We start from the raw sequence: 60,948 nt of genomic DNA on the forward strand, positions 1-60,948 counted from the left end.
GCGTCTTATTACAAATTTCTATACTACATGTGAAATAAACGATAAGATTGTTATTGTATATTTAAATATCAGTGGTGGAATGGAAGCGCTGTATTGTGGAAACTGGGTCAGCTTCCAAACAGCCAGATTATAGGCATTGGCGCATGTGCTTTACAGAGCACCAACCTCACACGGTTTAGCTGGTGAAAGCTACACACGTATAACGCTTCCAATGATTCTATCCGGACTAGTTCTGGGCTGTTAGCCGCCTGCCTGCAAGATATTTGGCCGCCCTCGCCCGATTATGTGAATCATAAGTACTGTACATTTATAACTTAACCCAACCGATAGGAATTTACTGGTATGTTTTTATGATAGTTCTGTATAGTTGACAAAAGTTTAAAAAAAAAAATCCATTAAAATATTTGATATTTTTACTCTGCACTCCCATCTTATATTACTTACGAATTTAAATGTTAAACCAGTGATATTACGATTTCGTATGTCCCATCTATAAGGGTATGTAGAGAAAAACGTGTACAATGTTAAAAAATTAACTGTTACTTTGGCAGCATCATTTACAACCAAATTTAACGAATGAGACGCACGAGGTACCAAAAAAAAACCCCAGAATTTATTTTCCTTAAATTTACGATTTATGTGTCCGTTGTCATAAAAATTTGTCTTTCCACTTTTTTCCCAAGACTACAGATATTCAGGTACAGTACAAAGTAACTGGTTTCGACTTATTTCTACTTAAGAAGTAATTAAATAATTAAGAGATTAGAAAATTGGGGACGTAAATAAAACCCTGCCGAAAGAGCCAGAATTTTACTTAAACAAAAGCTTAACAGATCATCGGCTATTAAAAATTGTATTATTTACATTATAAATAGTTATGCATATTTATATATATTGTACGAATAACTTAACTTAAAATTCGTTTTATCCTATTCTTGCGAAGATAATTTTCTTCAATTGTTAAGCTATTGTCAGATAATAACGAGGTTGAGGCCGAAGTTTTAAACGCGAAAACGTTTACTTCGGACGTTCAGCGCCGCCTTCCTGTAAGCCTAGAAGTTTGGCAGTGGCGTTTGGAAAGTCAGTGGAATCATGCTCGACATTCCAAACGCCATTGTCAAACTTCTAGGCTTACAGGAAGGCGGCGCTGAACGTCCGACGTACACGTTTTCGCGTTTAAAACTTCGGCCTCAATCTCGCTATTAATCACCATTTCTGTAATAATGCCAAAATTTACGAAAATAGAAAACAATAGATAAAACAGCCGTGAATATCTCTGTTAGGGTCAGTGTGTAATTCTGTGTGTTGTTTTTTCGTTCATACCTGTGTCTGCTCATGTTTCCTTTATAATTTGGTTTTTCTACATGTCAATGATCATCGTGTTAGGTTAATTAGCACGATTAAATCGTCGCAATATAAGTGAGTGTGGATAAAGAAAACGAGATGTCCCAGATACCGAGAAATGCCGGACATGAAATATTGTAAAAAATCCAGTAACAGGTTGCATAACTTTCCCGGAAAAAATTTAAAATTGTATTTTGAAATTATATTATATGATATTTTATTTAAAATCTTTTTATTTTAATTAGTATAAATAATCAAAAAGCTCAATTTTGAGATCAGACAATAGTTCTATTTTTAAAATGTTCTTATTAATTAACTTCAGAAAAAAAATGTAATGATTTAAATATAATAATCTTAAATATTCCAATTTAATAATATTTAATTTTTTGTAGATTTTCGTCCGTGGCGATAATTATAATTAATTATTTGAAGACATAGTCCTTCCCAAAAGAGGAACCACCATTTATTAGCTTTGTGTTTCAGACAATACATTCCTGGCGGCTGACCTTTCTTTTTAGGCTACTGGCCGCCAAAAAGTCCTTTAAAAACACAGGAATACATCCAATTAAAAATACTAACATTTTTAAAACAGGAACTGGTGATATACGGACGTCTTCTGTTCTCCATCATACCGTCTTGAGATTGTTTCGGCTTTTATCTATAACGAAATAGGCGCTGGTAAAATGTAGATTAGAAAAAAAAGATGGATGTATTCTTGTGTTTTTAAAGGACTTTTTGGCAGCCAGTAGCCTAAAAAGAAAGGTCAGTCGCCAGGAATGTATTGTCTGAAACAGAAAGCTAATAAATGGTGGTTCCTTTTTTGTGAAGGACTATGTCTTCAAATAATTAAATATTTACAATGTTAACAAATGCGGTTTCTGACAACAAATTTTTATAATTATAGATCAAGCGCATGAATATTTTTACACATCTGCGAGTTATCTTGCATTTAGATGTGTAATATACATAATCGTTGGTAGTATCATTAACTACCTATTATCAAAATTTCGCTTGTTAAAGAAAAGAATTCATGAACAGTTAAATGAACTAAATTCCGAGGTTCAGATGATGAAACAAAACCTTCTCAGTTCATTTCAGAAATTCCTTCTGCGGAATCGCGATTAAATTTGTTAACTGCGATAGAACAAATCAAGTTACGGTTGGTAATAATAGAAGAGTTTTTAAATTACGTGTACGAACCAGATATTACCGAGTGGCTGCTTCCAGAAAAGAAATCCTCCAGAGAAAAATCCACGCCATGCGCCAAAAAATCCGAAGGTAAATGCCTACAGATGGAGGATGGTCGCATTTATGATACAGAAATGCATACAAAGAAATCAGAAAATAGCGTGAAACCAGTCGTGGTTCTTAAAAAGAAATCGAAGGAATTTTTGGAAGAAACGGTGAAGCCATCGAGTGAAAACGTAAACATTAGAATATCCGTAAATCTAAAAGAAAATCGAGCTAAAATCAATTTAAAAGCATCAATTGAAGGATCAGCAGATGATGCTAAACATCGAGAGGAAACTACAGTTAAATCAGAAGAAAAGTTTCTCGAAATTGTTAAAAAGGCTCCAGAAATAAATATAAATAACTCTGTTGAGACAAGATCATCAGAAACTTTTCAATGTTTAGAGATATCCAGTGGTGATATTCGAAATAGTTAACAAAGGGTTCGCTAGCAGAAAATTTTTCCCTGACAATCACCGACAAACGAAATGGAAGTTTTGGCTAGAAATAAATACAATACCTTTTCTTGCGATATATCTAATAATCAGTGGCGTATTTGGAACGTAACGAGCCCTGAGCAAAGACCAGGTAACAATAGTATATCAGTGCTGTCAACCTTTTTTTTTAGGCAGAGAAATTTTTCACCCCGAATGGCACTGCTGATAATAGACAGATGTCATCATATCTCGAAATACAATATCCTTTTTATTTCGCTGTCCATAGCCCGACACGTGTTCCACAGTCATCTTGTATTATCTCGCGCGCGTGAGATTGTAGGATCTCCCTTATGACTGGATCTAGTTTCAAGAACTCTCTTGAATCGATCGCGATTAAAAAAAACAGACAGATTTCTGAATATTGTTAACTGATAATCTGAATGAACAGTTTGATAGTTCTACAATGAGGCTCTTCAAATCATTTGACAACGTTAAATGCAGCATCATAACCATCCCTCAACACCTGATGAGACACTCGAAAAAATTATCTCATTATATTGTAAAGATGAACTCCAAAACATTTATTCTAACTCTTTACCACAAAAGAGTGGACTCAGAGAAGAATGGACTGACATTTAGCATCATTTGTGAAAAGTACAATGGTTTGAAGTTTCCTGACTTTAGCAAAATAATTTGTGAAGCTACAGTCGATGGTGATGCCAGTGAACCATTATACCCAGAATTTCGAAAATTGTTTATTATTGTCATTTTCCACAGCATCCTGCGAGCGGGGATTTTCAACTCAAAACAGGATCAAGTCAAAGAGAAGAAATAGACTTCGTGACTGGAAATTCTGAGCAAATATCATGCGAAGGACTGTCTTTTTACATGGAAGAAAATAAAGTAAGTGAACAAGAATTTTACAGAAGCTATAATTAAATTCAAAAGAAATTTAAAAAATTAAAGTCAAAGGTTAGCAGACATTGGGCATTCATTTTGACTTATATTTTCTTCATACATTTTTTAATTTTTTCACTAAGCTACAATTTAAAAAGAAAACAATCTCATTCAGACTTCTGTAATCTCTTCAGGTTGGGGAGTGAACAAGTTGCCTCCACAATCCTATAACTACAGTACATTAATTGTATTCTGCAGGAGTTAAAGTCTATTGATACGGGAAAAGAATATGCAGAGGGTAATTCGGTAATTATTCGACGAATTTCTGAGCCTGCCATTCGAAGTATTTCTTGAAAGCCAAGATCTAAATTCTTGGCTTTTAAAAAGTAAATTCGACCTGAGAGACGAGTGAAAAAGGAAAAAAAGATTTATTTTTTAACATTTACTGGTTATTTTCTAGGAATTTTCACATCCACGAACTCCAAAACTACTAGCCAATGAACAACTTTATTTTTACCCAGATGCATTCCAGAAATTACAATATTTCTGGTCTCAGTTACCATTCTTTCAAACAAACCGACATACCACAAACGTTTTTTCGATACACTCACACAATTTTTGAACATTCAAACCGTTTTTTTCTATTTCCATAATAAAATTATTTTTCTTCTTATTTTAAAAAAACAATGTTGTTTAAATTCTTTAAAAATTAACCTAATTATATGTTCAATTATTACCGTATTCTTTTCTTTACCACAAACATTATGCGCAGTCTTGCATTCGTTACTTTCAATCATTGTTTAACGCCTCGTTCATCAATTGCATTGGTGAATGAGGTGAGAAAGCAATGAATTCACCAACACCATTGATGAATGATGGAAGAAACAACCAATGAAAGTAATGACTATGGCTACAAGACCTGTGCATGATGTGAGTGGTTAAAGAAAAGAACACAGCTACTGCAATAACTAAATATATAATTAAGTTTGTTTTTAAAGAATTTAAACAATAATTCTTTTTTTAAAATAAGAAAATATATTTTATTATGGAAATAGTAAACAACCGTTTGAATATTGAAAAATTGTTTTGGGGTATTGAGAATGTGTTTGTGCTTTGTTTTGCTTTTATGTAAGAATGTCTACTGAGGAAGAGAATAATTTCCAAAATTGATCTGAATAAAATAAAGTTGTTGATTAACTAGTATATTTTGGAATCTGTGAATGTGGATGACGACTTATTCCTAGAGAAAAACAGTGTCTGAACAGGTTACATATCAGATAGAAATTAAATTAGAATAAATTAAATTTTCATTCAAGAAAGACAAAAACATTTTTTTGAGTTAAAATTTCAAAATTGTGTTTTTTTATTAGTCATTTTTGTGCTTATTTTAAATAAATTTACCACGAAAGATCGATGAAAATATGAGTAATAAAGAATTTAAAACTGTATTTCCAAAATCTAATCATGTGTTAATATAATTTATATTTTACACCGTATAAAATCTTGAGAAAAAAATGTCACCATTAGATACATGGAGGTTTCACCATAAGCGATGCTGGATAAATGTTTAAATGGACATCCTTAAAGTCTTTATATTCACCACTCAGCCAGTTAGTGTGTTATGTTTGACAATAAACTGACCATGGTTGCCACTTGCGACATATGAAAAAACTTGGGTCTGGATGGGAAAAAACCCAGATTATTTACCCCAAAAAATTCATGATTAAAATGTAATTATAAATACTTTATCATAGTACACTCATGCTGTTATAATTACAGACATTATAATACAAATTTAAAAAACCACTTATTACCTAATTTACACAGTAGTTAATGTTATTTCACAGCTATTCTGTTCTTCTCTTTCCATTAACAGTACTGCACAATCTTTATGCTCTTCTTGTTGCTTCTTATACCTTTGGTGGCAAACTCCTTGTACTGCATCTCTAATTAGTTCAGGTTCGGGTTCATACAGCGAACAATTTAAGATTTTTCCTACTGATCTCTTCTTTAGCAAGCAACCTGTTCTTTGATGATTCAATAGTTAAGTCATTTTATTTCAACAAATATAAAATGACTTATGTCATTATCCTGTTGCTTATGAGAATTTATCTTCAGAAATTTTGGAGAAAAATGGCAATTTCTCCAATGACGACATTTTTCTTCCTGACAGTGACTACGAATCAGATCATCAGAGAATGCAGTCAGTCCAAGATAGTGAGGCAGATGCCAGAGTAACCGGCAAACACAGAATCATCTGTCATCAGATTCTGTAATTTACTATGTAAAAATGAATCCACCAAATGGTATAAAGAACTAATGTTCATACTATAAATGACTGTGTAACATTACCATGCATTGATTTTTTTTTTTAATGTTGATTTGTCATAAAATATAATGTTTAGGTGCTTAATTTTTAAAAGTATAACAGAGTTTGATATTTAATAAACTTTTTCTCAATTCTTCCCTATTATCCGACATTTTTGCCCTCCTGTTTAGGTCAGATAATCGAGACTCTACTGCTACTGTATATGTAAAGTCATATTTAAAAAAAACCCATGTGTTATGAAAATTAGAAAAAAATAACCTAAAAACCAAGAAAAGATCAAAAAACCCAGATCTGGGTTTTAAGGAGTGGTGACCCTGAAACTGACTTCAACCTGTCATTGTCTATAAGTTATACCCACATACAAGGTAATGGTGTTGTTTTATAGGTAAATTATCAGTTTCTTTTTGTACTTTTCTTAAAAATAAGTTTTTAATAAACTCTTCATTCGTTAATGGAGAGCAACCAAGTATGTCAAATAAATTATCAGACTATTATATTTAAAATATTTAATGATTTAACCATTTTATGTAAATCATATTCATAGATTAAAAAAAAATTTATTTGTTTGAAAATTAAATATACTAAGAGTATATTTTAGTTTTAATTGTTTTATACGTATATTTACATATGAAAAAGTGATTATGGTTTCCATAGTTTTAACAAACCATCCTCGCTGTATGTTGCAATTAAATTCTGATGGGGATGATGACTTATTCCTATCACATCCTTCTCGTGAACCTGAAATGTAAAATCTTTCATTACTTTTATTCCAGTACATTTCATTTTTGCAATAATACATACACAACAAATATATATACAGTATATAATAATGTAACACATGGCTCCTACAGCAGGGAAACTTAAATTATCAACAAAATATATTGCAAAAGTTTCCATTTAATTAGCCTTATTAAAGGATGCTGAAGATTTCTTGGATACAAAAAGAAATAAATAATATAATAATCAATATTATTTAACCTCTTCAGAAATTGGAACAAAAAACAATACATGACAAGAAGAAACCATACAATACAATTTTTAATTCAATATAAAGCATTTTCAACCTTCTTCAGGTCATATATTCTAAGACCTAAAGCATGCCTATATTGTGAAGTGTTGCTGGAATTTATTCTATAGTTTTTTGTTATGTAAAGTAATGTATAATTTCAGGAAAGAGATTGAAGTCACTCAGTGCTAAATTGGGCTGTACGCTGGGTGTTTAAAAAGTTCCAAGCTAGATGGAAATCTGAAAGGTGACAGTCTTCACACCTCTTTCTTGACACTAGGAGGGAGGGGTTTGATACTAATGACGATCTTCAAAACAACATTAAGGCCGATCTCAATCACTGGTGGCAACATTCTATGAAGAGGGGATTTCAAAGCTTGTCCACAGATAGACAAATGCCTCAATCTTCAGAGTGATTATGTAGAAAAGTAACCATATTTGTACCTAACTTATAGTAAAAAATTCATTTTGTTATTTACAGTTATCTTTATTTTATGAACCATTGGAGGTTAAAAAAACCACCCTCGTAATTCTTTAGTTAACAAAGCAACATTTCATAATGCACTTTTTCTTATAGGCTACTGCTGAAGCTGGACTTATTATCCCCATAGTCAACTTTTGTCAGAAACTTAATTTAATTATTTAACAATAATTTATTTACATAATATTCTGAAAGGTTTTAAATTATTATGTAAATAAATTATTGAATGAATTTTATGAACCTAACCTTGTATAATTCATGGCCTATACAAGATTATGTTTGTAAAATTCATCAGGCAGCCAATGCACAAGAACGACTAATACACAAATGTGAGATCTAGATTTTTATAGCTCGAAATTTAAATTATTTCCACCTCTATTATACAACAGCTTAGTCGGCAAAATTCCTTAGCTGAGGAAAATATGAGACCCTCTTCTCCTAACTATCAACTATCCATTGTTCGTACACTGTGTGCAGATCAACTTGCAACTTAAGTTTATAGTTAGCATCGGAATTCATCATTTTGTTTTGGATCCCAGGAACACAAAACCCTAATCGCAATCAGCCATCGATCATGTGACCAGTCTTTACATCAAAAAGTTATAAAAGATGCTTCCTTCCCCCCCTCAGGGAGTCTCAAATCTTTGCCACAACTGTGTGTACAGCTCCGATGTCCAAATCCCGCAGTGTTTCTGAGTGCCATCTTCAGGATAATTAACTCTACACCTCGCCTCCGCCGCCTAGAATATATATAGTGATCTACTGCCACTTAAACGTGGATAATAGGACTTATTGGAATCCGTCTCCTACGAAGTTTGCCAAGAGGTGTGAACTGGTATTTGTAAACTCTCTCTCTCAGGTCCCCTTTTTGCGTATATGAGGGTAGAATTGTATTCTAATTAGTTTCGGTTTTAATAAACCTTGTTTTGTTATAAAATGGTGTTTTTACTCGACTGTCGGCCACACCCTTATTGTCAGCCCTGTTGACCTCCACTCGTGTAACACGTAACAAAACGTAACAGCCATCCTTGACAAGTGAGTAGGTCACCGACCTGTTGCCGGAAAGAGTGGTCCAACTTCCTCCGATCTCCCCGGCGGTCTCACACAAATAACCTAAGTACAATAATAATTTGACTGCACATGTGGAAGATATAGAGTTGTCAGAACAGTAATTGGCAGCCACCAAAGTTCTTCAGAAGTAGTCAAATTCTTGTTTTAAAACAAGTCTAACTGATAAGAAATATAATTAAGCAGGAATATTCTGATTACATGTTCTTTACGTTACCCCTAATATTAATTTTAAAATTTTTGTAAAAATTGGCAAAAATCAACAAAATGGCAACTATATTAGACTATTCAGTATAAGGGCTGAAGTGAATAAGGAACATGTAAGAGCAGAAGTCTATAGTCTGACCTCAGAGATGGTGTCTAAAGAAAAATTGTTTTTATTTAGTATTTAAATGTAAATATTTTTATTAAATAAATAAACTGAGAAACTTAAATACTCTTGGTAAGAAATAATCATATTTAATGTAATATAAATTTCAACCAAGATTTTTTTAAAAGAAAATATGCAAGACTTTATACATATATTTGACTTTCCTTGAACATTAACCGCACACTTTTAATAAAATTGATAAATATTTGTTATAAGAAGAAAAAAGACTGATGTTGTCACACAAATTAAATGTAAAAATTTCATCACCAAACATACATTTAATAAGGTTTAGAACTGCTCTTCTTTGATACTAATACACTATGTTTCCTCTAAAGCACCGAAAATTGAAAAAATTTTTTAAAATCTAAACAATTTCAAAGATTTTTATTCTCAATAAAAACATATCATAATTTTTAATGAATAATTTTGAAGAATCTTTCCTATTCTACGAATTAAAGTACAATATTTGATCAATATGCAAATAAGTAATATATAATATTCTTACTGTTAATGTTCTTTCCAGTTTACCAGTTGAAGTGGAGAAACAATACAAAACAAAATCTTCACCAATACAATAAATCCACTCTCCTCTCGGGGAAACGGTGCAACAGATAAAGTCTCCTCTCTCTCGTTTACCACTCGAGAAACTACGTACGATCTGGGAAGAAGAAAGAGTAGACATTATTTCTCCCAAATTTAGTTTACATTTTAAAAATATTTTATAGAAACAAACCTGTCCTTGCATGTTCATTATAGAAACGGTATTTGATCGATTACAAACAACAAAATGTTCTGCATTTTTCGGCAAAGCGTGAACGCTATTCACGGTAATGTCTATACCACTTGTTCCTCCAAGAGATTTGAATGTATTAAGACATTCTGTGCTTTTTATATTCCACAATTTGACGGTACCATCTGAACTGGCGCTAAGAATATTATGTCCATCGGCAGTAAAAATTGCTTCATTAACAAATGATGTATGACCTCTACATTCTTTTAATAATTTACCAGATTTCAAACCATGAATTCTGAAAAAAAAATCAAATGTCTTTTCTTTAAATAAAATAAAAGTTTTTTTGTATATAAAATTAATATTTCTCACATACAAAGTTTATCAAATAAACTCTCTGACTAAATAATTCATTATTCATATCTCATTTTCTACACAGCTTTCAAATTTATTACAACAAATTATTTTGCCTAATTGTTTGATAGTTTCTTTACAAAACACTTCCACACAATTAGGTAAAATAATTGATCACTTTATAAGCAAGGACTTTATATATAAATAATGGTGTCTAATTAAATACCTGTAAGAGGGCTTATCATGCAAAACTGGTTACCAGCTGGTAATTTTAGTTTTCTATTTTTTATTTTTCACTGAATATCATAAATTAATACAGTAATACCTCAACTTACGCAATTTTTAAATCTCATTGATTCATCTTTTGTTTGAGCGCCACGCAACTCTTGATTACTCACGCCCCCCCCACACTATTGCTCAGCTTATATGTTCGGACATGTCGTGCGGAATCGACGCATAGCTACAATTTATTTTGTGTTATTTATTTCTGTGTTTGTTATATGTACAGAGACTTGAGAGACTCTACTATGTCATCCAAATGAAGTGGAACTGATTCTTCTGCATCAAACAAGAAAAGAAAAACTTTATCTTTGGAATGTAAAGATAACATTATCAAAGACTTCGATACAAAAATGAAAAGAGGTTACAAATTTTAGAAAATATAGACTCCAACACAGAGCGCATTTCTTCTACAAAACGAGAAATAAAAAAATTATTAGTATGCTATGAGGAAATTTTGCGAGAAAAAAAAATTTTTTGAGCCATCAGACGAATTTGTTAGATTTTATGAAGCCTTCTACATCAAAATAACTTCGGTTTACGATTTTAATAATATAATTTGTTATACATGTGTATTATCTAAGATTTTATTAAACAGTTTTCCTAAATTATTGTTTCCTTTAGTCTCCAGCCCAATTAAAAATAATTTGTATGTACTTATATGCGAAATTATACCCCGACTTACGCGGTTATCGCTCGGTCCCACCTATCGCGTAAGTTCAGGGTATTACTGCACACCATAAATTTGGTAAATTCTGCTTCGGATTTAAAATCTCTCTCTGGCTAGCAATTTTTCCAATCTTTCAAGAAATAATACATAAAGCCAAATCATCAACACCAGCAGTAGTTTTACAATATCTTTAATTATACTCACAAACTGCAATATGTGAAATACAGTCAAACCTGTTTTTATGCAGTCTTTTTTTGTGCGATTTTTTTATTTGTGCGGTATAGTTGGCGACTAGTCTCGTGCGATTCGTCATGTCTCACGTTGACTTATTATAGCTAAATAAACTTATTATAGCATAAATGCACTTATTATAGTAATATTATTGCATGAATATGCGAAAAATGAAATTATTTACTTTTTAAGTCAACAAAACACCACCTGGACAAAAATATGTAAAACAGACGATAGACCAGACGATGCAGTCAAGTGCTGACATCTGTTGTCAATAAATTCTATTTCATACGGTTTTGAGTTATTTTCTATGTGAGATTTTTTTTATGTGGTCCCTATTCGCCGCATAAAAACAGGTTTGACTGTATATATCTGATAGTAATAATTTTAACTCCTGCTTATCAATTATATTATTGTAACCTGAATTGTCAGTGTCAATGATTTAGTTTTACATATTATTTCTCAAAAAATTGATAACTGAAGAGATTCTAAATTCAAATTACATTTTAATAGAAAAATTTATTGTGTTTTAATTTAAGATATACAGTGAAAATTAAAAGCTAAAATTGCATAATTGGATATTAGCTGTTATGATAAGACCTCATTACAGATCAGTACAGATATATATTTAATTACATTTGCTGGAAATATTTACTAAATTGATAAAAATAATTTCATGGAATAATTTAAAGTGTAATTTATTAAAATAAATATTTTTTGAAAAATGAAGTTTATAAATTAAAACAATCTTTTTATACACATATATCAAAAAGGTATTTTTTCGTTAATAACCTAAGGCTGCTTCTCACTGACATAAATATGTTGACATAAAAACATTGCATCACATGTTTGCTGTGCACATACGGAGAGAGAAGTTGCATGCAAAGATAAAACAGCAATTTTGTTGGGCTGATGGTTCTGATGAAATTTCATGATGAATCTTTAAATTAAAGAGTTGTATCAATTGATATATCTTTTGCACTTTCAACCCTTAAGTAAATAAATAAAAAAAAATTTCAGAAAAACAAGTGGATGCAATACACATCAATTTTGTGATCAAGTGGGTCTTAATACTATATTCATTCCATGATTTCCAATGAATGATGTTGAGCATTGTAAAGTGATCTCTATTAATTTCTTTAGATTTTTTCTTTTTTAATCTTTATAACTTATCATGTAAAGTTTTCTTCCTTACTTATGCTTGTGTTGTTAATAAAATTGGTAAGTTTGAAATGGTAAAACTTTGTATAATATTTTTCTGAATTGAAGTAAAAAAAAGAATAGAAACTAAACAAAACTCAGTTCCTACTGCTGTGCATTCTATTCTCTTTCAACAATCAATTATTGAAAGCTCCTGTTTTTCTTCATGGCACTGGACCATATACTGGTTTGTGTGTATCACTTGCCTGTTCTCCTTGCAGGCGTATAGTATGTATAACCATTCTGCAGCTATGCTGCCAAACAACAATATCTGTGGTGTGATCATTTGCTTTGTCGACATACTGTTTTACGTCACATAAAATGTAGAATATTCATCAAGTTCAACCTCAAACTGCAATCTTCACTTCTATGTCAAACACGAACATGTCTGTTTCACTACTCTGGCACATTTATGTTATGTTCATGCCAGTGAGAATCAGCTATTAATCTCTTCCAGTGATTCAAGCAAAAGTTACAATTAAATTAAATTATATAACAAAAAATTAAAATTTTACCTTATTGTCTGATCAAATGAAGCACTTAACAATTGACTGCTATCTTTTGAGAACTGAATACATGTAATTCCCTTAGAATGAGCACGTTCAAATCTCCTAAGACACTGCCCAGTCTGAATTTTCCATACCTTTATTTTAAAAATTTTTAATCATTTTTAATTACTCTATATTAGTTAAAAATAGAAAATAATAAACATTACAAATCATACATAAATTTCTCACAAATTATCTGGAAAAAGAAAACGGTTTGATTTACTTTACCAAGTATCAAATTTAAATTTTAATAATGATTTATTCTAATTAGTAAGCAAACTGAAATAAAATTTCACACCAAACATTACTCTGAGAACACTGAGATAGTAGTCAGTCTCTCTCCGGGTGTTAAGCAACACATCTCAAGTGATCATTCCGACTGTGCTTATTTCGAGGCCTTTCAGTATTTCAATATCTGTAATGGGTGTTTGATAAACTGGGTCCTTCACATAAACCAACAAGTAAAACTTCAAAGGGAGTTATGTCAGGAAGAGAGGTGGAAACCAAATTAGTCCATCTCACCCCATCCACCATTTACAAAAAATGTCATTCAAAAGTTCTATACGAAACAATAGTGCCCGTATTCACAGAAATGTGGGAAAAATCTTGTTTTGCTGATGAATACTGAAAACCAACTTCTGTAAATATCAAGGTAAAGATTTGACAAAATTATCCTTCTTTTTTATATTGCATATGACAGATTGAAGCCAAATAAGTCAGTCACAATATTAACATACGTCAGAATGAGTTTGATTTATCTCAATGATGTCTTAGAAATGCTTGCATTTTCAGCTTATATTTACTAAGGTTTTTGGTTTTTTTACACCGTACGGTGTGCAGTACAAATGCTGAATTTTTTAAAAACCCAATATATAAATAATTTTATCCTACAGTAAACTAATAGAATTCCAAGATTAAGTATGAGATTAAAAACTTATATAGTAGTAGGAGAGATACAGTCAGTAGCAAAGTTCCGAAATTCTACATTATATAATTTAGAAATGTTAATATGTCGAGACGGTTCTTTTTATGAATTTCAACTTCTCGATTAAAAATAATGATGTAATTTAAAAGCTAAACAGAACAAAATAGTGATAAAAATCGCTAGTTACAAAATAGTGTGTCTCAAAATAGCTAGTTAATATGTATCCATAAGTAGCATGGTTAACAGTAAAATAGAAAAAATATGTGCCTTAAAGGAAAATAGTTAATAGATTGGATACAAAAGCAATTATTTTAAAATAAAGAATACGTTTTTTACACAAAATAATGACATAAATATCAGTACAGTAACTGACCGAAAATTGGAAGAGCTAATGGTAGAGATATACAGGGTGGGCCAGCGAAAACGAAACGGCAAAGTGTTCGTGTTCGTCCAAGCAAAGCGCTCGGACAGGTCGATTTTACTCTCGAGGGGACATCTTTTGCAATAAAGTTTTTGCGATTCTGAATATTAACTAAACAAACATTTTTTTCGAAATAAATGCTTGTTTAGTTAATACAAAATAAATGAGTTTTTAAAATTTTTTGTTGTCTGTTGTATTCAAAATCGCAAAAACTTTATTGCAAAAGATGTCCCCTCGAGAGTAAAATCGACCTGTCCGAGCGCTTTGCTTGGACGAACACGAACACTCTGCTGTTTCGTTTTCACTGGCCCACCCTGTACGAAAAAATTATCAAGTTTGAGAGTATAATTAGTAGAGGTGAGATGATATTGAATTCTGCTGATGCAATGCAATATAGATCATTTTGTAACCAATCCAATCATTGCTTCTATTCATATTGTACAATTGTTGATAATAAATGTAAGCCTGAAAGTTCATTGAAAGCTAAGTTTAGAAAATATTCACTTTGCTAACTTACCGTTTAAATTCAAATATAAAGGAAAAGATTATAAATCGATTTTCGGTGACACTGATGCTGTTGTTTCTATTTTAAGTCATGATAGAAAAAAATTGTTGTGAGAATTTTAAGTATTTTTTTATATATATAGAATAGATTAAGTATATGTAAGGTACCAAAAAAACATTCTTCTTCCAAAGTTGCCAAAAAAACAGAAAAATAAAAATAATTTTACTACTAAATATTACTGAATATTTGAATCATTAATTCGTAAATTTGTAATAAATTTATATTTGAAAACTACCACAACTGTAATGAATTAATTTGCGTACTTTTATTTTTCCATCCTGGCTTCCCGATGCAAGCATTTCTGAATCACGACTAAAGCAAAGACACAAAACTGCATCATCCATCATCATGAAGTTGTCCTAAAAACAGAATGAAATTAAACTTCCATACATATTTCATTAAGAAATTATTGTAATAAGTCCTTGTTTTACCTGAGCCTGGTATTTTAAATCTTTTCTTATTTTACCAGTTGTAAAATTCCACACTTCTATAAATCCGTCAACGGAACCGGTTACTAGATACTGACCGTCGGGAGAGAATCGAGCACATTCTACATGAGATTTTTGTCCAAATTTAATCTGTTTTGAAAGCTGAGTGGGATATTTCTCATCTTCCTGTTCTCTGATAGCTGCTTTACCACGAAACAAATCAATTGTTGTTCCTAAATATAGAGAAAATACCCATTAATATCAATACAGTTGAACTTCCTGTAATAAACTGCCAGGAATATAAGGAAACACAAGAACCTGTTATATAAAAAATTCGATAAACAGAAAATGCACTAACAGTGAAAACATAATAATATAAATATAAAATTAAAATGAAATTTGTATGTTCACACAAATTTAATTTTAATTTTATTTTTTATTCAACTTTTAGAAATAACTCTACCTTTTAACATTAAACAGAACACAAAAACTATTCCATATTGAAAGGACTGAATTGGATTGGATTAATGAGATAAGACAATGCAACACATGGCTGATCTACTAAGTTTAATATAGTTACTTTTCATTTGTCCATCATGCAATTTTATTTTTGAAACTGAGTTTTAAAAAATTTAATTAAAACTATGACGGTTTGTGTTTATGATAGCATTTCTTTCATTTATTTTTCAATTCAGGACCACCAATGGCCGAGTGAATAAAACCACTGAACACTGATAATTGCTCTCCGGTTTGTGCCCAACTCACAGGTTGGCCATGTAGAATTTGACTTATATTTGTATGTCTAGCACCTAAATAATGGTCACTTTCCATAGAAAGTCCTACTGTCCTACTGGGGGGTTGCTTCTCCTTAGTTAACAAAGACATTTTGCAAAGATATTTGTAATACAAGACTTCAAACAATGAAAGTCTTACTGTAAAAATGCATTTATTAAATAAATTTACAATCGATTATCATCTGATAGTTTACCTGGTGGCAGAAGACCTTGATGCTGCTGCCATTTAAGAGCTTGGCCAAGTAAAGCTAATAGACGAGAAGGAGGAACCACGCTAACTTCACCAGCTAATGCTTGAGCAATTGCACCTCTTCTCCTTTCCTTACTACTACCGTCAGGATAAGCCTACATGGAAAGTTAATGATAGAAAAAAACATTTTAAATTATTAAGGTATATTTGTTATTTAACAATAATCTTGATTTTGTATTTGTAGTAATAATTTTTAAAATAAGTCAAACAACAACCGGATTACATCGGGCTACTTTACTACTAGGAAAAAGTATCCCAATGTAATCTGGTAGTTGTTTGGCTTATTACAAATACATCAGATTTCTACTTGTTTGTATGATTTTTAAAACAAATTCAAATAGTATTTATTTGTATTACCTCACGCGGATCAAAGTACGATCTCGCTAAAAGATTTTCTAAATGAATATATCTTTCAGGTTCTTCTTGTTTCATTTTTATCATTGGATCGGTCTGTCTCAACAATGAACGAGCGGCACCCAATTCTCTCAATTCTATAAGTTCAAGAACCACCTGGATTCATAGAAGAAATAAAGTTTTCTTTATTAATTAGGTTAATTAATTTAAAACAAAGACATTTTTGTCAAATCACCTGTTCGTATAAGTCAATAAGTTTTTTATCGGGAAGTTTTAAAGATTGTACGACTTTTAACACCGTATCCCAATGTCCATTGTTAATGTCTTGTATAAAACTATCTACACTGTCAACTGTATTGAGAGATATGGAAGTTTCTTCCTAAAGAACAAGAATTTGTAAAATAAACAAGAAGTTACAGTGACAATAAGATTAACTTCTTTCAAAGCAAAGCTTACCTGTAATACTTGTAATGTTCGAAGCAAACTGTTTTCTTTTAGATACTGTTGAATTAATCTCACAACACTGAAAACAAAAATGTCGTCATTTGTTTATTTACTAAATTAGAAATTAATTTTGCATATTAATAATAAAATGAAAACAAGGTTACAAGGAATCACTGATATTATGAGAACCTGTAATTTCGACAATCTCAATTTTTGTTCGAAAATCAAGAAAATTATTTTATTTAAACGCGCATTTGCAAATACTGTAGAGGAAGTTCATGAGATTATTCCACCAATAACACTTCCTTCATAGGCAAGACATCTTCCAATAAAAACTACTCGTCGAAGGAAATCTCACAAAATAATCAGAGACTGGACTAATTGCCAGCTCCCTGCACAACCTTACCAAACTTGGGCATCATAATAGCAGGGGGAAAGACCCCAAATTAAAAGCGAGGAGAAAGATCACAGAGAGAGTTTGCCTGCCTGTTCTTGAAGTGTGTGCATATCCCACCATGCTCCACCAACGATCTTCTCAAACTCCCACCATTTTCCACCAGACCTTAGCCACTCCAACTAACTAACCATTAACTGGAAACTGTCATGAATATTACCATTACAGACTTTTGGAATTCAAGACTCATCATGAACAGCCTTCTTCTCTACAGGATGCCTAAACAATCCTCAAACATTACAGATTCAGATATTTATTGACCTGCGCACACATTTGTAAACACATACACTCTCATATAGGCATGCATAAAGATTTAGAAAACCCTATTCAAAAATAAATATTTGTTGATTTAGGATTAAATGCATAGTGGGGTGCATATTTCCAGGACACTGTCTCTAGACTCTCTCCTCAGTCCTGAACCCATTCATTCCCTCATACACAACCATTCACACAATAATTATTTGGACGGTTCCTAGAGTCACAAGTGGTGTCGGTCCTGACTTGGGCATTGACAACTTAGTCATCGCCATGCCGATGTAATGATCACAATATAATGCAACATATTAATATCTGCTTGTTTATAAGGAGATAGATAAAACACAATACTAGACTTATATACTATAAAAATTAAATTTAACAAAGAAATTTCAATTTTTGTTTGTCGAGTAGGCCTAATGATGGGTTGAAAAGTAAAGCAACTTTGTCTTCCACTTGAAAGGATTGGTTTTTCCAGAGGTGTCAGTTCAGAGGAAGGCACAATTACCAAATTAGTCAGGAGTCCCAAACAAGGGCAGCCTTGAATGAAAGCTATTGCCCAGCTCCAAATTAAAAAACCATTAGGTGTGGACAATCCCTTAAAAAGAGGGACTAGGATGAGTAAAGAGAACTTTGTCCAGACTGCCAAGGGAGAGCAGGAGGGAAAAAAGTACACAGTAAGTCTCATCTAGACTACAAAGAGAAAGATAAGAAAATTTGTTTGGACACTGTATGAACTAATTCCGTGGTGCAATCTGTATACGTGTGTGAAATAAAGGACAGACCATTAAAATTTGTGTGGTAATGTGCCTTTCTGATGAACCATAACACTCATTTTAGTGGAGAGGAGGAGGACCTCTGAATGATAGGCTATCTGAACTTTGATGCAAATTATACACAAATTTTGTTTTAAGCTACTTTTATTCCAAAATCAGGAACAGTAATTTAAAATATAGATAGTATTAAATTAAGAATGAACCACTGTAGTCAGCTGTAGTTATTCAGATGAATTAATCGATGTATATTTAATTGTTGGCAAAGTTTTAAAAGTGCTAACATTTTCAACCTGGTTAACAGTCACGGACACAGCCAGTTAGTGTTACAAGATGACAGAAAAATGATCTTAAGTCATATTTACTTCCATTAACATAAGAAAACAGTAAATTTTTGACTTTAATTGCTTTTTTAACACCATCATTTACAATGAATAGGGAGATAATCAGCAAATATAAACAACCACATCAAACCTGATAAAAAGCAATAACCCAAAATTGGCACCTAACACCTCCCTCTATGGCCAAATTTATTAGTAAGTTATCATTATTATTGCCAAATTATAGCTTAAGTATATACGGCAGTTGGAGGGAGATAATCAGCATTCAACAATTTACAACTTTATATATATGCTTCCTTCCACAATCGAGATTGCTTACATACTTTATATTTTTTCTTACATATATTATTAATTTCATAATTTATGCATTTTCATTAGTTATTCTTAAAACTGTATATAATTTAAATCATTATAAACACTAGTCACAGCCATCATCTTTAGGTTTTTCATCCTTGGTATCACTAAAAAGTTTGGATCATAATTAGGATTCAATCATAAATACCAAATCTTTAAAGTGTAAATATCTATTCCTCTCGTTACAGAGGATTCTGCACAAGATATAATCCACAGCAAATATACAATATATTCTTATTTATATGGGTGCTGTATTGATATTGCTATCTTCTAATCACTTTAATCCTATTATTAAGTTGATTTTTCTCACAGCAAACAGTCATGGTTAGATGACAAATGATATTTATTTTATTACAATAAAATCTAACCAGGCCTGTTTGCTGGTTAAAGTGATTAGAAGATAGCAAATGATATTTATTTTATTACAATAAAATCTAACCAGGCCTGTTTGCTGGTTAAAGTGATTAGAAGATAGCAATACAATATATTATTCATTCCTCTATAAATGCTATATTGATGTTGTCTTACTCTGCACCAAAACAAATTTTAATGCTTTAATTTACTGAGAAAAAAATTATTTTCCGAAACTTGTTCTATTATTTAGCGTATTTCTTCATAGTTTTTCATTTTAATGCTACATCAAGTCACCTCAAAGGTATTTTAAAAGGCATATAAGTTAAATGACTGTTGGAAAAACACATTTGAACTGATGTGACCATTGAATAGTAGAGCTGTAATCATCTGTTATCATATGGTATATAACATACAACTGGCAGTGAGTATTAACTGTTACTTCAGAATCAAATGTAAGAAACTATCAATTATAAAATGCATCTCAACTTGAATAAATTAATGACTAAAAATTTTCATCTTAAAGGCAAGCGTAAAAATTTAGAAAACTCTATCCCTATTTAAAAACAAATATTTATTGGTTTAGGATTAAATGCCTATAGAGTGCATTATTTCTGGGACACACTCTCTTGACTCTCTCCTCTGTTTGGATCTGTTGTAAGGGTCACCCTTACTGAAGATCCAATATACTTACGCAATTTCTTTTTATAAACTTAGTGCATACTACTTACAAATAAAATATTTTTGTAATTTTTCTGACTATTACATAGTGTGTACACAAAGATTGTAAGTGTAACTTGCAACTTTGATCCACACAACCAAAAGCGAAAAGTGATTGCGAATTTTCAGCAGCAAATCATTTGACAGAAAGAGGAAACATCATCTCCAAAAACAAAATGGCTGCTTATGATATTCTGTTGTTAATCACATTTGTTTATTTATTGGAAAAAAAGATACATCAAAAAGAAAACACTGGGTGAGAGGACTATTAAAGAACTGTGAATCACAATAGTTACTCTATGGCGCGAAAAAGTTTCTGTAGCCATATTGAAAACAACAAGAACCACGTGACAAATAGTGCGAATACAACTAGTGAGAAAGCTTGACAATTCTGAACTTCGATGCGATTGGTGAAATGGTAAAATTTGCCGAAAATGACATTATGTCTGAAGTGTTAATCGCTCTGTTTTTCACTTTTGCCAGCAAATCATGCTCAGTGTGAACTAAGAAGCTTTAGTCATAAACTACCAGTAAAGTAACAGCAATATTTACTAGAGAACAGTAATAACTATAGTATTTTAACTATATATGATATAAATAGATGACATGGCTCTTCAATAGGCATTCCAATAGAGGATGTGGCTCTCATCCATTTCAGATATGAAGTGCATGGCTCCTATCGTGACAAAGTTTGGCCACCTCTAAACTATAATGACATACTAAGAAAAATATTCAGGATCATCATCATCATCATTTCCACTTTTATACATTTGTGATATAGAAATTAGCATCTGAATCTATAAAGATAGCATATTATAATGAAACTTCTTTTGAAAAAAATTTGTATATTATTATTTGAACATTGACTTTTATTTTATTTTCTCTATTTCTAGTCTCAGATTTAAAATATAATCAATCATTCTTATTTCTTCTGAAAGTAATTTATTAATTAACAATTAAATCTAACTTATTTCATCTGTTTTTAATACAGTTCTGAGATATAATGGAAAATATACACCCAACACACAAAGTTTTATAAGTTTTTATGTTTTCTGGTTCCTGAAGTGTCAAAACATCAAAAAATGCAAAACAACAGTATGGGGGTGCCAAAATTTGACCAATCACAATACATTCACTATGTTATATTCTATAAACAGCCAGGAAAGTAAACTATAATATAATTAATTATTATGTATTTCTACAATAATGTCATTTATTTAAATGAAAAATATATTCTTATTCGATTTCATAAAAGCTTCAAAATAAACAGTATGTTTAATAATTCTGCCTTATATAATGAACAAAATTTAATTCATAAAGTTTGTGTGATATACAAGATTTATTTCGATCTAACAATGATTAGTCTGTAAACAGAAACACAACTGCTAACACAAACTATAAAAAAAATATTACTATAATGTTCCAGCAAAAAATATCTAATTGAAGCAAATGTCTTCAGCCATATTTACTGGCTATTGTTCTTTTTATTGTTCTATTGCTGATAGTTTCAAAATCTTTTTCATCGAAATGTTTTGACATAATAAATAGATAGCTAATCAATTGTATACTTTGGTACTCCTGTCAATGTATCCCCAAACAGTCTCTTTTCTGTTTTTCATTTTAACACTATACTTTTAACACACAAACAAAATTGATTACTGAAAGAATGCAATCAAAGTTGCACAGAAACACACTTCAAAGAGCATTGTCGTCTTCATCACAGTATAACATTATTATTCAGTGTAATTCTGCAATTATTGAGATACAAGAACCAACACTAACATGGTAAAATTGCAGCTCCAAATAAGGCAGTTGAGACATTACGGGCATCGTCTAGAGCAGTGTTTTGCAACCTTTTCTACTTGCGGCACACCCATGACTCAACACTGCACACCAAAATGTTATTCCCCTCAAAAACGTATGATACGATACGAGTAATAGAATTATGTAATGCCATTAACCTATTATTATTATTATTATTATCATCATCATCATTCTTCTTATTTATAATAAAGAATAAACAATCATCATCTTATTTCATCAGTGCTGCGGCAGAGAATGAAATACAAGCATAAGAAACACAGCAACTGTGATAAAAATATATAAATAAAACTTGACAATTGTAAAAGTTTACGTCAACCTTTGACATTGTGACAGCACACCAGCATGCCGCGGTACACCGGTTGCGGAACACTGGTCTAGAGCAATGGCTCTCAACCTTTCTAAAGCTGCAGAACTCCATTCATACACTTTTTATTACACAAAACATTAGCATCAATATATTCAAAAATTGATAAACAATTCCACATTTACTCTTCTCAAAAAACAGTGAAACAATACATAAATAAGCTCCAATGTATTGAATAAAATAGTAAAACAGCATTGTCTACAAACGTGGTACAGTAACATGTCATAGTACGTAGGAATAAATTTGCAATAAAAACTTTAAAATCATCCAGTGCAAGCTAGAAGTTCATATATAGTTAATCAAAGTCTCCTGCCATTAAGTTTCCAGATCTGGTCTCATCTTTCATTTGTCTAACTCAATTCTCTAGATTAAGGAAAGACAGATAGACATATGGACAACAATGTAAATTTTATGGTCTACAGTTTTTCAAATTGCAGCCCAACAATTGGCCTAGAGCTCAATACGAATAAAAGACACCAAAGAAATCAACAGTCTACATGTGACTCTCTGCAAGTTATAGTTCCTGAAATCAGTCTAATCAGAATTTTAAAGACCATCAAAAACGGTAATATTTAAAAGCAAAAATATCCAGTACTATTTCTCAAAACAACCATTTTCTACTTTACCAGATACGGCCAAAAGCTGGCAAAACACATCGCGTCAACTACTTCTGGGACACGGTTGGAGTCGAGCCACATATTCCATTAAGCACTTTTAACGAGGAAAATTTCAGCGGCTACATCTCACAAAGGCTCGTGCGTAGACCGTCGGTTCCTTCGACGTTTTTTTACTTCTACGAGCTCGGTGTACGGCTCCAACTGCTTCATTCGGAGCTACATCTGTGCCTCTGCGACTTATCAATTCAATTAACCAATGTAGTACTGCCATTCAGTGTAATTCTCTAATTATTAAGATGTAAGCACCATCATGAAGAAGAATAATTGGTTAATGTAACCCTTGGTGCTAAGAGGGCGGCTCGTCTCCGATTCCAGCAAGGAAACAGTGGAACAGTTAGGTTAGAACGTGCGTCCCACTGTTTCCTTGCTGGAATCAGAGACGAGCCGCCATATTGGCACCAAGGGTTACATTAACCGAATAATGTAAAATGTACGACTGAAATATTATAAAAAACAAAATATTTTGATTGAAGTTTCTAAGAGTTTGCATCTATAACAATGAGACATTTATGTGTAAACATGTACAGCTTTTATGTGAAACCATAGAAGATTTCTTTCACAAAGACAAGTAAACAATCACCTTCAAATCGTATGTGTCAATGTTAAATGTATTGAAGTAAAATACACTATTCTGTTTCTTTAAATACCTAACATTTCGAAAAATAAACCTAATAAATAACAATATTGATTAAGAAACGTACGAAATAGTCGTTACTTACTCCGCTGATTCAATTTCGATTGACATGTTTATATACCATAAAACCTCTCCAGATACAAACAAGATGGCGGTTTCGTTAAGTGTTGCCAAATAGCAAGTTTATGTATTAAAATTCTTTTAAAATTTTATGCAAATATAAAATTTTATTAATAGTTATTTATATATCTTAAAAATCGATATATATATTAATTTAGATATTTTAAGCGTAAGTCTTCCGCAGAAATTTTTTAAAATTTTCTTACCTATGGGTACATTTCTTTGCGCTAAAAGTGCCGTTTATCTAGAAACCTATTTATTAAGGGCTTTACTTTTATCAAACCCATCGTGGGTACGGCTAAGCTCGACATATCCAGAATTAGCCATCTTTAAAAATTTTTATCCCATCGAGATTCGTTCCCCCATAGATGAAGCCATTGTTTCGTTACATTATTGTTTCTAACATCAAAGTTTACGGCGATTTCCTCTACAGCAATTTTGCTAAATGGTATGATAATAGGCCTACAGTAAGATATAAATGGACTATCTATATTCATGCCATAGTTATTCCGTAGAATCTGTAGACATCTATCCTTTTCAAATGTTTCAGCCGAAGCAGTTCTATCACACGGCGTGGTAGTCACATATTCTGTTCCATCTATAAGTATGTAGTAAGCACAAAATTGTTTTTAGAAGAACCCTGCAATTTCCTCATTCCTTAGAAATAAAAAAGGATGCCATTGAGAGAAAACCGTTCCTCGGCCGAAACAACTGGAAAGGTTAGAAATCTACAAAACCTGCGGGAGATGGACGGTAGTTGACTTCAAGGAGACAGACTATTTTGTCGGGCTATAGAGCGCATAAAAAGTTATATGTGAAGGTTTTCTTTCCGATAGTGAGACTAGTAGTATTTATCACGTCTTTCTTAATTATGCACAATTAACAGAGACCGAGATTAAAACAGTTCACTTTATTTCGCCCATTTAACAATGCATTTCGGATTGGTAAATTTCCAATCCCTCTTCGGGCTCACGGCTTTAGTTCTAAAGTTGTTGTCTACAACATAACGAACAAAAGGCTAGTTCATCTTGAGAATTTCTCAACTCTTTATGCCCTGTGTGTACTAAGGTTTTTCGGTTAATGTTATCTATGGTTTCAAGATGGCGGCTCGTCTGATTCCAGCAAGGAAACAGTGGGGAAACACATCCTAACCTAACCTAACCGGTCAAGGTGGCAGCCTACCGCTCTGGTGGACCCGGGATCGAATCCGAACGGGTCGAATAATTCCCAGGAATTTTTCGGGGGGTGGTCCGTTCGAATATGTCGAGCCCCGTCCCTCACCACCCGGTCGCCCCATTGTGGGCCTGGCCGAACCCATAATGGGCCTTCTATAAGAGGCCCTCTTAGTGCCTACAGGGCGGAAAGAGTTAAAAAAAAAAAAAAAAACCTAACCTAACCTATTCTAATAATTTTGTTGGTAATAATTATGGTAATTTATTAAAATAGGTTAGGTTAGGTTAGAACGTGCGTTCCCACTGTTTCCTTTCTTCTATTTGCTGGAATCAGAGACGAGCAGCCATCTTGGAACCATAGGTAACATTAACCGGTTTTTCTAACGGGATCCCAGTAATCCCAGCTGTTTTTTAATTCAGGAAATCTCACAAATTTCTTAAAAGTTTACTTTTTACTTAATTTTTGTTAAGGTTGAGGAAAATTTACAAATATAAAGTACAATTTATTACCTTGTATTTAATTATTTATTAAATTTTCGTAATATTTGGAAAATGAATATAAATTATGAACAAACATTTCAAAAAGAAGAATAACCACTAAATTCTCAATTTTTTCGTTATACTGTGTTCAAATAAGTGTTCGAAATTAATCGGGAGGAAAACTTGGTGTCTCATTGTATTTAATTTCGAGCTCATTTATTATTATATTTACTGTTTTATTCTTTGTAATAAAAATATTTTGGTCTCTGTCACAATTTTTATTATTACAGTGCATCGATAAAATTTAAAACAGAAGATTCAAACATAAAATAGTTTCTCCAGATATAACAAAAAAAATTTTTCTTCTATTGCCGCCCCTGGAAGCGTGCCGCCGTATGGCCAGGCATACTCGGCGTACCCCTTAATCCGTCATTGCTCGCGGCCACTTTTACCAAATAATAGCTCATTAAGTTCAACTGTATCATCAGAAACTTTCGGGTTCAAGACTTCAAGGTTATTAAAGCGTTTCTGCAAACTAGGCAAATTAGGTCTTAACTAGGAAAAGAAAAAAACAAAACGAGATATATAACTTAAAATACATAAATCTGTACTTAATTTATGGGTTTTTAACAATAACAATATCAAGTAATAAAGTAAATATTTGCAACAAAAATGATAACAATCCTTAAAAATACATTAAACTAACCCGAAAGAAAATATCCTGTATAAAGTTGGTTAAAAGTGCATTGAAATCTCCGCTATGATTGTCTATGAAATCCTTTAGGCCATCATTTGACCCTCCGAAAAGTTGTCTCGAATCATCATCAACTGAGAGTTCGGCTTTCTTCTCCTCATCCAATGAAACATCTTCCTTTATTTCTTTCTTCGACGCTTCGCCGTTGTTTACGGTGGCAATTCCTAAAATAAATAAAATAACTAAAGTATAATTAACGAAAGTTATTTCTGTCAAATTAAAAAATTTGACCAACTAATTAATAACAAACTTTACAGAACATTTAAAACGACGAATAATATAATTTTAATTCATTTAACTTGTCTTCAACAAGTAACATTTAAAAATTTCACTTACAATATAAGGAGACAAGACTAGCAAATCGAAGTATAAGCATTGAAAACAAAATATTAGATTAAGCCTATCAATTTAGAAACATAAATATTATAGAAAATTGTTAACTTACCGAAAAGAACCACGAGAAGGAGGATGTTTTTCATCTTGCTTTCGGTTTGTTGTTCGCCGAAATATGCTTTCACTGCAGTTTTCCATGCGTTTTTTATAGCTAAACTCTACGTAGAGTTGTGAGTTTAGCGCTATTTCTCCTCCTATCGGTTAATTAATCCAAAAGTATGACATTGCAGATGGTATTTTCAGTTTCGAATCCAATGAAATTACTTCATTTATTTACGTGGATGGCGCGCTTCCTCTTTCGTATTATTACGTTTCCGGTAGTTATGCTTTACGTACAGTACTTTCACGAAAATATGTTTAGTACAGTGTTGTGAATGGTAATACCGAATGAGTTATTACATTATTTTGTACTTCTAACCTTTCTATTGTATTACATTATAGTGTTGGATTTATATTTACAAGGTTATCTTTGTCACATAAAGTACCCAATCTAACACATTTTAAAAATTTCTTACATTGTGTGCAGTAGAGAAATAAAAAATTTTCAAAATGCGTTAGATTGGTCACTCGGTGTTAAGTAAAATAACCTTTGAAGTTATACAAATCAAATACTATAATGTAATACACAATAATACAGGGGTTTAAATCGGTAACGCACGGCCGAGAGGTTAACGGATTACAAGAAAAGGCCGCTTTCGCCGTCGAGAAAATGTAAATCGAGATGTTCTCAGATAATAAAAGATTGTCGACAACGTTTGTTGTCAAAAACATGTATGATGAAATCGGAAAAAGATTTTCGTTAAAGTTCGGGTTCTCAGATCATTAGAGGACCCTCTGTCTGTACCGTTTCGAGGCGCCTGGGCAAGGAACATTTGGTACCACTGTAGCCGTTACGTATGCTGCCATTGACACTACCCACCGTCTCCTCCGTTTGGAGTGGTGTGGATCTTGACGGGATTTGACCGCAGTGGAATGGAATCGGATCGTCTACGGTGACAAATCCAGATTCAGTTTCGCACTGATAACGGTCCATGTTGGTGTCTGGAGGACCCGTGGTCAGTGCCGTAACTAGCCATTGTTCTGTGTAAGAATTTGCATTTATGCCCCTTAATTTTAATTAGGTTTGGGAAAACAATAAAACAAATACATGCATTTTGGCTCCACCCCTTCCAAGTGAGCCATGTGTGGGTGCACCTGTCGCATCTGCCTAGTTATGGCACTGCCCGTAGTGAACGCTTCAATCCTGCCTATACTTTGGAAAATAGATTAACGTCATGTCTAACCTCATATTCTACACTGTTTAAATAAAATACACATGTTCAAATTCTATTATGTATTCTATTCCATTAAATAGAACACATATGTTTTGCTTAGAAATAGATAAATTCATTAATTATAAAAGAGACTAACATACATTTATTACAAAAAAAAAAAAACAATCATTTGTTTAATTTGGGTCTCTAGTTAAGAAAAAACCAATTTTATTCCGAAACACCATTTTATTCCAATAATATATTTATAAATAATATGTAGCCAAAAAAGTAGCCAATGCGCCAAATTATATTTTTTACCCCAAACTAGAAAGAAGGGTAGAAATAAAATAAAACCAGTTCTCGCACAGGAATAGCGAGGGATAATCTAAGGCCAAATTGGTGAAAATGTCAGGTCAGGTTGAGCACCGTTGCAACCTGGAAGCATTAGAAATATACAAAGCCGGCCTGGCCGGCAATTGTATTAACGCAAAGGATGCTGCTAACATTTCGTATGCATGGAGGTGGTTCTATGAAAAAAAACGAGAGCAACACTAACACGTAGCTACACCATTAATTACATCTTACTATTTTTTGTGGTGATGTAGTGATATTTTTGTAACTTTCCTTTTAAATTTTCATTTATTATAATTAACTGCTTTATTGCTCCTTAGTTTTCAACAAGTATAATTTGATATAAACAAATTTTCTTTCAACAGGGGCATTAAAATCTGCATCAGTTTCAATGGGATTTGAGAAGGGAGTAAACTGCCGATTAAAAAGAATTTTCTCGGTGATTGGTGGCATAGGACATTAACTGGCACACGTCATTATACTTTTGGATTAATTATATAAAATACTCTGTCTCTCGATGAGAAATAACGTCTTGTCGCTTTCATTTCTTGATGCCCGACATGTTTTGTATCTAAGCGCGCATCACGTCTTTCCGAAATATTCAATTAAGTAACATCTAAAAGAACTTTCTACCAGCGCTAGTGCCTAGATTATTCAATTCACTTATCCTGTTCTTATTATCTCGGGATTTAGTAATATTTCGATAAAATTTGTTGGCGAAATCCTCGCCTGAGTGATCTCGGTATTAGTCCAATTGCTGTATTTACAAATACCACAATTAGGCAACGTTAGTGAAGCACCCAGCTAGTGTTTCTTGGCCGGATGGCCGAGCTGTCAAGATGGCAGCCTACCTCTCTGGGGGACCCGGGATCGAATCCGGGTCGATTTATCCCGAGGAATTTTTCGGAGGTGGTCCGTTCGTTCCATTGTGGGCCTGGCCGAACCCATGAGGGGCCTTCTAAAAGAGGCCCTCTTAGTGCCCACAGGGCGGAAAGAGTTTAAAAAAAAGCTAGTGTTTCTTAACCGTATCATAAAGAAAACCTTGTCTGGGAGGTGTCACAAGACATTCCTTGAAAATTTTTCGTCTGCAACGCATTAAATTCAGGGTTTGCCGCTCCGTACCCTTCCTGTTACGAACCTCTTTTTTTTTTTTTTTTTTTTTTGTAACTCTTTCCGCCCAGTGGGCACTAAGACGGCCTCTTATAGCAAGCCCATTATGGGTTCGGTCAGGCCCACAATGGGGCGGCCGGGTGGTGAGGGACGGGGACCGATACATCCGGACGGAGCCCCCCCCCGAAAAATTCCTGGGGAACTCTCGACCCGTCCGGATTCGATCCCGGGTCCCCCAGGGCGGCAGGCTGCTAACCTTGGCCGCTCGGCCATCCGGCTAGTTACGAACCTCTAGTTATGTATGCATTATTATCTTTGCCCGTGTCTCGGGAATCCAAAAGGTGGTAACCTAATTGGAATATATTATGTATTATATTTTTTACGTATTTCATGTTCGATCAAGAATATTTCGAGGAAGGTCTTCAGACTTTGCCGAAGTCATTTGAAAAAAAAAAATCTAAAACAAAATATATTACATTTTTATATTGAAAAAAGTTATAATTAATATTATATAAATTTTAATTTTTACTTAACTAAAGTTAATATTTATTTGTTATTGTTTAAAATGTTTCAATTGACATTTGTAAAATTATTTCCCCAACTGGCAACACTTAAACGAAAAGCATGGGTCAGTTCTGGTTTGTTGTAGTGTCGGTCTTAGTACTAGAAGTTAAAGTTTTATAAGTTCGAAAGTTTTTCCTCTGGTATTTGTTATAATTAAGTGTTTATCGAGTGTTGGATTGCCGGTAATGAACTTAAAAATGCATAAATGTTGGAGGAATTTATGGAATTGCACCGTTTATGGAAGGTGTAATGCATCGAAGTCTCATAGGTATAAACACATTGAATTGTGGAATCACGTGCAAAAGTTTAGTAAGTTTAATGCTTTATTTATATACATTTTACACAATTAAAGTGCTTTGTTACTGTATATAAACATTTATATCTCTATCTATTATACAAACGTTATTTCTGTTATCCTTCTTTACGTTGTAGGCCATACATAATATACGAACAGAAAGAAACCACGTGACCATGCGGTGTCTTTCCATCACTTCTGATTTGCTTATATACATCCAACAATTGGTTCTATGTTTTTTAAAGATTCTTATCAATCGTTTTCTAGGAAGAAACTTATTGTAGCAAACAATCAACAATTTAATGTTTGTGACGTACCAAGTAGCATCAACTTTTAATCCATGTCTGTGTCTATGAAACAATTTAGCCAATAACACTTTATTAACTTGTTATAGGAACTGCAGTCTGTATTGTTTTTGTGAATGGAGACAATCGTTTTCATGTACACTGTTGCATTCCTTTTCGTGTAGCTTTTGAATGAAACTGTTTAGTGAACATGTAATTGACTGCTGCTGCTTAGTGTGTTTGCACTTATTATCCAGAGGCATGCTTCGCACTGTCGTCCTTTGATGGTTTGCCGAAAGACCAAGAAGCAATGAATCGGTGGCAAACTTTTGAGTGATGTCAGATGTTGTCCCACCGGATCTTTTGCCTGGTGTATCGACTGGTAGCATTATATTGTTCGTGACATTATTATGCCAATGCGAATATAGCTTTCACACTAAATATATTAGAAAACAACTATATTGGCATTACACTTCATGTTAAATAAATGTTCTTAGCTTCTTTTAGTAAAGAGAGAAAAATTTTAAACACTATTCTTGCTTGTTTAAAAATCAGTTTCTTTAAAAAAGATTCTTTAAAAAATAATTGATAAAACTTCACAGTTAAGAACAAAAAATTCAACTGTTGTTATTTTATCTGTACTGCATTTCATCAGAGACAAAACTACTGGGTGTTATGCTTCGTTATCCTTTATTTTACTATGCATTTCGGGTGCAAGATTTTGGTGTAACTTGCACCCCTCATCAGGTGGTACATTTGGTACATTTCTACAAGTGGTAGAAAAACATATTTATTACGGTAATTATTGCAATAGGATTATTACAAGTTACAAGAGTTATTACAAATTACATTATTTTGAATTATTAACATTATAGTGAACTAACCTTTTTTATGTTTAGACATTCAGTTATGTAGTGTTGATGTTTTGTTCATTAAGGCATTTCTAACTTGGTTTACTTGCTTTTTAGCCCTTCCTATTTCCTCCCATACGTTGTCAATTGCTGTGTCATTATTTAAGTTTATGGTTTTGTTTTTATTAACGATTGCGAAGTGTTCTTTGAATTTACGTAAATAACTGTCTTTCTCTTTGTGGATTATTTTTACACTTTTGATATTGATTGTACATTCAAACTTGCTGCAGTGATTAGTCTGTGGTGCTTGGTTATATTTAAGTCTAATTGCTGCTTCATGTTCATTTATTCCGGTTCTGAGTTGCCTTCCTGTTTCTCCTATGTAGATTGCTGGTTTATTGCACGTACATTTTATCTCATATACCACTCCTGCTTTGTCTAGTTTTTCGTTATTTTTAATTTTATTGATATTGATGTTGTTTTTAATTTTATTTTTTAGTTTGGCTGCTAGTATAATATCATTTTTTCTAAAAACATTTCTATATTTTTCATATGTATCTTTAATGTAGGAAAATGACATATATGTAATATTCTTTCTTATTTTTAACATTGAGTCTGTTTTTTATAAATTCTGTTAACCATTTTTTTTTAATAATCTGTTTGGGTAATTGTTCAAAATAAAAGTATTTATTTGTTCATTTTTTTGTTTTTCTCTATCTTCTGCCTTAGATGTTCTGTTCCATATCTTTGATAGTGCTGTTATTTTCATTGGTTATTGCCTTGTCATATATTATTACGATATCATCCACATATCTAGCCATAAATACTATTCCATTTAAGTTTGCTAGTTTTTTATCTATTTCTGTCATGCATATTTCGGCAAGTTTTGGTCCGATTATTGTTCCCATTCTAATACCATTTCTTTGTCTATATATTTTTTATCTATATCAGGCCTGGCCAACCCAAATTGTTTCGCGGGCCACTTTGATCACGCGTAACATTACGGTGGGCCACAATTTAGGCAAACATGCTTTTAAAATAGTAAAATAAGTACAAAATGAGTAAGATTTTATTGTTATACCAAGGGTTTGTACTCGCACTTGCGCATTATAACAATGACACAGGAAATTTTCATTTATTTAATTGTTTTGGTATACACATAATGGCAAACAAAAGTTTTAATAAACATATAATATTGCTTAGCGGGCCATGCAATTTAACGTGACGGGCCACGTGTTGTCCGTGGGCCGCGGGTTGGCCAGGCCTGATCTATATGGTAGTAATTATTTTTAAAACTATATTTTATTAACTCTAGTAGCCAGTTATGTATGTCTAGATTGCATAGGCTTTTTTCAATGAGTTCCCATTTTATTGATGGGAGTAAAAATGAGACCAACATATAGGTTACTAACTTTGGACGTATTTTCTATGTACCCATCAGTAAAATGGGAACTCATTGAAAAAAGCCTATGCAATCTAGACATAGATAACTGGCTACTAGAGTTAATAAAATATAGTTTTAAAAATAATTACTACCATACAGATGAAAAAATAGGCTCGTATATAAATAAATAGAAGCTATAATGGTACTTAATTATACTAATATACAGGGTGGGCCAACGAAAACGAAACAGCAGAGTGTTCGTGTTCGTCCAAGCAAATCGCTCGGACAGGTCGATTTTATTCTCGAGGGGACATCTTTTGCAATAAAGTTTTTGCGATTCTGAGTACAACAGATAACAAAAATTTTAAAAGCTCATTTATTTTGTATTAACTAAACAAACATTTATTTCGAAAAAAATGTTTGTTTAGTTAATATTCAGATTCGCAAAAACTTTATTGCATAAGATGTCCCCTCGAGAATAAAATCGACCTGTCCGAGCGATTTGCTTGGACGAACACGAACACTGCTGTTTCGTTTTCGTTGGCCCACCCTGTATATATATATAAAATACATGAATAAATAACTAGCTAAAATAAAATAAAACAAATAAGTAACTAAATACGTAAATACAATAAATATGTAAAAATACAAAAAATTGATTTTGAATATTGTGCACTAATTCTTGGCACATCTCAGTCATTGGGAATGCACTATAACCTCATCAAACTTGATCAAAATTTGGGATCTCAATGTTATATTGTCCCCTTGTAAGTCAAATTTATGTATATCTCTCCTTAGTATTTGAACATTTTAGATAAAAATATTCAAATACTAGAATATTCGTGTGCAGTTATTCAAAAATACATTCACCTAAAATAATATTTTGATACAAAATATATGTTATCTAAAAGGACGGTTATACAGGAAATCCTTGTTAATTTGAACTCGGATAGTTTATAACTTAACATGTAAATTTCTATATCCCTGGCTGGGAATATAGAAATTTCCATGTTAAGAAATTCGGTTAGTTCGAAGTACGACTACTTTGTAATCTGAAGTGAAAATTTTGTTCAAACTGCGATGCACATGTTAACTCATTTGTTTAGATCAATGGTTTCCAAACTTATTATGCCTACAGACCCTTCTAATAGCAACAACCTGATCATGAATCCCCAAGTGAAATAACTCTACATGACTACATAATAGCAAAATTACAAATTGAACTTTAATGTCTTGAATAGTGACATAAAAATAAAAATTTAAATAAAACGTTTTGATATTTAAAGTATATATTGAAATTCTTAGCTAAATCTCGTCCGTTTTTGATAAACTGGTATAATATAGTGTAAATTACATTACAAAAATACAAAAATTAATAAGTTATTTATTATATCTATTGAATTTTTTTAGGAAAACATATTTTTGTTGAAAATAAATCACAATTATTTATATATTTTTAGTCATTAAATAGTTTTAATAGTTAGAATAATAAAATTATTCATATATTAAAAACTATAGATGATTATAAAAAACAAATAATAAAATTATATAAAATAAACTATATAATTTAATTGAAAAGTACTTGTTCTACATTTAAATTTAATCTAGTTAAAATTAAAAATTACATTTATTACATAAAAATAACTATTAAGTACTTAATCGATGCGTAAATTTTAAGTAAAACACAGTTAACAGGTTTCTTTCTATTTTTAATATTGTTTTTGATAAGAATTTTTAATAAATAACCTGTATTTGATGATAAAATGAAATGAACTCATTATTTTTACTTTTTCAGCATAACTTTAATTGCAGAACAAATGTTTATGTCAGGACATAAAAACCACTACCAATTTATTTATTGCTATTTATTTATTAACTTTCATATTAATGAAAATGGGCCACAATTATTTTGCTTGTTATTATATTGTTTGCGAACCCCCTGCGTTATCGACGCACCCCCAAATTAATTTTAATTTGCAACAGACCCCATCAGCGGATGGGGTCCGTTTCAAGGACTCACAGGGGTTCATAGGAACCACTTTGGAAAACATTGGTTTCAATCGGGGCTTCTTAAACTATGGGTCGCAACTCCATTTGGGGTCGCTTAGTGAAATCTTGGGGTTACGAGATTTCAATGCAGACTATTGAAAATAATTTGTGAGAGTTTGAAAATGGCATGCTTTGTGTCATAGATTTCGTGAGTTGCACTTTGTGTCACTTCTGGTGCAGCGAGACAACGATTCAGCAACACTGATTGTAGTGTGAACTAGTGTAGTGTTGTTGCTTTTCAGTGTATTCAGTTGTCTCTGTTCCATTGTGACACAAGAGTGAACTGTGGTAGTACACCATTATTGTTTTTGCAAATTTGTATATATCTTCAATATATATGTATATTGCAAAATATTTATATATCTTTATTTTATATTTGGGGGGTCATGAAAAGAATCACAATCATAAATAGGGTCATGAATAAAAGAAGTTTAAGAAGCCCTGGTTTAGATCAAAGTGCCTCCATGCTATAAGAAAACAATAGACCAAAATCAACTCTAATTTTGTCAATATTGCTTTGCTCTGACAGTAGCACATTTACAAGTGTCACTTTATACATGGACTACTCTTTTATCTCTTATCTGATAAAATATGGCTGGTGTTCAGGATTGCAAGATCAGGCTCAAGATTGAGTAATTTTAAGGCTCTAGGTTTCCTGATTTGGATAACTTAACTATTTTTTGGGGCACACTTTAAATATAATTTGGGTTACATTATGGGAAATTCTGCTTTACTTTTTATAAAACCTATCTGGCAATCTGGGAACGTCTCACTGAACATGTCCTGTGTATCTTCTGTTTATTTATATTATTATTATTAATTAATGAAAATAGTGTTTTGTATATTTTGTCTTTGCTTTTGTCACACTGTACAGAAATGTGTAAATCTTGGATAATTCGAAACTGAATAATTCAAAGTCGCAATTATTTTATCCCTTTAATTTCAAACTAACGAGGATTTCCCATAGTAATATTTCTTAAAAACAATGCATTAATTTTTTTACCCATTATAGTGTGTTCGTCATTGTCGACAGAATCACCAGAACTTCTTCATTCCGAAGGAAAAAGTTATAACAACATGCTTTTAGAGCATAGACAACGAGCACGTTCGAGCATCATGGTTGAAGTTAAATCATATTATTCTTTGTTTTATTTATGTCAACAAATAGAAAAATTTACCAAACCTAAGAAGATATTGTATCAAAAAACAAGTTCTGAAAAGGTTACTTTATTCATTTTAATTTTCAATATTAAAAGAGTTTTAATTTTTATACAAAATAATTTAAGAATCATTTCTGAATGTGTATTTGTACAGGAATATTTTCTGATTGAATGTGAAAATCCAACTCACATGAGGCTTTTATTAGACGAGTGTAAATATCTACAAACAGAGGCGATACCAGTTTATTCTAGGATTTTAAAATTTAATAATAGAAGTGTAGATAAGGAAAATAGTTTAGCGATACCTTGCGATATATCATCTGCTCCTTCAGTAAACATAATTACGAAGACGCTATTAGATGCAAATGATGTAAGTTAAAACAATTAAACTTTTTAAATTGCTCGGATGTTTAGTTTCAACATAAAAATTTTTAACTGGATTTTATAAAATGTTACAGATTACGCATCAAATGTTAGAATTAAAAAGGTGTGAACAGCTTTCAGAACTAGATATCAGACTGAGGTTTTTTGTATGTTCATTAATAGAAGATTGCATAAGTGGATTATTTCCTCACGCTTTATGCTTGCCATTTGGTTCTGCTGTGAATGGATTTGGTTGCTATTCCGGTGACTTGGATATCAATTTACAATTATGCGACGAACAGGTTTGATTCCTATCAATTACATTTACTTTTGCTAATAACGATTATTTACTTAATAGTTTCAATTAACTTTTAGAGAGAAACAAAGACCCCGCTATGTTTTCTTCCTAAACCGATGTTGACAAATGATAGAGCACAGTTACAGCGTACTCTAGAAACATTTGCCGACCTCTTACAAATATTTGTTCCTGGTGTGTCTCATATGGTGCGAATACTGAAAGCTCGTGTTCCAATATTGAAATTTCAGCATGAGATAACCGGAATCTGGTGCGATTTATCAATGAGTAACAAGTAAAGTCTCACTTTTTAAACATTTAACACATACAGAGTTCGTCCAATAAGTATCGGGACTGATTTTTTCCTGCCAATGGGAAGTGGTGGATGTTGGTCTCTATGGGTGGGATCAATGGTGGGGGGATGTCACATAAGCTGCGAGACTCGGCTCAGTTGTCTCTGAGCCTTTGGAGTGTGTAGATCACGTCAGAAACAAAAGTGTGTTTAGTGTTTGCATCGAGAGTCAAGATGCAGTGAACCATCGAGCAGCATTTTGCCATCAAATTTGTGAGGCTTACAACTATTGCCGTTTAAGTGTTTGTTTGATAGCACAGGAGTCAAATTTAGCAAAATCCACCGTGCATTTAATTGTGACTTGATTTACAAATGTGGATGGTGTGCACAAAGTTCGTGCCATAGGTTTTGTCAGGTGAGCAGAAGGAATGCCATTTGATGATTTGTCATGAACTGTTCAAATGTTTGGAGACATATCCAAATCTTTTGGACAGAGTGATAACCAGTGATGAAACTTGGATCTTCGAGTACTATCTGGAGACCAAAACGCAAAGTGTGCTGAGTGGCACACAATCACCTCTCCTCGAGCAAAAAAGATCCACATGAGCAAATCAAGAGTGAAATCAATGCTTATTGTCATCTTTGATGCAAAAGGTGTGGTCTACAAGGAATTTGTGCCTACTGGACAAACAGTGAACAGTAAATTTCATGCTGAAGTGCTTGAACATTTGAGGATTAGGGTCCACTGAGTCTGAAGGGAGATCACCAATACCTGGATGCTCCATCATGGCAATGCATCCAGTCACACATTGCTAATTGTGATGGAGGCACTGGCCAAACACAATGTGTCAATGCTGCCCCAACCACCTTACAGTCCAGATGTGATTCCACCGACTTCATTTTGTTTCCTCGGATCAAAAGGTGACTGAAAGGACATTGTTTTGGGGTGGTTGAAGTGGTCCAAGCAGCTTCAATGGGGTGCCTGAACAATCTTGCGGTTACCGACTTTTAGGGGGCATATTGAGACTGGAAAAGCAGAAATATGACCCTTCTGCATCAATATGCAGAAGGGTCATATTTTGAAGATTATTAACTTACTGTACATATGTCTTGAATAAATTTTCTTTTATGGCTTCAGTCCCGATACTTATTTGACAAACCCTGTATATCAAATTTCAGATGACTCTTATTTTAAATTAAAGATATTCAAATCATAATAAAGCAAAATAAAGTATGAATATTGATATAAAAACTTACTATAAGTTTTAAAATGATGAATAAATTAATTGATCAGTCAGGAAATTAATGAAGCATGTATAATTTTTATATCAGAATTTATTTGTTTATTTATAATAGCTCTTTTAAAATACAGGTCTTCCAAAAAGAATGCTACCATGTTATATCATGGTGATTATGTTAATTATTATTTAAGAACATTGTAATGTGCATTGAAATGTTGGGAAACTGTCAAAGTTTTGTATTTGCTCATTTCAGTTTCTCAGTGTATACCTTGTGTCACACAGTGCACATCCAATCGATACTCAAATTCTTCCTACACTTGCTACAGCATATCTGTTGTCAATCCTTTTGCTGCAGTCACAATTCTACAATTCCTACAGATAATTCATGTTGCACAATGACGAGTGAATCCAACTTTGTGAACTGCAGAACACAAAAGTTGTTTTCGTTGTGGAATTGCCATGTTTATGTATGGCATTTCCTAGAGGTAGACAAGTAATTTGAATGCAAATGAGAGATGGGTACTTCTCAGACAATAATTAACATAATTATAGTAATTTAAAATTGTATCATTTAAAATTATTTTACATATACAGTGGACCCCGATATAACGCGCATGTCGGGTGGGAAACAACACCCGCGTTATACGGTGAACCGCATTATACCGAGCGGCGCAGTGTAAGGCGGTTCACCTCTTTACTTTAGCAATATTGTCAAACTTTTCTTTCACACTGTAAGCTTTTCTTTTACTCATCATGCATACAATAATTAAACACTTCAAAATACATTCAGGAACTCAATACAATTACTCAATACACAGTAACAATAAAATGCGCTACTCACTAATGCTGCATGGACCTGTATAAACATGTTTGAGCTTATCGCGTCATGAACATTGCCCATACTATAACCGAGTGCGCGGTATAGCGAGCAGCATTATAACGAGGGTCCACTGTATTTAATTTGACAATCTTGTCATATTAGATATATGTAAATTAATTTAAAATATTATATATATAAGGCAATTTTATTATTTTTCTTATTTATTATATTTTGATAGCATTTATTTTGAGTATTTTTCATTTTAGTTTAAGATTTATCGAAGTCAGTTCTGTTAAAACAATTTTAAAATTTTATAGAAATGCAATTGACATGGCCGAATTTCTCTTCACTTATGGAGAATTGGATCCTCATGTTAGACCATTAGTGTATACAATCAGAAGGTGGGCAAGTAGATGCAAATTGACTTCGGATGTTCCTAATGCACAAATCACTAACTTTTCTCTTCTCCTCATGGTTATATTTTTTCTTCAAAAGCACTCTCAACTGCATTTACCATCAATGAATCAGCTTAAAAGTTTAAGTGAGTTCATATTTTATATATTATCTTACATAATATAATATTTATAAATTATTATTAAAAATTTTTAACAAAAAATAGTGTACAGGAATAGAATATTTAAAAATAATTGTAGTGAAAAAGTAATTTTAATTCTTTACTCTATCTATTTCATCGTAGTTGATGCAAAATGTATCTTTTAATAATTTTTTTTAATGATAACACATCCACAAGCTAGCTTTATCATTGGTTTGGTTTTAAAATATGTAGAGTGTTATATGTAATGTAAAGTTTGGCATGAATTTGCATAATTCTCCAGAGTTTTACATGCATAGAGATAACCCGCAAAAACATGAAACATTTTACATTATTTTTAAATCAATGCATTACTAGTATCAATTTATGGTTGTCTCATTTCATATGATTTTTATTAGTTGTAATGGTAGGAATATTATTTAAACAGTGTATAAAATATGCAATTTAATTTGATTTTACACTGTCCAAATTGCTTTGTGTCATTAATCTCATTGTGGGAGTTATATAGATGAAGACTATGATCAGGTATGGAAACCTTAGGGGCTGGAGGCCCCAACTGATTTCCAGTCCAACCCAGAAGTTCATATATATTTATATGTGCTTCTGAGTTAGACTGGAAGTCAAGTGATTTTAGTTGAGAAATTTTTTCAAGAACGGAGTTAGTCGGTAACTTGATTGCTGTCAAGAGAAGTATGATGTACCGAGAAAGACAGTATTAAAATTGATACCAGATGTGGAAAGCTTAGTTTAAATTAAAGTATGGTTAAAAATTTATTAATGACTATTTATTTAATTAATTATAAATATATTATTAATCGTAAAAATAAATTTATTGTGATTATGTCACACAAATTTGTTGCTTTTGTTTAGTTTATATGTTTTTTAGAGTATTAACTACCAGAAATTTAATGCTTAATTCAATTTTGTTTCTAGTTGAAAAGAAGAATTCTTCAGAGGATCCTAATACAGATCATTTTAAAATTTCCAAATCAGACCCCTGTAACCTTGGTAAGTGATTACACATAAAAACATATAAACAAATATCTTTAATATTACTCTATTTTCATGGAATGGCCGGCATACTACATAAAAGAGAGACACTAGCATACTGGCAACCCTGGGGTTACCGGCATGCTGGTTAAACTGAATAAAATATAAAATTAATCAGATTTAACAAGACTAGTTGTTAATTAAATGTTAACCACTCAGCAGTGAGGGACGTATATATACGTTGAGGGTGATCATGTGGCAGTGGTGAGGGACGTATAATCTGCTAAATTCTTTTGGGGGTATTGCCAAAAACTAGCCAAAAACTACCGCAAAAAAAATTCACATAAAAAATGAATTATGTAACAATAAAAAAAAGACTTTTCTTTACTAGACATAACTGTACAAATACTTTTTCCGAAACAGAAATGAGAAAAATTGCGTAAAACAATACTTTAAAAATTTTCCAGGTATATTCTCCACTACTAAGGGATAGAACCATACCTGACTCTCCCACTGCTGAAAGGTTAAAGAAAACATTCTTTTGAGTACAATAAAATGATAACATTGTAATTTGACTGACTTAAAATCCAGAAGAGAGTTTTCATTTACAAAACAACAAAACAATTAACGACTTATTAGCAGCAGCAGCAGTTGTTGTTGTTATTGTTGTTGTTAATGATAAAATTATGGGTATGTGAACTTAGGTATAGTGGTTCTATTCTAAGTGTAGAACTTTCTTTTTATATTCTATTTTGTTTTATATGCCTCTAAAGTAAATATTTCTATCTTTTTTAATTTATGAAATATATCATTTTGCCACACTCACTTTAAATATCATGAATTGTTTTTTTGTTACACTTGATCTGTGATTATTATTTATAAACTGATGTCTTTTTTATATTACAGATACACTGCTAAAAGAGTTTTTTGCATATTATGCTACATTCGATTTCAAGAAGAATGCTTTATCATTATTGAAAGGTCAAATAACTTCTAAACCAGATTACAGCAGTCTCTACATTCATAATCCTATAGAATTAGGATTAAATGTGAGTAAAAATGTAAGTTCAGAAGAGTTAAATAATCTGACGGAAGCCATGGGATCGGCTCTTTGGCAGTTGGAAAAAAGTGATGGGACCAAACAATCCGAACCGTGGGGAATATTAAAGTTATTTGATGCGCAGAATAAAAGCAGGTACTGGCAGGAATGGGAGAAAAAGTTTCAAATTAAAACTCTGTTTAACAAACAGAATGCCAATTCCAGTAAGGATAACAGCAAAACCAAAGCTGATCCTTTTATATATGAAGTAGAGAGTAATTTCGTAAATAATTTATCAGAAAAACAAGGAAAGAAGTTAAAAAAGAGAAAATAGCATTTTTATATTGTATTATAATGTTAAAATAAATTATGTTGTTTTATCATTTTTTATTTTATTATAGCAAAATTTTACACATACTTTCAACAAGATTAAAAATTTATTGTTTCAATGACTTTTTAATGAAAAATACTATCAGAAATTTTGAAAACTCCTCCCAGAAATCTAATTATAAAAGAAATAATATATCCGTGGGCAAATATTAATATTTATAATGTTCGTATTGGGCAAATATTAATATTTGCCCAATACGAACTTTATAAATATTTAAACTTGGTCAAATAATAAAGTTTAAAGCATAAGTTTCTTGTAATTTTTTGCGCTAAAGGCAGAAAATGTTTGAAAGTATCGATTATCAAAATTTAAATCAATCTGCTCTAATACAGGTTATTAATATTTATAAATATGCAAGTATATATTGAATTAAATTAATATTAATTTGGTATTTTAATTTTATCAATACTTTTTAAATTATTTCTCTATAATAGCTCTTCCTCTTTAAACATTACTGTTTTGTGGGCCTTAAGATGTCTTTATTTGTGTCTCTCTCATGTTCTCATCCAACAATGCAGCAATGAAATGGTAAGACATAAGGCCAACCCATCTCTAGATTAAACTATTCATGATAATTAGGATTTGAGTAGGACTTGAACCAAGGTCCTCAGAATAGTTTGTTGTTTTGAGGAATCCAGATTTTTCTTTATATTTAGTTAATTTTAGTATGTATTAATGTATATCAATCACTTGATGTAGCCTATTGTTGGTCAATGAACAAACCAATAAATACTGATGATTGGGATTTATGCCTCCTGACAAATGAGTTGGCTGTTTGGAGTTTACCAGAATTCCTTTTCCTTTGCCTTGAAGTCTTTAATAATTAAACAGAGACCATTTCTCACTAAAAGTCCTCCTAGGAGGCATCTCCCACGTTGGCGGATCATTCTTTTATAAAGAAATTTTGAACAGTAAACACATAATAATAATCTAAAGTAGGTATGACAATAATTATTAATATATTTACAGATTGTGCTTGCTTAATTGTGACCAAACGTGAAATTGACAATACACTAGTGCTTTTCATTAATTAATAATTATCTACTTTAATTAAGCTCTACTAGAGAATAAATCAAAAGTAATAAACATATATTTTGTTGCTTTAATGACAATCGTATGCTTTATACTTAGTTTATAATATTAAATAATTACATTTTTATATTTTATTTCATATTACTCAAAGTTAAATTGATACTAGATATATTGTATTTTAATTGAAACGACAATTTGATAGAAGGGTTGGAATGCAAACTTTCACTAGGTTGTAATTAGAATTATAGTAATTGATTGATTTTAGTTAGAAGCTGTCTGCATATCAACAGTGCTATTAACATTAATATTTTTCATATTGTTAATAAGGTCAATGTGAAAATTCTCAATAGATTTCTAGTATCCTTGCTTTAAAGAGTTTTATTAATTATATAGCTATACAATATAATAATAAATTTTAAAATTATTGAAGTGAGCATGCAGTTAATTTTTCCACTTACACATATAGATGTATTTTTTGTGTAATATGTCATTAGATTGCAGTTTATTGCAAATCTTATCCTATGTGAGGTCATTAAAAGTTTTCTATAATTTATTTCATTTTATGTATTGTGCAAAAAGTTTTATTGCATAAAAGAACCATACAATCTCTTGAATTCGAACATCAATTTCATGTAGAGATTTCTCCTTCTAACCAGTACGTTGTCATTATTCCTTTACCCTGAAAATGTAAAAATAAAACATTACACTACATTTCTAACAATAAAATGTGTGCTATAAGTTATATTTTAACATTGTTACTTTTATCTCAATGTCTCCCCTCTTCGAAATTCGAAATGTTCCAAAAGTATCCAAAATCTTTTTCATCTGTTCACTTATGTGGATTTTCAAAGCTAAAGTAGCAATCTTAAATTAATTTTACATTCTTGCTGAAAAGTTTTAAGAATACACTACATACCTTCTCCTGTAGATTCCATTCTAGATGCGGTGTTGACAGTATCGCCGAATAAACAGTATTTAGGCATTTTTAAACCTACCACTCCAGCAACACACGGGCCTGTTGATAATATAAACAAGGTAAATATAGAATGATCTATTCGGGTATTTGGATTCATGCCATAATTTAGAGATTAATACACTTAGTTTCATATTTCTAGTATGCATTGCAATTACCTGAATGGGCTCCTATTCGTAGTTTCATTTTCCTCTCGGGTTTATGTCTAATTTTAAAGTTTTTCAATGTGTGAATTAGAGCTAACGACATACGGGCAATTTCACTAGCATGTTCATCTCCAATTTTTATTGGAAGACCAGAAGCAACCATATAAGCATCACCGATAGTTTCCACCTAAAAACAAATTTTTATCCTTATTTTTCTTACAATTTATTCTAGCGGAATCACTGTGTACTTAACTTACTTTATACACGTTATACAGATCGATTGTGGCATCAAAACAGGTGTAAAGATCATTCAAGAGATCTACCACCTGAAAGATTTTTAACATAATCATTCTTATGAACTTATAAGCAAAAAAGGAAAAGTTTCAGCAACTACTAACTTGCATAGGTGTACTTTCAGCACAGAGAGAAGTAAATCCCACAATATCACTGAAGAAAATGGTAACAGAATCGTATACTTCTGGCTTTACATGATTCCCTTTTTTAAGTTCTTCAGCAATGAATCTAAAATACGCAATTAAAACTAAGTTTATACAATACTTAAGCTTACTTTGATGTTTGATAAAGCTAGATGAGATGATTAATGTTTAAATTAGCAATGGAATGTGCAAGAAGTTTTAAATTATCCAAGAAGAGTTGAATATTTTCTTTGCAAACCGCATTGATCATGCCTCCAGACTTTCTTACTTAATTTTTAAAGTAGGCAAACTAACTTTGGAAGAAGCTGATAGAGTAATTCATCTGTTTTCTTCTTTTCGTCATAAAGAGATTGAGTTTTCTCTTCCACTAATTGCTCTAAATTGTTGGCATATTGTTCCATTCGCAACAATAAATTATCCAAAAAGTTGTGACTTGATATTCCTCTGAAAATAATCATTAATTTAATTTAATCAAATTTTATACAAATTTATTAAATAATAACAACAAACTTTGTAATTTTTTTAATTTTCGATTTAATTTCCGGAAAAGTGGGTCTTTCTGCAGGATTTTCTGCCCAGCATAATTTCATCAGTTTAATGAAATCGGGTTGACAATCACTAGGATCCATCTCTGGTCTGTATGGTGGAATGGTTCCTAATTTGATTTTATCCAATATTTCTGAAAGTACAATAAAGGTTAAGCCGCAAGAAGAAAAGTTCTTACTTTCATTAACATCTCTAACCTTCAGGTTCCAGTATTCTTCTCGATTTGTTCTTTGTATCACCACATTCGAAAGGTCCATTACGTGTTATTACCTCTTGAAGAATGATAGCAAAGCTGTAAACATCTCCTTTTTTGGAAGCTTTATAGTTTTTATCCCTCAGGTGTTCTGGTGCAGTCCAAAAGTAACTTCCTAGTTAATAAAGTACGAAGACATTACAGTTGATACAGATTTATTCTTTTGGTTTTTAGTGATTAGCTCATGTTGCTCTATCGAAGATTGTTCTTACTTGGATTAATTACTTCTGAATGAATTTGGCTGTACACAGATACCATCCCAAATTCAGAAAGTTTAACCATAAATCTTCCATCGATGAGACAATTACTGGATTTCAATTTACCATGAAATTGAAAATCACTGTTATGTAGAAATGTCATTCCCTATAAAAATTTTCGATTAGTGGAAGACATTATCAAACATTACATACATCCAGGTGATAAGAAGCTAATTAAATAGGCAATAGTAAGCAAGGAAGTCATTGACCATCCGGAAACATCCTTAGATTCCACTCACCTCAACAATGTCTGTTATTATAGAGTAGCGGCATATCCAATCCATGTTCATTGCATCATTAGCTAACATATCCTTAGAAATTTGAAATTGCATGTTACTATAGTTTTGAGCATATATGTTAAGTTTAAATATGAAATTTTACCATTAATGTTCCTCTAGGGCAGTGTTCGGTGAAGATAGAAATGTTGGGTTCATCAATACACAGCCCAATAAAGCGTGTTAAATTTTCGTGAGTAATAGCCCTCATCTGATAAAGTCATTAAGAACAATTATCTAACTGGTAACGATGATATTCAACGCATTCTTACCTGCTTCAAATCCATCAATACTGCTCTATTAATATGCAGTCTCTTGATGTCCAACATCTTAATTGCAACCTTAATACCCTATAATATAATTCTAGTTCAATATATTGTTGCGCGAATCAGAAGGTAAAATGAATATCACATACTTTATACAGTCCAAGCTTCATACCACTCGCTGCCATTTCGTGAAATATGCTCAGAGAAGTAGAAGGCCTCTAAAATAAAATTTTTAAGATAAAAGAATTTATACGTCTCTATTTATTAACACTTACCGTTGAATTACTCGAAACGCCATCGTCGCTGAAACGTAAACTGGCCATAGATTTTCGCATCAAATTCTCTGGAAATATCACGTCCTCCCAGTGAATTTTCCACCATTGATCCGTTAAATCGTTCTCCAAAACCATTTTTCTGCGTATTTACGGTGAAATTGTAATTTTTCGCATTTATCATCATTCAAATGATGTGTAGTAAAATCACCTGTACAAAAATATTCCACTGGCAACAAATATCACGATGCTACATGCTAGAAAGACGATTATCCACAACGGAAATTTTGCACTTTCTGAAAAGAAAATACGAAAAATATTGAAAATTTAATTTTGGGCACGGAACGTTTGGACCCGAACAAAAATTGTGACATGTTAGCTTTTCGGCAGTAGTCATAGTTCGAATGCGTTAAGCACATCAAGCAATAAATGCTGCAGACAATGCCAAACTATTATTTCCATGGCAAAGGAGTGGTACTATGTTATAGTAATGACCGAATTGTCGAGGGATTAAAGGCGGCAGACTACCCTCTGGGAGGCCCGCGATTAAATCGGGATGGGTCGAAAAAATCCCAGGAGTATTTTTGGCATAATGGGCTTACTAAAAAGGCTCTCTTGGTGAACCTACACATATTATTTAGTGCATTTCAAAGGAAAGGATGAATGGCAAATAATAGGATGATAGGTCAAATAAGCATATAATGTTATAATTAGTTCAGAAGCTTAAAATATTGAGAAATTAATGAAAAACCAAAGATTCACCTGGTTGGCATTGGGGAGCGTTTCCTAAAAAACCGCATTCGGGTACATCGGGAGGTGATCCGACGATATTTCCAGGCCAGTGAATCCTGATGCCCCTTAACATTTCGTATTTTCTTGTAGTACCAAAATACGTTGCTACAGGCTACAAAATTGATTACTATTTTTAGCAAGTACCAATACGAAATTAATGAAATTAATCAGCAGAAATTACCATCATCATCCCCGTTTCAGGATCCAGATCGTTAAGAGTATAATCCGCTTCTCTATCGCCGTTTTCGTTGATATATATGTCACCTGTCAGACCTACTGAGGGGCATATTTTTTGGAAAGCGTAATAATTATTAGTATAAATTAGGTTCTATTTACGATCGAGAACCATCTTTCAAACTGAAGGTGGCATGTTAATATAGAGTAACTGAAGAATTGCGATATTTATTTAACACTACTGTGTTTATTATGTTGACCTTTCTTTATTGTTATAGACAAAGCATGGAGAATGAGTAAGGCGAAACGAATTGAAGTTATTTTAATGGTGGAGACCCACAATCAGCGTGAAGTTGCAGAAAAGTTTAACAGGTTGCATTCACACTTCCTACTAATCATAGCTAGCATCTGGATGGTGCCTGTTAAAGAAGTTTGGAACTTCATGCTGACTCCAGGGTTAAGATAATTTAATTTCGTTTCGCCTTGTTTAGAGCCGTGCTTTACCTGTAAAGTAATAAACAAAGATTAATTCTGTAAACAGTCTATGCCGGATTCACCTTCGAAGGGGACCCAAGCAATTTAAATTTTATCAGAGCCATAATAACTAAAAGCAAAGTCAGAAGAAACGCAGAAATTGAAGGAATAATTAAACTCATTTATAATGAATATACAGTTTATTACGTATATCAAAAGACAATTTCTTCAAAATTTAAAAACAATGAGAGTTTTTCCACCGGGACCCTCTTAGAGTGGGGCCACAAACAGTTTCTTTCGCTTCTTGGTAAATCCGCCACTGTATACGCCGTATAGAGATTATAAATTATATTGATAAATTTAATGAAAATATTCTTTATACTATTTAAATATCATTTGTAAACCAATATCTAGATAATACCTCCAACAAAAGTTGAATTCCACAATCGGCGAACCATTGTATACCCATTGGCAGGATCTTCCCCTTCTTCTAGTGTCTTGTTTAAAACCCAAGCGTACATCATAACGCAGTCATAAAATGCAGCCACTATCGGATTCATCTGAAAAATTACGTATAAAACGATACAATAATATAAATATGAGTTATAAATACTGGTGTAAACAATTCATACCATATCTTCATCGATTGGATTTTTATACTTTTCAGGATTCGATTTTGAAGCTTGAATGATATTACTAACAAATGAAGTGTATTGCAAGCTAGTAGGAACTCTAATGGATATGATCATCAAGGCCTCGTATATCTTCCGAGCATCCTAGTAATCACATAGATAAGATATCGAATAATTAATTAACCATTACAAGTGGTATTCTTACCTTATTTCTTCTGTCTCCTTTTCTGTACCAAGAGAAGTCACCCTTCTTCAGGTTGTTCTTTAACAGTTCGTAAGTAAAAAAGACGTATTCGCCATTGGCCATACCCAGATCAAAAGCTTTCAGCAAAATATTACGAAGCGAATCTCCCCCAGTGATGATAAGGAAGACTGAAACAATAATGGTACCTATGCCTTTGCCATTTGTTTTAGTCTATAAATATAAGAAGCTCTCTCATACCTCTGGCTTCCTTGCTACCCTCTCTCAGGAGATCGCCGATATTGGAATTATCGCTAGTATATTCTTTAACTGTTAGAAAAATCCCTGGTTGGTACTTCAGAATCTTCAAAAGACTGGTCTTAATCAAACTGTTACTCAGATCCGACTCGTCCGTCATGATGTATACATGATGCCAATCGAATCTTTCTAGGATCAAAGTGAACCACTCCGCCGCTCTGTCTAGAGAAAATGCCATCCTGGTTAGAGTAGAAAACACATCTTTGTCAGAAAAAGTTACATCTATGCCACCAGCAGTGTAGATGGGAATATTCCAATACGAAGCCATTCTTCCAACTGGATCCAAAGCCAAACTGCAAGCGGGGCCAACGAAGGCGGTGACCTTTCGTAAATAGTATTCTTCGGCAGCGAATACCCCAGCAAAGTTAGCGGTGCAACGAGAACTGCTGTTTCTGAACACGATATCAAATTTGATATTAGGAAATCTTCTGTTAGCATCTTTTTCGGCCGTTTCGATGACCAGTTGCACCACGTCCGGAGAAATAGGAAGTTCAGGTTCGGAAACGAAAATGCTAACAATTCGGGCTTCGTATACGTATTGTGAGCCAACAGAAGAGATGGTAATGGATAAGAGAGTCACAGTTGTTAGATACATCTCGATATCATTTATCCAAGTGAAAATTCTCTCCTTATATATCGATCTCTTTAATGACATCTGTCATGGGACTTCTCGCGTGTTTTTCTCCTTTTTTTCTTGTGGAAGTTAAAAAACTTTATCACTTCTCGGAATATAATAGGGCATTGGTTAATTGAAATATTGCATTGGCATAAGGCGTATGAATTAATAAATGCTTGTTGTCGTCTTGTATTTTTTGTGTTTGAGGAAAAACTGCATTTATTTAAGAAATAATAAATACTACTTTTTAAAATAAAATAAAATACACTTTAATTTTAAATCCTCGTATATAAATCAAGTGACTATCTAAAGAGGGAACAAGTTAAATCCCAAATGAAAATCTTTGTATCTCTGATAGTATATAAAAACACAGCAAGGTTCACGACTGATTTTCGGGGTTTTCTGTAAATAGGAACAAATTTCCAGTAGAAAGTCTTTTTGGGTAGGACCCATTGACAGATAACTAGTTTGTTTGTTTTATTAAATTACGGCAGCGCAACACTTGGGCGATCTGCCTACGGGGATGCCTTCCGGGAGGTCTTTTTAAGGGTAACTGGCCCCTATTCAGGCGTTACAGACGTGGAGATAACCCGGAATACTCCAGGTTTTCTTCACGGTCCACAGGTCGTGGGTTCTAGCAAGGCGCGAACCCACGACTGAGCTACCAGTGTTCAGGGAACGGCAGATAAGCAGTATAAGGTAGGGATCACAAAACTTTTTTCACAGCGGGCCAGATAATTGAGAGAATCCTCATAACCATTTTGTTTAATACAGTATACTGAATATACAAAAAACAAAGACAACAAACATGTTTAATTACCCATACACAAACAGGATCACTGCAGCAACCTCGTAATCGCTTTTGTTAGAAACTTCATTGCAGGTACTGTACTTACACAAAGAGTGTTCTGATATACGAAAGTTACAAAAGGTCGCCGAATGTTTTTTCACAATTTCGGCACAATGCGGCGGCGGGTCGGTTGAACTGACCTCGCGGGCTGGATCCGGTCCGCGGGCCATAGTTTGGTGACCACTGGTATAAGGCTGCGCAATCATGGGAGATTTTCCAAGAGGAGAGTGCCTTCCGACTTTCTACGGGAAACTGGCCCCTATTTGAGTGTTAAGGAAGAACAGTCAGAGGAAGGACAATGGAAATTTATAGGTCTACAATTTTTTCAAATTTATATATAATTTTTATATTAACGCGATATTTACGAGAACATTCTTCCGTTGTACTTAATACGATATGTTGCCAAAATATAAACAGTTTATTATCACATAAAAGCAACTATTCTCACATTTTTACAAGATTTCTTTTATAAGAAGTCTTTACGACGTTAAGGTTAGCAACGTCGATCACATGCGGGGCCACGAAAACCCGTCTAAGACGGATCGCTTTTCAAATTTTAATATAGACAAGTATTAATGTTTGTTGTATTATAGTATTTGATTTATATAACTACAAAGGTTTTCTTAGGTAAGGGTGACCGAGTGACCAATCTAACACATTTTGAAAATTCTTTATTCCTCTATTGTCCACAATTTAAAGAATTTTTAAAATGTATTCGATTGATCGGGCACTTTGGATGATAAACTCTTACGTTAGATAACCTTTGTAATTATAAATGAAATTTTATTAATATAATACAATAGAAGGGTTTGAAGTACGAAATAATCTTAATCTTTGCTGTTGTTTTTACCCGGGCTCATCTGCTAGTATATTATATTTGAAAAAAATTATTTTAGTAGAATTTATATTTTTATGTTATTTTATAAGTAAAACTTGCCTAAAACGGAAAAACGTAACGGTTTTCTACGTATAACACTTTTGTAAGCCGTAAACCTGTCTAACGTGGAAACGGAAGACATTTTAAGTACAAATTACACCTCTATAAACAACCCGTATAAAACAGCAACCTGCCAAAACGGAATAAATGTCTGTCCGGCACCGAAGCATTTCTTTTTAAACAGGTTTTACTGTGATACGAGTGAGGGATTCGAAGGAAAATCGAATAAAATCGTCGAGTGGCATTCCATAGAGGTTAGTGCGAAGTAGTAAATGTCTTTTATACAAACAGAATCTGACAAGAAGAACAAATGACTTCGTAGCGTGTTGCGATTAGTTAGAGTTTCAGCTTTAACTTTGTTCGTGAACTTTAGTACACTCGAAAATATCGCAGACAAACTTATTTATTATGAAAGTCGTAATCTATCAAAATTCACAGTTTTTGCTTATTAGTTAAGTTTATAAAGTCGTAAATAATTTATGATTAATTAATTTGATAGTGTGTCGACTAATAAAAGTAATTGTTATATTTTCAATAGAAATATAATTAATTTAATGTAAAGTTTCGAGTATCATTTATAAAGTTTGGTGACAATTGTTACAACAGTTTAGGCTGTTGTTTAAATAAATTGATTTTCTTCAACAATTGAAGCGAGATGAAAAGGATTGGATTGGGTGACGCATTAAACGAGCGATCTGCCAATGTGGGAATGTTATCGTGAGGAGTTTCTGTGGGAAATATGGGAAAACTGCCCAATATTTTGGTGTTAAACACGTGACAAAAATCCGGAAATTGTACATGGTGAGGTGCCAACTCGCGACCAATTACCAGTGTTAGTAGGCCACTCGGCCACTGCAGAAGTTCAGGAAAATAAATAATTATCCCTATTTTTATTAATAATGATCAGTAACAATGTTATTGCTCTAGATACTGCCTTCGAGGCAAGCAATTTGCAACGCGTCTTCGAGAAACCACACTTCTTAACTGTTCCTATAAATGAAACTTCTTCGTCACTTGAAGCGCCACAAATATCATAGTGCTGTAGTGTTTGGTACTACATTTTTTTTCTATGGGAATGTCTTTCTCATGTTAGAAATATTACCATACCAGATTTGGTTTTATTTGGCCAGAAATTTCTCAGCCCTCGAAGAAATCATTGGGAAGATTAGAGAGGAAAGCTGAAAAAATGTGAACGATCCTCTCTTTTACAGTCGGTATTATGAGGCCTATTAGCTACAGTCCTAGTGTAAAAGAATACAAATACAATTATACAGATGGTAGCCGTGAATTGTCGTAAAGATGAAAAATGAGAGCGGGATGACTGAGGCAGATAAGATATTAGTTTACTGCTCTATGGAATCCGGGATCGTATTTTGGCCGGCAACTTCAGAAATCTTTTGTGGGCAGTCAACCTTTTTTTTGTCATCCTATTACCCTCATTGTTGGCTACGATGGGCATGAATAAAAGGCTCTCTTAGTGCCCACAGGACAGAAGGATCCAAAAATAAAATTAAAAAACTCTGCGTACGGGATGTTTTAACGTTGTTATATAAGAAAAATTGTGTTTTTTAGTTAATAGTATCGTATTGTGTGCAATATTTCATCCGTAAAAAACTGAAAGAAACGATTCTAACGAGTTTCATATCGATCGACGATCATCCGGAAATAATCGTGGAAAGATAATCAAGAGGAAGAACTCCCCCAATTATGTCCGTGTTATAAATCAAGACAAGAGTTTAATCGATGGAAAATAAATTAAAAATATATAATAAAATTATTTATTGTTATATTTATTACATTACAATAAATTATACAACAATTTATAAGACATTTATCTGTGCTATGAGACCGCTCGCTTTATATCCCCAATTATACCGTTGTATGTAAATTTTATATTACAACAATATATAATGTACTGTAGTTTATTTATCTGTGTGACATTATATTGTTAAAACGCTAATAGTAGGAACGTAATCTCGTTAAACACCCGACTTCATGATCAAAAACTAACTTGGGGTTCCAGATTCGAATTTAGTTCGGTTTCTCTTAATTATCACAGATATGCCATAATGGCCGATCTATTGAAGGTTAGGACATAATGGGCATTGTAACCTGCGCATTGAAGGCATTGTAGCAAAACACAATTGGGTCTGGCTACAATACCTACAATGCCCATGTTCATTATACTCTACTAACATTTGAGTTTTCGCTACCAGAACAATGTAGAATCGGATCTTTAGAATAAAATCTTTAAAATTTGTATTAAAAATTTAGAATTTCTGTATATTTATATAAATTACGAAGTTTAGACATAAATGTCTTCGCAGTTAATTTTTGGTATTCGTGCGGTTTGGTCCGGAAACAAGTGGGTTGCACTTCCACACCATTTTTCTTTAGAGCTGTAAATAAAATAAAATACATAAGTTAAAAGTTTGATGTGAGTTACATCGCGAACCGATCTCTTTGATTATTACTTGGACAAATGGTTTGGTTTTATTCGTTTATGCATCTGAGCGATCTGCCGAAGGAGAATGCTTTCGGGGAGGGAATTTATGGGAAACTGGCTCCTATTTCGGTGTTACTAAAGTGAAGAGAACCCGGAAAATCAACGTGGCCAGCCCGTTGGCAGGGCGCGAACCCACGACCAACTACCAGTTTTCTGTGGTTTTATCACTTGGCTACGACAAATGTCTTTCATTTAAAAAACGCTTGAAAATGGATGTTACTCAATTGAATCGCAACACGACAGTTGTGCGATCTGCCAAGAGGATGCCTCCTCGGAGGATTTTCTATGGGGAAACGGACTCCTAATTAGTCGTTAGACACGGAATAAACCTCGGAAAACTCCATGTGACTGTCGTTCCCATATTTCCCACGTTTTTAGTATCATAAATATAGATTACGTTCTTGTTAATATACGCATTCAACTATATAACGTTGCACAGAGGGCAAAATCGCATTGCATACAGTCATAAGAGAAAATTTAAACAAGTCGTAAACTGAAGGGAATTACTGTACTTTGTTTTTTATTTCTTAATATTACCTTTTGTTTCCAATTGTAATTGGAGTGAGTATGAAATATTTTACTCGAAGATAATTTGTGTTTTTTTCTTTCTTTAAGATATTCGTATGTTCTTTTGGCCAACCTAACCATACATCATGAATACGTTCCAAACGTGTCTGGAGAGTCATTAGGAAGGTGTAGGTAAATTTTGGAAAATGGCCATCTCTAAAGAACAGAATAGAATATTTATTTTTTAAATTATATTATTTAATATGTAAAACAGAATTTAAAATGTAAAATTGTTTAATATTTTATATATTTTTGAAGATAAGAGAAATAATTAACCTTACTTTGTCAAAGAAAGCGTGAATTCCTTCCTCTGCTTCGAATCTTGAATGGTCACGAGAAGTTGTTGATTATCTGCTAGTGTTTTAGATAATCCTTCTAATTCCGTGACAATTTGATATTGAAACACTAAAATTTATTTTAAAATATATTTTTTTAAAACATATTTAACATCTTTATTTAAAAATTTTACTTTAAATTGCATTCGGTAAAATGAAATTTCAGCCAATGCCACATGCTAACACTGATTTGATCTTTTTCTCCATACCTACGTTTCGGCCAGGCCCACAATGCTAATTAGGAACAAGGTTCTGTGGCAAACAACTATGGAAAATTTCTATGGGTTTTCGTCCGGATTCAAATCTGGCCCTCCAGAGCTGTAGCTTGACACTTTAACTGTTTCAGCAGATACCGAGAGGGCCTTCTCAATGCTCACTATATTTATCTTGTATTTGTTAATGAATTTGACAATATGAAGAATGTTCGGACGATTACATATACAGTTTGAGGGAGGTAATCGCGAAAAATATATCCTTGTACACGATGAGATGGAATGGGTCGAGGTATGGGTCTTTTTTTAGTGGCACGAGAATTTGTGCTTGTAAGCCATATAAATAATTTACCAGATAGAAAATATTTGCTAAATTTGTACACTTAAAAGGGGTTTTTCTGCATGTACATCACGGTACACAACAAGGAAAAAGGGCGTCAAAAGTGACTCGTGTAATTAATGGAAAACTAATTTATTTATAAAAGTGTGATGTTGAATACTTACGACAATAAGGGTAATCGCTTCCGGTCTTGAGGTACAAAATTTGTGAAAAGTTCTTTCGAATTTGCCTGTCGACGTTCAAACCCATAGAAAAGCACGGATTATCTTCAGTGCATACGCATTTACCACTGACAAAATCGTTATAATTACCACAGGGAACACCAACGAAACAGTCGGGATACTCGATGGATGCGATGAAATATTCGAAACTCCGAAAATGATTGCAGAAAATTATACTTAAGAAAACTAAAAATAACATATATTTGATATAAAAATAAAAATTAAGTCCAAGTTTTCTACTAATTTTGCTTTTATTTAAGGTATTTTCCTTGTGTTTCAGTTTGCACGCGATAGTCGATCGTTGATATTTCAATTATAATATGATAAGATAATTTATAACGCATTAATAAGTTAAATATTAATAAAATGCACCAAGTACGAGTAGTTAATACGATAAATTTAATTGTTTCTGTTAGCATTCATTTAGGATTATCAGATTTTATCCCTGTTTAATGAGTTATATCTGAATCGCGACAATGCATATTCATATACACGAAAGGTTATATGAATAGAAGTAGTTCGTTATCACGGATATGGATGTTGATATGGTGTTTCATTAGAGTTAAGAAGGAAAATTTTCATTGTTATAAAATTTTTATCTTCACAAAAATGAAATTTATTCAACTTACGATCGTATAAATTAACTGCTTTTATCTTTGGGAATATTTTACATCCTGGATTATAATTTCCTCCGTTGGGATAAAAGTCCAAGTTGCCAACTGCTTCGCTTGTGCCAAGTCCTGTAATAAAATTGTTACATTGTTCGAGAGATCGAGATCAACAGGAATTGTTTCTGCTAGATAACCGAGTGAGCACGTACACGATTGCCTGAAATCAACCAGACTAGTTCAACGTGCTGCAGAAACTGTTGAAACTGTAAGGGATGTGGAATTACGAGGGTCGATAGAGTGTCCGATTGTGGAAACATGAGCATGTTTGTTACGTGAGTAATAGTTACAAAAGGTGCGATTTGACAAAACGTAACAGGAGCCTACATGCACTACAATAGAAATATTTCTTCATAGCTTATTCTCAGCTGGAATATTGCAAAACGTGCTGACTGAGAATCTGACAAGTGTCACCTAAAAAGTTAAATAAGACCACTTCCTGTCCTCATGCTTGCCACAATCTGGCTGAAGTTCGTACTGCAAATTCAGTACATGGATGCCATTTAGCAATAAACTCGAGAACTTTTTTTATGGAAATTTAAGTTGTAAATGTCAATTCATGCATATCCCAGAAACAGTACTCTTTTTGACCGATCGCCATACGTTTTCTCTATTATATATAACAGCCGGGAAAGTAATAATAGAAACTCTAACATAAAGCAATTCGTATCCCACCTTGTATGAAATATTGTCCAGTGTTAGTATGAATATTATCTACTAAGATGGCATCCTTTGCATCTAAACGTACTTCAGAAGAGACATCTCGAAAATAAGGGGCACCAACATCCAAGCCTGAAAATCCCAAAATTAAAATGTTTTCTTTCGAGATTTACGAATTATTATAGAAAATGCTTACCTGTTATCCTTCCCAAACTTTTTATCCTTTTGCCGGCATATCCTGCAATGTGAGCGCCTAAGCTGTGTCCTAAAATATGAAATAATTCGGGTCGAGCGCCATTGATTTCTTGCAGACGTCGAATGAGGAATGCTATCTCTGCACCCACTACTTGGCAGTTTGCCACCGCTTGACGGAAGAATAAAAAAGAACCCAAGGGCCAATCTACTAAAATAATATTGAAGTCACCATTGCTGAGAAATTCATCTTTCATTCTCTGTAAAATCATTAATACTGCCATCAGGAATTAATAATTTAAAGGCCACCTGTTTAAGTCCATGATGATATCCTTAAATGTATACATTTAAGGATATAATCATTATATTTTCAATTTTAGACGAAGTAACTTTCAATTTAATTACCTGCATCCAAGATGTAAAAAAGGAATTATCCATAAAACCGTGGACAATCATCTTAGTTGGCCATCTTGGATTATAATTGGACTTCTCAAGAGTTTCCGGATGATCGGCCTTCAGGATTTCTCTGTGGTCTCGATTTAATGGTGTGTATAATGAGAATATGGTAGGTATCAATTCTCTGTTTTTGGGTAGAAAACTGATCGGGCGATTGATGGGGTGGAAAAATGGTGGTCCATTTCCAAAACACCCTAGATTTTTCATACATTTGATATTGCTGCCTACATTAACTGAAAGCAATCGAGAATTGATTTAAAGCTTTTTGTATTTATAAAACCCTTACAAAAAACCGAAAAGTGAATTTACTTATATAAGAGATTTGGAAATACAACTCTTTAATAAAAAGTACAATTAATATTTAATAAATGCAATAATAGTGCCACTAAAATATTTTGAGTACATTAACATCCGGGAGTATAAATACATTATAGGTCAATGGCTACCCTCTCTTAATACAATAACATTCATTAGCTTCTTATAATTCCTATGTGAAACAGTTAATTATATCTTGTGTTAAAATTTCCGAACGAAATTATTAAATCTGTTGTCTCTTTTTTCAATTCTTCATAATTTAGTTATTAATTTAATTATAAAATTATAATACAGGCAAAACTCTAAAGTGTTAACCATTAAGTAGGAGCTTTGAGTAAAAACAATCACTAGTTCTAATTATATTATTAAATTTATTTAAATTATTAATAAATTGAATATTGTTGCTATTAAATGTAACGATTAAATTAGGTTAATGCCATTGAACTTTTGAGCGCCTCTAGCTACAATACACTTTGAAATGTATAATTTAAATAAAGAATTTATTATATTAGGAAGAGTGATAGTTACCTGTAACATGAATTCCTGGTTTATTTTTGAAGAAAAGTCGATTAATGCTGCAGTTTGATAGATGATGAGTCCATAGTAAAAACAAAAGATAGAGTAGATCTGGTAAGCATGGTGTCTGCATTCCCCACAGCAATTGTATCTGACAGTCTGTAAGAGTGTTGACACAATTATATCTTTCATTACATTCTTTCCGTATATAAAATAGAGTTTCCTTTACGAAATGAAAGTATGCTTCTTTTTCTGGTTGGAGCCGTAAGAAACTTCGCTAACAAAACTTGAAGTAGAATGGTGTATGGAAAAATATGTATTGGTGTTACTGGTGTTACGAGTACCGTACATACATTCGAATATGTTACGGCGCTCGTTAAACTTTATAGATAACAAAATATTTGAATAAAACGGCAATTTAGCCCCTAGAATAGTTAACTGACTTCTGAGTATATAACTTACAATTTATAAGTTTCTGACCATTATAATTTTGTTCATTTATATGTATTATATGACAATATTCTATACGTTTATATAACCAAACTTTTATGCCATTTTAACCAAACATATTAAAAAGGAAAGTAAATTTCGCTTTCCAGGAACATACTGTTTAACATTCTCGACATTTTCTAAGAACGTGATAATCATTTTCCCTGTATTTATTCACGTAATCAATATAATATAATATATTGTTTTAGAAATACAGTATAAGAGATTTTAGTTTCATTTTTAATTCTTCCTTTACGTGGCAAGAAGAGGGCCTTTTGCCATGCCATTTTCAATTTGGCCTAGCTCACAATGAAGGAGGCCGAGTGATTAGGAACGATGTCCGTCATGAAAAATCCTTGGGGCCCAAACTCTGTCTATAATTTATATGTGGGAAAAGGGCATTCTGAGCGGTTAAAGCTTAATCGCCTCCGAAGACCCTTTTAATTCTTTAAGCAACGATCTGTCTCCTGTACTATTCTTATGGAAGAAGATAAACAAATTACATTCTTCTGTACACAAAGTAGTATTAAATTGGAGTAAACTACAAAAGCGGCATCCACTTCGTCACTCATCTTGGAACCGTCAGTGTAAATCCTAAACATGGGATTTACACTGACGTTCCAAGTTGTTCCAAGATGGGTGACGAAATTGGTGCCGCTTTTGTAGTTTACTCCAACTTAGGCCACGAGCTTCACAATCTTTGCTTCTGTCTAGGTACACATTGCTCAATAGCACATGCGGACACTTTAGCTATTTATATGAGCTTAACTCACATTAGGCGTGGGAAGGACAAAAAAACACTACTTACACTATCGCATTTATTCTGACAGTAGGGTAACTTTACACAGGATTGCGAAGTCTGATAGCCGCTTAAAACTCGTTCATCTCATACACCACATTCTCAGACACTTAGACAACAACATTAGAATAGATTTCCAATAGGTCCCGGGTTATGCGGTAGTTCTCAGCAACGAGACCGCTGACCGTCTTGCCAAACAAACTGCAGTCTTCGGTCACTAGTACTTTCAGTTACATTCCTACCTCGTACATCAACAATCACGTCAAGAAGAAAATCTTGACAAGATAGCCAGGACCATTGACACCACTGGTAGCCTCACCTACACTTTCATCCCGAAAAGTTGACACTATTGCGACTCTTCGCCGCTTTTATCCTAGTCACACCCTCACTGGGCTACTTACAAGACACGGCAACTTTAAGCAATACTTGCATAGATTAAACCCCGAGGACAATCCACAATGCGATTGTGATATCCAGGAGGACCAAACACCGCTTCACTTAGTTTTTCGCTGAAATAGGTACAATCACATTAGGGATAGTTTAATGAGAGTTGCTATTCTTGAAGGGTACAACTGGCCTTGCAACCCGCACCAACGTACAATGTTCCATCATCTATTCGCATTCACATTCCTTAGTGGGGCTCTTGAGAGCACTCACTCTAATGGCACGGATAGCAATTAGCTTTCCCTTGCTTTGTTTCAACTGTCGGTATATAGCTGCTTTTCAACTTTGTATTTAATTCTGTCTTTTTACAGTCTAAAATCGGTTATTCTTAGTTCTAAGTTAGATTAGGGACTCTTAGCTTGGTTTCCGGTTAGATTATGATAGGTTAGGTTAAATTAGATTAGGGTTTGTTAGCTTTAGTTGTCTGGTTAGGTTCCTCCTAGGTTATGGTAGGTTAGTTTAGTTAGCGAGTAAGTTAATGTTTAAAAATC

The 60,948-nt window shown here is 32.7% G+C and overlaps 5 protein-coding genes across 5 annotated transcripts; 1 reads left to right on the top strand and 4 right to left on the bottom strand.

Moving 5' to 3' along the window:
- Positions 1-6,793: 6,793 nt before the first annotated feature.
- Positions 6,794-24,266, bottom strand: Smu1 (Smu1 spliceosomal factor). The gene is made up of 11 exons (XM_067277430.1): positions 24,188-24,266; positions 17,368-17,434; positions 17,147-17,290; positions 16,915-17,067; positions 16,502-16,652; positions 15,517-15,746; positions 15,349-15,444; positions 13,142-13,269; positions 9,896-10,190; positions 9,668-9,820; positions 6,794-6,975 (listed from the first exon to the last, which is right to left on the bottom strand). The coding sequence occupies exons 1-11, from the start codon at positions 24,211-24,213 to the stop codon at positions 6,877-6,879; spliced, it is 1,542 nt and encodes a 513-aa protein (XP_067133531.1). The 5' UTR covers positions 24,214-24,266; the 3' UTR covers positions 6,794-6,876.
- A 6,097-nt stretch (positions 24,267-30,363) lies between these two features.
- Positions 30,364-42,298, top strand: LOC136981171 (poly(A) RNA polymerase, mitochondrial-like). The gene is made up of 8 exons (XM_067277451.1): positions 30,364-30,608; positions 36,175-36,383; positions 36,477-36,692; positions 36,781-36,987; positions 37,061-37,275; positions 39,651-39,874; positions 40,820-40,894; positions 41,783-42,298. Exons 1-8 carry the CDS (start codon positions 30,485-30,487, stop codon positions 42,247-42,249), a joined length of 1,737 nt encoding a protein of 578 aa, XP_067133552.1. The 5' UTR covers positions 30,364-30,484; the 3' UTR covers positions 42,250-42,298.
- A 1,668-nt stretch (positions 42,299-43,966) lies between these two features.
- LOC136981186 (atrial natriuretic peptide receptor 2-like) lies at positions 43,967-46,696 on the bottom strand. Its single transcript, XM_067277468.1, has 14 exons — positions 46,641-46,696; positions 46,498-46,575; positions 46,332-46,436; positions 46,190-46,261; positions 45,906-46,056; positions 45,638-45,808; positions 45,405-45,573; positions 45,189-45,338; positions 44,856-44,979; positions 44,715-44,783; positions 44,470-44,644; positions 44,255-44,353; positions 44,098-44,189; positions 43,967-44,017 (listed from the first exon to the last, which is right to left on the bottom strand). The coding sequence occupies exons 1-14, from the start codon at positions 46,674-46,676 to the stop codon at positions 43,967-43,969; spliced, it is 1,542 nt and encodes a 513-aa protein (XP_067133569.1). The 5' UTR covers positions 46,677-46,696.
- Positions 46,697-46,748: 52 nt separating this feature from the next.
- Positions 46,749-49,602, bottom strand: LOC136981187 (atrial natriuretic peptide receptor 1-like). Its single transcript, XM_067277469.1, has 8 exons — positions 49,278-49,602; positions 49,041-49,207; positions 48,836-48,979; positions 48,625-48,763; positions 47,737-47,828; positions 47,526-47,667; positions 46,975-47,059; positions 46,749-46,905 (listed from the first exon to the last, which is right to left on the bottom strand). Exons 1-8 carry the CDS (start codon positions 49,600-49,602, stop codon positions 46,749-46,751), a joined length of 1,251 nt encoding a protein of 416 aa, XP_067133570.1.
- A 4,434-nt stretch (positions 49,603-54,036) lies between these two features.
- On the bottom strand, positions 54,037-58,949 carry LOC136981147 (pancreatic lipase-related protein 2-like). Its single transcript, XM_067277419.1, has 9 exons — positions 58,738-58,949; positions 57,844-58,127; positions 57,443-57,698; positions 57,262-57,378; positions 56,548-56,658; positions 55,862-56,104; positions 55,092-55,215; positions 54,781-54,966; positions 54,037-54,136 (listed from the first exon to the last, which is right to left on the bottom strand). Exons 1-9 carry the CDS (start codon positions 58,856-58,858, stop codon positions 54,043-54,045), a joined length of 1,536 nt encoding a protein of 511 aa, XP_067133520.1. The 5' UTR covers positions 58,859-58,949; the 3' UTR covers positions 54,037-54,042.
- Between the last annotated feature and the right edge of the window lie 1,999 nt (positions 58,950-60,948).

The sequence above is a fragment of the Centruroides vittatus genome, unplaced genomic scaffold (assembly GCF_030686945.1).
Source record: "Centruroides vittatus isolate TY-2023 unplaced genomic scaffold, ASM3068694v2 contig_747, whole genome shotgun sequence".
NCBI lineage: Eukaryota > Metazoa > Arthropoda > Arachnida > Scorpiones > Buthidae > Centruroides > Centruroides vittatus.

Coding starts and splice junctions, on each gene's coding strand:
- Smu1 (XM_067277430.1), bottom strand. CDS start 24,213: ATGTCAATCGAAATTGAATCAGCGGA. Junction 17,068..17,146: donor TTATTGACTTATACGAACAG/GTGATTTGACAA, acceptor CTATGAATCCAG/GTGGTTCTTGAACTTATAGA. Junction 9,821..9,895: donor TAATGAACATGCAAGGACAG/GTTTGTTTCTAT, acceptor TCTTCTTCCCAG/ATCGTACGTAGTTTCTCGAG.
- LOC136981171 (XM_067277451.1), top strand. CDS start 30,485: ATGAACTTAAAAATGCATAAATGTTGGAGGAATTTATGGAATTGCACC. Junction 36,693..36,780: donor CGCTATTAGATGCAAATGAT/GTAAGTTAAAAC, acceptor AAAATGTTACAG/ATTACGCATCAAATGTTAGA. Junction 37,276..39,650: donor GATTTATCAATGAGTAACAA/GTAAAGTCTCAC, acceptor AAAATTTTATAG/AAATGCAATTGACATGGCCG.
- LOC136981186 (XM_067277468.1), bottom strand. CDS start 46,676: ATGGCAGCGAGTGGTATGAAGCTTGGACTGTATAAA. Junction 44,784..44,855: donor CTGAAAGTACACCTATGCAA/GTTAGTAGTTGC, acceptor AAAATCTTTCAG/GTGGTAGATCTCTTGAATGA. Junction 44,018..44,097: donor GGGGAGACATTGAGATAAAA/GTAACAATGTTA, acceptor TTACATTTTCAG/GGTAAAGGAATAATGACAAC.
- LOC136981187 (XM_067277469.1), bottom strand. CDS start 49,602: ATGGCTTCGTATTGGAATATTCCCATCTACACTGCTGGTGGCATAGAT. Junction 49,208..49,277: donor GGGTAGCAAGGAAGCCAGAG/GTATGAGAGAGC, acceptor TTATTGTTTCAG/TCTTCCTTATCATCACTGGG. Junction 47,829..48,624: donor GAATTCAACTTTTGTTGGAG/GTATTATCTAGA, acceptor GCCCCTCAGTAG/GTCTGACAGGTGACATATAT.
- LOC136981147 (XM_067277419.1), bottom strand. CDS start 58,858: ATGCAGACACCATGCTTACCAGATCTACTCTATCTTTTGTTTTTACTA. Junction 56,105..56,547: donor AGCAGTTAATTTATACGATC/GTAAGTTGAATA, acceptor TGTTATTTTTAG/TTTTCTTAAGTATAATTTTC. Junction 55,216..55,861: donor AAGCGATTACCCTTATTGTC/GTAAGTATTCAA, acceptor AATAAATTTTAG/TGTTTCAATATCAAATTGTC.